This window comes from Nothobranchius furzeri, chromosome 1 (assembly GCF_043380555.1).
Source record: "Nothobranchius furzeri strain GRZ-AD chromosome 1, NfurGRZ-RIMD1, whole genome shotgun sequence".
NCBI lineage: Eukaryota > Metazoa > Chordata > Actinopteri > Cyprinodontiformes > Nothobranchiidae > Nothobranchius > Nothobranchius furzeri.
The window spans coordinates 70336824-70408912 of NC_091741.1; the positions used below are offsets into that span (position 1 = coordinate 70336824).

The 72089-nt window shown below is 41.3% G+C and overlaps 2 protein-coding genes across 3 annotated transcripts; one reads left to right on the forward strand and one right to left on the reverse strand.

Moving 5' to 3' along the window:
• Positions 1–747: 747 nt before the first annotated feature.
• Positions 748–6430, reverse strand: slc26a2 (solute carrier family 26 member 2). The gene is made up of 5 exons (XM_015951873.3): positions 6291–6430; positions 4610–5230; positions 4190–4480; positions 3623–4071; positions 748–1746 (listed from the first exon to the last, which is right to left on the reverse strand). Exons 2-5 carry the CDS (start codon positions 5213–5215, stop codon positions 933–935), a joined length of 2160 nt encoding a protein of 719 aa, XP_015807359.3. The 5' UTR covers positions 5216–5230; positions 6291–6430; the 3' UTR covers positions 748–932.
• A 2032-nt stretch (positions 6431–8462) lies between these two features.
• On the forward strand, positions 8463–57372 carry pde6a (phosphodiesterase 6A, cGMP-specific, rod, alpha). 2 transcript variants are annotated; one of them, XM_054739377.2, is made up of 24 exons: positions 8463–8556; positions 8791–9124; positions 9772–9913; positions 13018–13170; positions 13407–13496; positions 24113–24253; positions 24826–24900; positions 25397–25461; positions 30444–30510; positions 31724–31771; positions 32888–33037; positions 36257–36400; positions 38532–38597; positions 38831–38977; positions 48300–48407; positions 48840–48949; positions 50577–50664; positions 51039–51139; positions 52989–53096; positions 53169–53232; positions 54782–54856; positions 56015–56098; positions 56289–56457; positions 56730–57372. In XM_054739377.2, exons 2-24 carry the CDS (start codon positions 8796–8798, stop codon positions 56768–56770), a joined length of 2565 nt encoding a protein of 854 aa, XP_054595352.2. In that variant the 5' UTR covers positions 8463–8556; positions 8791–8795; the 3' UTR covers positions 56771–57372. The 2 variants fall into 2 exon arrangements, with proteins under 2 accessions (XP_054595352.2, XP_015807341.3); XM_015951855.3 differs by having other exon boundaries at positions 56733–57372.
• Positions 57373–72089: the final 14717 nt, after the last annotated feature.

Consider the following 72089-nt stretch of genomic DNA (forward strand, 5'->3'; position numbering starts at 1 on the left):
ATTTGTTTCATTAGGAAATAAATAGGGAACTAAAAATAATCATGCAGGTCTGATTTCTGCCAGCTTTCTGTAACCTAAAGATTTTATATTTGTTCTGATTTTACACTAAACTAATGTTTTTGTTTGACCTCAGAGGGAACCTAAGCCGAGCCCATCTACTTTTGGATCATGGTTCCCCAGAGAAGCGAACAAAATGAATGTAAGTCAATGGGGCTAAAATGTTATTTTCTAATTCCGCTTGTTATGTGTTGTGGATTTCACACATGATGTCCGTGAATTTTAAAGACACATTTTGATACCAAGAAAGCGCTTGTTTCTGAACGGGGGAAAATGTTATTTCAGGGTTTGTGCAAAAATAAGTTCAGGACTACAAATGTGCATCACCAAATGGACGTCATCAAACCAGACATGGAGAACAGAGGGAAAATGGCTGTAAGTTCAGCGAACTTCCAATCCTTCCTTCAGGAGTAAAGAACCACCATAAATCTGGTCATGTGGTTAGTAGCAGCTACGCTGGGGGAGAGGAGATTCTGTGGTGACGTCATAAATGCGATGTGCTGATTTCTGATTTGTAGTCATGCTAATTACGAACCTTTACAAGCTGATAAATCATGTTATGTTACTGACATGGTTGAAACACCCATCAATAATTTTAATTTAGGTACATGTGTGATCCGGGACTTAAGGCAAAGCGGATTAGAAAATAGCTCTTTTAGCCCCGTTGACTTGCATTCATGTTTTCGTTCTTCCAGAGACCCATGAGCCGACCGAAAAGGGAGGAGACTTAGGCTCCCTGTTGCTACAAAAACTTACCAGAAACTTCAGACAGAAACAGCTGATCTTGTGTAGTAGACACAAGTATAATCAGGCACAGCTGCCTTGGTGAGGTTTAAACATGTGTTTCAGACATCTGGACGGATATTTGACCTTTTTTAAGATTTGGCATCACAAACTCCATTTGGAACATAAAGGCTTTGAACCCAGTGGACGGCATCCAAGATGGTGAAAAAAATCATGTTGTTTTTTCCTACTTCACCATCTTTCTTGCTGTTGTAGTATCCCCCTCTTTCCAGAGAGTCTAGTACTGAGGTATTACATTGGGCCAAGACAATTTCAACCTCAAATTCTTTGTAATCTTTCCGGATCTCCTTCAAGGCATTCACTCCAGCGGTGTCCAGGAACAAGACAGCGCTGCAGTCGATTACTAAACTACGCAGGTTTCTGGAAGGTTTCTCATCAAATGTCAAAGTCACAGCTGCATCATTCTCCTTGTGGGGCTTTTCTCCTGATTTTACCTTTGGTGTATCTTGGATTTCCTGCTGTTTGCTCTTTTTGAACTTTAGATGTTGGATTTTCTCCCTCACAGGGTTAAAACCAACACTTTTGTAAAGTGATTTCTTGAATAAACTCTGGTTAGCGTAATAGATGGGTGCCTCGTATCTGAAAACAGCAACTCCGGGGTGTGTCTGAAGGCCACGGTAGGATAATAAGTGCTCATAGTGATCCCTGACCTGAGGCCGGCCCAGCTCCAGGACCTGGGCTTTCTGAGTTCGACCCACGACACAAAAGGCTGACACTATAACCCCAACAACAATACCGAGCTCTGTGTTGACCAGTGCAGATGTAGCCATGGTTACCAGCCAGATGGAGGCATCAATTTGGTTGGACCGCCACATGCGAGGAACATCCATGAACTTCCTTAGAGCACCGCGGAGGTTCACCACAATGATTACCGCCAAAACACACCTGCAAAAACACAGAAAATGAAAAATTGGTTCTTATGAACACACATTTTGTAACTTCTGTGTTGGCTTCAGTTTTGGCAGGTGAAGTTTCCCCATGATTGAGATTCAAAACAACACTTAAGTCACGCCACCCACTGTTTTGTCTGCACACAACTTGAGTAGAGAAACAAAAACATTCTTCTTAAAATAATTTTCATGACAATAAAACAGAAAGGTGAGGCAAATGCAGATTTATCATTAAGGCAATTTTTTAGAATTATCACCATCCCATTATGAGTGTGCAGCTCTTTGGCCCAGACAAAATTTTATTTCATAATTATCAAGAGTCTTCTCAGTGGTGTAGTGGTTAGTGGTAGTGTCCACCCCGGGAGATCGGAGTTCAAATCCCGTCGGATCATACCAAAGACATTTAAAAATGGGACCCAGTGCCTCCCTGCTTGACACCCAGTTTTACGGGGTTGGATTGTGGAGTTAAACCACCAAATAGTTCCTGAGCGCAGCCACAGCTGCAGCTCATTGCTCCCCACAGGGATGGGTCAAATGTGGAGATGAATTTCACCGGTGTGTGATGACTAATAGGACTTTAACTGCCTGTCCAATTTCAGAATAATTTACTAATTGCTCACTGTTAAGTCACTGTGTCCAACACATTCTCACACCTGGAGCATCAAAAAATGACGCTGGGAGACCAATGCGTCTGGAGGCGATGCGCTGTGCTAGAGCGTTGGTTTCCGATACCCACGGTAAAACGCACATTACACCGACATTTAACCTATAAATTCTTGCTATTTAACCTTCCCCTCGCCCCCACAGTAACCTTAACCCAGTTTCTCATTCTAAAGTTCCCGTTGACCATGCTGGAGAGGGACAATACAACTAGAAACAAAGTTTTTCATGCACAAGAGGGTTAAGGTTAGGATGGGGGTGATGGGAAGGTTAAATACCAAGAGGGTAAAGGTCAGAATTCAGTAAAATCGCCATTTTACCAACGCGTTGGGAGTCCCAACGTGTTGAAAACAAACGCTTAGTCACCCAGCACAATTTTTCTACGCTTCGGGTGTGAGAATGTGTTGTTGTGTCAGAAATCTAGAACACATATCCTTATTTCAACACAAGAAAAATACGCGTGCTGTTAATTTCTGTAACTCGGGTGATTTCTTTTAGCAAAGACTGAGATTTTGAAAGAAGCACAATACAGAAACCAACTGGCTGAAATGCTTTTCAATTAGAGGAGATCAATAATCAGACATTATTGATTCAGAAACTTCATGTGGTCAATGATGCTGTGAGTGTGAATTTCTGAGAGTAGATAACAAGCAGGAAGTCAATCAATCCCAATCAGTTCTAGACACAATCTGGTCATTCAACTCCTTTGCAGTATCAAAAACAAAAAGCTCATGCAAAACCAGAATGTCCTTCAAACTTGGTCTTTACTTCAGAGTTAACTTTAAGTTGTTTACATCTGCTCTCAGCTATGCTGCCCTTTGTCTCATATGTGAGCAGAACATCTTGATTAGTGAATAGATTACTGAGAGAAAAACAACCAACTTCAGTGTTAAACTATCAGCATTTATCTGTCACTACCTTTAACCCTCTTTTAAAAGAGAAGCAAATCTCATTTAAAACTACACACACTTTTCCACTTTTCTGTTAAAACAAACAATATAATGGACTTTCAAATCATCACATTCAGTTTCAAGATGAATAAATACCTACTGATTTAAGTTTTTTCTAGATGGTAAACTTGATCAAGTATTTTTGTGTGTAATTTTCTGACTGTGAAGAAATAAGCGGAGAGTAAAAGTGAATCATTTACAAATAAATCTGTGTGTCGCAAGAGAAATGAGTCAGGACATTAAAGCCTCTGGGATGCTTACTTCTGTAGGGAATAGAAGAGTGGAGCAATAACCAGAAGCACCAGCAGCAGAACAAGAGCACTGACCAACCCCGATATCTGGGTCTGACACCCTGTTGACTCCTTGACAAGAGTCTTCGTCAGAGCGGCGCTGGTGGAGAAGCAGCAGAAGAACGATGGGAGAATATTGCAGAAGCCGATGGCGTACATCTCCTGGTTGGCATCCACTGTGTAGCCGTGCTTCTTGGCGAACATCTCCGAGAGTGATACGGTGATGGCAAATCCTACGATGGCGATGGAGAAGGCGTCGACGGCCACGTTGGGGATCAGTATCCATGACGGCAGCTGAGGAGGCAGGAAGCCTGTGGGGATGCTGCCAGCCACTCCTGAACCATATTCACTGTTGAAGTGGCCAAAGTGAGATGCAAGAGTAGCAATTATGACCACAAACAGCTCAAATGGGATCGGAGCCTGAGGAAAACAAAAACAAAGACAATTAGAAAACTCTATCAAACATGAAAAAGGGCATTCTGAAATATGTGTAGTTAAAGTTTTGCTAAAAAGGACACTTGATATATTTACTTTGTACCTTTAGCTTAGCTTTGAAGCGGTCATTTAACTCCTTTGCAGGAATCAGTACAACCAAACACACGAAACTGGTGATTAGGTCACAGATGTTGGTGTCCCCAAGGTTGGTGAGCAGGCTGTACCAGGTCTTAAACAGAGTGAACCAGCCCTGGGGCCTGGGGATCTTCAGGCCTAGAAGGTACTTAAACTGGGAAGTGAGGATGGTCAGAGACGCCCCTGTTGCAAAGCCACTGAGAAGAGAGTCGGAGAGGTAGATGGAGACAAAGCCCACCTGAAAGAGGCCCATCAGCACCTGACAGAACAACATAAGCAGAGCAAACAACTTCACCCAATTTTTCTATTTTATCCTGAATAATGTCTCCAGTTGACCAAATCCCTTGAGTGAAAAAATACATTCCAGACAAGTACATCTGATACTCACCTGATAAACTCCTGCAACGAAGGTTACTGTTGCTCCCACTGAGATTGCGTAGCAGCTTCTGTCACACCCTCCACTACTGCTGTTTCCCTGACCATCCAGCAGCAATAAAACACTGCTGTTACTGTCAATGCTGCTTTCTGAGAGGTACCCTGCTAAAGCCAATTCCCGATCCACCACCTGACCCACAAGCAAGCAGAGAACTCCAAAAATTCCCACTGAGATGTGCTTGGAAGTGCCCAGGAGAGCATAAATGATAGATGCAAAGAAAGAAGTGTAGAGACCATAAATGGGGTCCTGACTGGCTAATAAGGAGTATGCTATGGACTGTGGGACCAGCAGGATCCCGACTATAAGTCCTGACATGGCATCTCCCAGAATCCAGTCCCTGAGTTTGTAGTGTGGAAGCCATTTCAAAATAGGAACGAAACCCAGTAGTTTGGATTTCACTTTCTTTGAAGTGCATGAGCAATGTTTCTTGAGACGATTAGACACAACAGTTTGCCATTTCTTTGGTTCCTCCTTAGCTCTTTCCAGGATGAGCGGTCGCTGTAGGTCAGACTCAGATTCATCCTGCTCTGACATGCAGAAATCACTTCTATGAAGCATCCTGATCCGTTGTGCCTGTAGTCATGGAAACAGAGTTCAGAGGTTGAACCAACCTCAAACTAAAACAGACACTTGAAAAACAAACACTTCTACTTGAGGGCTGTAAATCACAAGTTTGATCACGATACAATATTATATCAATATAGAGGATCACGATTTGATGTTTACCATGATCTCAAATTCAGTCACAATACCACAATACCAATCAATGTTGACCATAGTATCCATATAGATTGATGCATTGTTACACTCTTATTTCATAGTTATCAATCCCGGACTAAATCAGGATGTTTCTCTAATAGCAGGCACACTGGATACCTGAGAGGAAGGCTGGAACATTGGGTGTGACGTCTATTTCCATTTGTAACAGCGTGTTATAAATCTTTATTAGGTTAGATAATTTACATCAGATCATTGTGTAGCCACAAAAGCCCTCCTCATTCTCAGTCCAGGTTCAACAAAATGTGACCTTCACAAAGATAGAATGGTACAACCCACTGATGCAGATACCCACACCAAGAGGACAAAGAGGAGGAATGAGGAAGATGGCAACGGAAATAAAGCCCATGTTATCAACGCTGTGTAGTCTAGAATGACTTGGCTCATTACATCAACAAAACGAGACTTGTTACTTGGTGGACTTGTCTCTAGTTGCAGTAAATCCATCAGAATTTACTGTCATTTGTTCATTATAACAGATTTAAAATCAACAGGTAAAGTTAGGCTCCCTCTGATCGAGCTGATTTAAAAAAAATCCTAGAATAAAAACGTTTCTTAGCTCCGTTTTTCAGTGTGAGCCATCATGAGTACGTTGAAGGCTGTGTGCTGGCTGTAGGAAACAGGCAGGCATCGACATATAAAAAGGAAACACACGTATGATCGGTGAAATGTATGATGAAGTCTCTTAAAGTATCATACCTAGATCAGCCTAGTGCCAGCGCTGCATTCGCGCAGGAATGAATGGACACTATTGTAAACAAGTTGTCAACGTGGACATCGCCGGAAACTTTGACCAACTACGCGACTAATTATCAATGTGAGGCAAACGTCGACTTTAAAGCATAAAAATACCAACCTTAGCACCAATGAGCCGTTCTTATGAAGGTTTTCTGATGTGACACTCCAAAAAATCTGGTTTTATTCGGCAATAAACTCATTTTGTTCTAAGCTTGACATCCTGTACATCTTCGTAATGCGTTTACGTCAGTCTGGCAGCTGAAACTACGTCACTTCCGCCTCTCGGAGTCCATCCCTCTTTAAGTGTAAAATAAGCACAACATAAAATAAATGGTTGAAATTCTAGTGAACGTTTAGTTTCCAAAATATTTTTGAGGCTAAATGGATTCTATAGTAGTAGTAGTAATGATAATAATAATAACGATAATAATAATAATAATAATAATAATAATAATAATAACGATAATAATAATAATAATAATAATAATAATAATAATAATAATAATAATAATATGGCTGGTGCAGTGGTTAGAGCTGTTGCCTTGCAGCGAGAAGGTCCTGGGTTTGCTTCCCAGCCTGGGATCTTTCTGCATGGAGTCTGCATGTTCTCCCTGTGCATGTGTGGGTTCTCTCTGGGTACTCCGGCTTCCTCCCACAGTCCAAAAACATGACTGTTAGGTTGATTGGTCTGTCTAAATTGTCCTTAGGTGTGTGTGTGTGTGTGTGTGTGTGTGTGTGTGTGTGTGTGTGTGTGTGTGTGTGTGTGTGTGTGTGTGTGTGTGTCTCTGTGTTACCCTGCGATGGACTAGCTCTGTCCAGGGTGTACCCCGCCTGATTGCCCATTGACCACTGGAGATAGTGGTAAAGTGGTAATTATATACATTCACCAGTGTGTGAATGTGTGTGTGAATGGGTGAATGACTGATTGTGTTGTAAAGCACCTTGGGGGGTTCCAGGACTCTAGAAGGATACAGGCCATTTACCATTTATATAGCCTACAATAGCCTTGTGCTAATTGTGTTAGGAGTTGAGGAAACTTGTTACAGTAAATGTTTTGAAAAATCTATCATAATTGTAAAAAAAAACTGTAAGTAACTATATATTGAATTCTCTCTTATCCTCTTCTTATTCCCCTCAATATCAGTGGTCTCAAAAGGACAAACACAAAGATTTTTCAGCTGCACTGAGATAAGGAGGCTAAACTATTTTCTTCTAAACGATTTGACATAACCAAAGTGTAGTTCCAGATCTTCACCTTTAGATAGTGTCAATCCCCTCCTTGTTCATCTAAGTAAATTACAGTAAAACCTGAGTTTGCAGCGCTGTATGCTGTAGCTAGGCGAGTGTAGCTCAGATGGGGTCACTTTTTTCACCTTGAAAACTTGAAAGTGTGGCGTGAGAGTGTGGGAAGATCATTCTGGGGTCCAAATCAGAAATCTGCATGTACTCCAAGAATGCCTGGACTCATTCAAGAGCTGGATGGCTGAAATAACTAAGATAAAGGAGAACCTTGGACTCCTGTCCTCACAAAATATACTGTCACATACTTTGATGCAATTTCTGATGTGGGTTTTAATCCGGATATCTTCCATTTTCCTAAGGAATGCTGTAAAACTTAGTCCCATTGTTTCTTATGGTGAAATGGAAATGCTGATTCATGCTTTCATTTCTTGGTTGGACTATTGCAATGTTCTCTACATATGCTTATCTAAATCATCCATAGATTACAGACTGTGCAGAATGACTGTACACTGTAATCATCTAGACTCCTGACTAAATCCTCCAGGTTTAGTCATGTGACTCCATACTAAAGCATCTTTCTTGGCTTCATTGTCATGTCCACTTCAAGATTCTGGTTCTTACTTGGAGATGTCTGCATGGACAGACTCCAGTGTACATCAATGACTTGTTACATCCTTCTGGCTCCAGCAGGTCCTTAAGGTCCTCCGACTAAAGCTTGCTTGCACTTCCCTGCTCAAGGAGAAATACTAAAGGAGTCAGAGCCCTCTCTTCTGTGGCTCCTACATTCTGGAATGCTGGAATTCCAGAATCTGGAATTTGTTTCTGCAGCAGCTGCTGCTTAGGGAGAATGGAAATTAGTTTGAAGGTTTTCCCTGAAAACATAGAAAGCAACTTTGCATTTAAACCCAGCATGAACACTAACAGCCACACTGGGAGACAGAGACGAGACTCTCTAGTTTCTATATACACTGGTAGGTTTTGTAATCCCAGTGTTTGTAATTGGATGCAGGCTTATTTCAACACATGACCATTTAAAACCATCCTGGTAATCCCTTTTGTCTTCTCAGACATCTGAAGTTGGATTTGTTTTTAAAATAGGAGGATTACATACTTTGCTGGGGACAATATAAGGACTTCATCAGGTAGGGATATTTACTTTGTCTTTGTTGAACGTTTTTGATTTGTTTTTGTTAAATATTTTAGATAGCAGTAACTGGGAGGGTATAAAAGAATGAGTAGCTGTAGTAATATAATTAATCCTATCCTACTTCATAGCTACGCTGCCATTCTCTACTTGCCCAAAAGTGACTTAAAACAACGTTTAGGCACATAAACCATCATTTATCATCATTTTAAACTCTTTTCTTCGTCAACAGCAGTCATGGTGGATGCAGCTGCAGCAGAGCAGTTCTTGGATGCCAACCCAGCATTTGCCAAGCAGTACTATGACATGAATTTACGTCCCAGAGTCATCTCAGATCTGCTGGACAGCAACCGTAAGCCAGTGATGGACACCAGCAGGTTCCATGAGCTGACTATGGTGGACGAGAGTGAGATTCTTTTTGACCTGGTACGAGACATCCAGGACAACCTGCAGATGGAGAGGTCGGTCTTCAGGCTAATGAAACACCTCAGCTTCATGTTGAGGGCAGACCGCATGAGTCTCTTCATGTACCGGCAGAGGAATGGTGTGGCTGAGCTGGCCACAAGGTGATTCGGCATTATATTTGTACTTAGTGATTAGATTTTATACTAGTAGAAAAACAAGACGAGTATGTATTTTATGCAGTAAACGGAATGCAAGCAGGAACTGGGAAGCATTTCCTGGATGCTTAGTCTTAAATGACTTGTGTCATTGTGACTTTTTATAAAATGAAAAATGGGCCTACAAAAGTCTAATTATCATGCCTTGATCAATTTTCCTCCCAGAACACCACCAACTCCAGTCAATAGCACTAACTCAATATTTATCTACTTCTGTTTGCATTTCATTCTCCTAATCTTGGCCAGAAAACATTTACCAGGATAAATCATCTGAACAGAGAGCCCAGCTAAATTAGGATGTCTGATTTTTTTTTCTTTTCCTTTTTTTTCTTTTTTAGCAGCACAAAATTTGAGATTCAAACAGCTTTAGGTGATTAATAAAATGCATTTTTCTTTTTCTGTTCAATTCTCGCCATTATAGTGTTAAAATAGTATTAGCTTTCAAATCCCCAAGGATAGTCATATCCTTTTCTAATTGTCAAATCCAGTGGTGTCTGAACGTAATAGTCATGTTTAGAGGACAAAGAAGTCTTAAAGCAAGCATGAACAGCACTGATTATTACTGTTTTTTCTACTTTAATGATTTATTCTAGGCTATTTAATGTCCATAAAGATGCAACCTATGACGAGTGCCTGGTGCAGCCTGAAAGTGAAATTGTGTATCCGTTGGACATGGGCATCGTGGGACACGTGGCAACCAGCAAGAAGATGGTCAATGTTCCTGATGTGACAAAGGTAGACACACTTGAGGAGTGTTTGTGTGTTTTCTGATTGTTATTATTATGTTCCACATTGTAAAGGCAGTTTTGTCTTTGTAATGTAACCTACCATTCACTCACACAGAAAATGTTGTTACATGTGCCAGTTTTGTGAAAATAAATATTAATCTGCTCTAATCTGCACAACATGATTATTGTAGATGTAATTTTATTTGCTTATGCTGGTGAAGGTTCTCAGTCATCCTGCTCATGGTAATCCAGAAGGGTTCAAATGAAGGCAACTGGACTTCTTTGGTTTCTTGAAGACGAATCAGAGAGGGAATCAGAGTAGTTTCTGCTCCTTAAATAACAACAGACAGCTACAGGTTATTAGCTTGACTCTCCCATATTCCAGTCAGAATTGACAAAGCTCCTTGGATGAGAAGTGAAACGCCATCAAGAAACCAAAGAAGTCCAGTTACCTTCATTTGAACCCTTTTGGATTTATTTGCATGTCTGCCCTTTAAAAATAATTTATGTTTGATGTAACTGATTTTATTCATCTGGGAACACCTCTAGAGACTGGATTTATAGCACCTTGTAAAATAACACTTTCATGCATGGGCTATTAATAAGTTGAGCATTGATGTAAAGCAAATTTTTAATTAAGGCTTATTTGTAAAAAGTATCTTAAATTACCAACAGTCAACTACAGGTGAAACTGGAAAAATTATAATATGATGCAAATTCATTTATGTTAGTAATTCTACTTAATATGTGAAACTAATTTAAAAAAAGACAGACTCATTCCATGCACAGGCGGATATTTCAGCCTTTATTTGTTATAATTGTGATGATTATGGTTTACAGCTGATGAAATCCCCACATTCAAAATCTCAGAAAATTAGAAAGTAGTGAAAAGGTTCAATATTCCAGACTCAAAGTGCCACACTCTCATCAGCTGATGAATCCAGAACACATGCAAAGGGTTCCTGAGCCTTTAGATGGTCTCTCAGTCTAAGTTGGATTACTGAAATAAATTAACTGTTGCACCTTATTCTCATGTTTCCAGTTTTACCTGTATTCCAGTTCATCTTTTTAAATTACAAATAAAATTGATTTGCTTTATGACCACACGGGGGCGACATACGACCACTGTAATTCCACCGTTTAATTCCATTTAACCAAAGCTAGCTCAATCTCATTACAGCTAATACCTTTGACATTTGAAAACGGCTTGCAAGCTTTTCTCTCTCTCTCTCTCTCTCTCTCTCTCTCTCTCTCTCTCTCTCTCTCTCTCTCTCTCTCTCTCTCTCTCTCTCTCTCTCTCTCTCTCTCTCTCTCTCTCTCTCTCTCTCTCTCTCTCTCTCTCTCTCTCTCTCTCTCTCTCTTATCTACCCATCATGCTACACAGGTCCACAGCCTTCTCATCCGCCCACAGTCGTCTCTGCTCCTTTTGACATGTACCTTTATTATGGCTGCAACAAACAAAACCTAAATGATGCATTATAAGCACTCCCCAAACAGACCAGGGTTGATGGTTCTTTTTTCCTTCTGCATCCAGGCCTGCCAGTTGTTTCTTTAATGTGAGCCATCACAGAACAAATAATTTTCTTTTCGGAAGCCCTGTGTCACACAACTGCATTTATATTATGTGAAATATAAAAATTGTAACAGTATAAACCTTCAAAGTCTTAGTTTCCCAGTGGGGGAAATAAAACTAGTTTCCACATAATTGGGAGTTTTTATATTGCAAACATGGAAAATGAATGAAGCCCTGGTCTGATAATCTCTGACTCTGCTCCATGTTTCCGTCAAGGTCTAATCCAGCACAGTGAGAATACTGTAGGTGGAGATTAAATGGTGACTAAAACCGGTTTGAAATTCCCCATCGCCTGTCTTTTTCTTTCCAAATGAGATGTAACAGCATGCGCAGAGTAAGAGTGGTACGGTTTGGTCATTTAGGAAGTGTTGCTGCACCTGTGTTCATAGCAGGCTGAGAGGCTGAACTCAGCCAGTTAATCTGTCCTGAATTAGAGCGATTCCAGATTACTCCCAGAGGTCACATAAGCCCTGAGCCAATTTCACCAACTCAGCACAATAACACCTTTAATCTATTCTGCTTCACTTTCTTTTGCCCTCATCATCGTCCACTGGAGCAGAAATAACTGGAGATTCACTTAATGTTTCAGAATTCGCCTTAACTTGAAAATGTAAATTAGTCTAGGAAGAGTGTGTGGATGTGTGTCTCTTAAATTGAAATTAAATCAGAAGCTGTAAAGCGTCAATTTGGGGCAGCAGTAGCTCAACAGGCTGAGCGGGTCGTCCAGTAATCGGATGGTTGCAGGTTCTATCCCGGCTCCGGACAGAGATCTCTGCTGTTGTGTCCATGGGCAAGACACTTAACCCACCTTGCCTGCTGGTGGTGGTTGGAGTGACCGATGGCGCCCGTGCTCGGCAGCCTCGCCTATGTGCTAGCTGTGGCTACATCGTAGCTCATTACCATCAGTGTGTGAATGGATGAATGATACACTGTAGTGTAAAGCGCTTTGGAGTCCTTACTCTGAGTGGCGCTATACAAGTGCGGGCCATTTATCATTTGTGTCTGAGTTTCTTTTTGCATGGTCCTTTGAGTGTGGAGTGGCTGGGATGAGAGCCAGGCCTTCCCAGTCTGAGGCCGTGGCCTCACCTGGAAAAATGTCCTCTGGGTTGGGAATGCGTCTCTGCCTCAGGAGTTCAAGTAACTCAGTGTCTTGTTCACTGATGATGGTAGGATGGAGCTGCAAAGGGATTGCTCCAGGCAGTCATAGCAACGATGGAAATGAATAGAAAAGAAAAGCACTTGGTTTACTGGTCTGTCTACATTTAACCCACATCTACTGTCATAAGATTTGGATTATGACTGAAAGAATAATATCCTGGATTTAAGTGGCTAAAATAACTTTGTAGGACATATTTAGCAGTAAGGTGAGGAGCTCAGAGTAGAGATGCTGCTCCTTCTCATTGATGGAAGACATCTGTGGGGATTGGGCATCTTATCATGATGTGTCCAGGATGCATTAGTTGTCAGGTTGTTTTGAAATGCAATGTGGACTTGATAATAGCTCTAAACCCTATTTGTTTTCCTGTTTTTCCTACTAGAGTTCTCATTTCAGTAACTTTGTTGATGAGTTGACTGAATATGAGACCAAGAACGTCCTGGCTGTCCCCATTATGAATGGTAAAGACATGGTGGCTGTGATGATGGCCATCAATAAGATGGATGGGCCGTGTTTTACTGCCAAGGATGAAGAGGTATTGTGGAACATGATTATTAACATTTTTTGATTATATATTGCAAAATTTAACCTTTCATTTCAAATTTCAATGGTTTTTCTTTCATCAAACATAAGGGAAAATGCTACATCATTGAGATTTCACCCATCACTAAATCAGATTTGACAAGGATGGTTTGAGTAGTTGATGCTTCACTAATAACATTAATGGGTAAACACAATTTCTAAAGTCAGCACTTTGTTCTGTTTTTTCAGACCATAAACAAATATCTGAACTTTGCTAACTTGGTGCTGAGAGTTTTCCACCTGAGTTACCTGCACAACTGTGAGACCAGAAGGGGACAGGTGAGTATGGAAAGCAAACTGCATGTAAATATAAAACTTGGCATCTGATATTATTAATATGGAGATGCTGATGCATGCTTTTATCACCAGTAAAATTGACCACTTCAATGCCCTGCTTTCTGGTCTTCCCAAAAAGAGTACTTCAGGTCTATAACTTTTACGAAACTCAGCAGCTTGTGTCCTGACGAAGACCAGGAAGCGGGAGCACATCACTCCGATTTCAGAATCATTGCATTAGCTCCACGTATGTTTCAGGATCGATTTTAAAATCCTTTTAATGGTTTTTAAGTGTCTTAATGGTATTAGCCTGTCTTATCTCTCACAACTGCTTTTACCATATGAACCCTGGCGGTCCCTGCGCTCCTCTGGTAGCAGTCTCCTTGTCATTCCCAAAGTCAGGACACACATTCACAGCGAGGCGTCTTTTAGTTTTACAGCCCTCGCCTCTGGAACGGGCTGCTGGAGGACCTCAGGGCTGCAGAGAACGTTCATGGTTTTTTTTTCTTTTACCGTGTCCTGTCTGGCTGTGAAGCAAACAGAATTAATGTCTGAATGCTGGTGACAAGCCTTACAGATTTACTCTCAGGTGGAGCATCAAAGCTTCTGCTTTAATGTCATGCCTGATACTTAAAACTTTATTGTTATTGTTGTTTTGAATGCTTGTAATTCCTACCAGACACGGAGACAGAGGTGAAAGAGAAAGGAAGAGACAAAAGGAGGAGGAGGAGGGGGGGTTTCCACAAAAATAAACAATACATGATGAACAAGAGTCTGCTTCTAGACCTGCAGAAGGAGGAAAAAAGAAAAGAAAAGGGACAAACAACAATACAACAGGAGAAAACTATCACTGAATCAACCTGATGAGGAAATATAAAATCAACATTGTTTTACTGAACAATCACACGATAATAAATCACAGTGCTTAAGTGCCAACCACAGCCTTAAGACGTGTTGAAAATGCCCAAGTCCATACTTATGAGAGCACCATGTGAGCACCTGTGTGTTTACACGCGCTTGTTTATGTAAGGTTTCTCTATAGGAGCGTCCAAACGAGAGTGTGAGGGGCCACAGATCCGCCCCCCAAAGATGCGCAGGAGATGGAAAGAGCTCCAAGTCTCAGAGATCCAGGAGCTGTCCCAGAGCACAGGAACCCTAGGGAGACTGCGATCAGAAAAACCCCTGCCCCCCTTGAGAGGCGCAGAGGATTGCCCCGGGGGGCCACAACCAACAGCCGGCAGAGTCCTGGGGGATATCAGTGGCAAGCCTAAAGGCCTGCCCACAGCCTCCCACCCCCAAGTCGGCCGAGCCCGGAACCCAGCGACCCGGGACCCAGAGGTGACCAGCCCCGCCGGGGACCCAACAGAGCTCAGGGACTCAGGCAGCCACTGGGATTAATCAGGCAGATGCCAAAGATCTTAAGCCCCCTGACCCGGGAGCCGCGAACACTCAGGCAGACCAAGGCACCACACTCCTCACCAAGTGTGGCAGAGGGAGGGGAGGTGAAGATGTATAGCAGCAAAAGAAGTCCCAGGAGAAGGGAGGAGTCAAAGGCTCCACCTGACATATACAGTCAATCAATCAATCAATCAATCAATCAAAGCTTTATTTATTAAGCGCCTTCCGCAACCCTGTCAGGAAGCCCAAAGCGCTGAATACAGTCATACACAAACACAGTCACACACTCCCTCCCTCCAGAGCCGCGGTTTGCCGACCCCTGACTGAAAAGCAGCAGTAGAGCCCTGTGTGGGACTGTTTTCTTCATCCCGCTCCTGCTGAATTTCTGACAATTACCGCCCGCAACCGCAACGTGTGTTACACTCCCGCCAGCACCTGCAGCGTGCATGTCTACTCTCGCCCGCAACCGCAAAACTCTGAGAAATTATTACCTCACAATAAAAGAGGTGTATTGAGTTTGCGTCCTCAACATGTCATTTTATAGGCTATACCATGGGTCGGCAACCCGCGGCTCTTCCATCCATCTGATGCGGCTCTCTATGCTTGTAAAATAATGAATGGATATTTAAATAAAATGCTTTATATTTTACTGCATTAATTTTACATCTGTAAGCCAATTCTAAATGTAAAGATTGTCTGCGTAAACCTGAACAGGTCCAACCCGGTCTTACTGTGAGACCGGGTTGACGGGTCACTCTTGTGCGTAATCATAGGGGCTTTCTGAGCTGACGAGGATGAGAGATTCTGGGATTCTCCTCAGACGGCTCCTGGATGTGTCGCCACATTGGAGACAGGAACAAGCACAATTCAGCCAAAGTTTCATAATCAGGGAACATTTTCTAAGTGACAAGTCTCTCTGAGAGACAGGGTTTGGAAAACGCTCGCTTCAGTCGGAGGAATCTTCCCGCATGCGCTCTGGTTTTGTGACGCGCTCCAAGCCCCTCTCCACATCTTCAGCTCACTGTGAACCTTATGTAGTACACGCTGACAGTGAGCTGCGCTGAGCGGTGTCCAGCTCAGATGTTCAGATGGGAATCTTTTCTTGAGTGATTTAGTGTTTCAATTTTTTTAATGAATTCGATTAAAAATAAAGGCGCCCGGCCCGACCCGGCCCGTGTCCGAGGTAATTACACAGTCATTGGCCCGAAGCCCGGCCCGAGGGCGTAGGGCTTCAGTGCAGGGCTCTACCAAGCACCTCCAGGGGGGGGCAGCAGCCCCCCAGCCCCAGACACCCCCAGTGAACCCACCCTCAGTGAACGTCTGGATACTCCAAACTCAGACCCTCCACCCCATCACCCACAACATCCCGCAGGACAACATCAATGACCCCCATCATTGCTTTGTGATGGAACCGATCAAAGGAGCCCAAAGAGATTCATTTGAAGTGGAAGCAGAGGCTGTATCAAGTGCAATATGATCTAACAAAATATTTCTATAGTGGTTAATGCAAAAAGTATCTCTATTTTTCCAATTCATGAGGATAGTTTTCTTAGCGATGCATATGGTAGTCAGAACCACGTGAACCAAAAATGTTTCAATCGGGACATCGTCCAGGTTTCCCAGTAAACAAAGAGAGGGGGAAGTTGGGATATGACATTTCAGACACTTTGACAGGTCTTCACATACTCTACCCCAAAATTCCTGGACAGGTGGGCAGGACCACAGTGCATGAATGTAATTGTCAGGAACGTTGTTTGTGCAGTGTGTACAGGTGTCAGACGACACAAACCCCATCCTCAACATCCGATGACCTGTATAGTGTACTCTGTGTAGCATTTTGTACTGAATTAATTGTAAATTGGGGTGTCTGATCATTTAAAAAGTTTTTAAACAAATTTGGGACCAGAAATTCTGGTCAAAGCTGACTGATAGATCCACCTCCCATTTTTAAATAGGGATTGCTAGTCTATCGTCTATTTTGGACAGTGTCTTATAAATTTTAGACAGTAGTTTGGGGGGTTTGAGATTATAGAAGTCTAATACCCTTGGTGGTGTTTTTTAATTCTACTTTATTGAGCTTAAGTATAGGATTCATCTACTTTTCCAGTCCGGAAGGTTCATCATTTTGTTATTTTGCAAAACATCAGGATTATTCCAGATAGGTGTGCGTCTGCATGGTATTAGTGAAGATTCTGTCATTTTTAGATACTCCCACCATGCTGCCAGAGAGGTGCTGATAGTAATACTTTTGAATCCTTCATGTTTTCTTATGCTTGAGCTAATAAATGGCAAGTCTGAAAGTACAAAGTTTGGTAAAAGTCTCTGAAAGTGTTGTTTATTCTTTCTGGATCATATACTATATTCCTGGTTGAGTCTTTAACAGCAGATATGGTAGTTTTCTCTTTATTTGTTTTTAACTGGTTGGCTAAAAATTTACCTGATTTATTACTGTGTTCAAAGTTTTCTATTTGTAGTCTTTGTGCTAAAAATTGTGTCTTTTCGTCAATAATTCTATGAAGTTCTAATTTAGCTTTACGTAATTTCATTTCATTTCATTTCATTTATATAGCCCCTTCTGCGACCAATGCAGACGCCCAAGGTGCTGAACACAACACAATAAAAACAGAAAACCATCAGAATAAAATATAACAATCGTAAAACCAGCATAAAATCAATTAAAAGAGGAGAGTAAAAGCAAAAAATAAAATCAAGAAAAAGATTAGGAGGCTGGGGCATCGAAGCCGGGTAAAATTTGCTAATCCTGAAAAGCCTTGACAAAAAAATGGGTCTTAAGGCGAGTCTTAAAACCCCCAATGAGGGTGACTGACGCACCACCAAAGGCAACTGGTTCCAAAGTGCAAGTGCCAACACAGAGAACACACGGTCCCCCCGTGACCTGCACTTAGTGCGTAGAATGATCAACAGCTCCCTGCCGGCAGAGCGAAGGGCCCGCGAGGGGGCATGCCTATGCAAAAGGTTGGCAAGATATGCTGGAGCAGTTCCGTGAAAGGCCTTGTAAGCCAGTACCAAGACCTTGAATTTTGCCCTGTATTGCACAGGCAGCCAATGAAGGGATGCCAGCACAGGGGTGATATGTTCCCTGTGCCTAGTGCCTGTCACGAATCTAACGGCTGAGTTTTGAACTAACTGCAAGCGTGCTACCGCACCCTGACTAAGGCCGGCATACAGTGCATTGCAGTAGGCGAGCCTTGAAAGAACAAAAGCATGTGTGACAGTCTCTAAATGTACTCTGGACAGCAGGGGCTTAATTCTGGCTAGGCGGCGTAAGTTAAAATAACACGATCGCACAACCTGGTTGATTTGTGCATCGAATTTAAGGGCTGAGTCCAGTTGCACTCCCAAATTTCGGATGGTGGTCTTCATGTTGGATGCTAAAGTGCCCAGATTCACAGCATCGCATGGGCGTGTAGACATGCCAGGGCTAAGTACAATTACTTCAGTCTTAACGTCATTCAGATGTAAAACGTTTGTAGCCATCCAAGAGCGCACATCCTCTAAGGCAGTGGTTCCTAACCTGGGGGTCCCGACCCCCACAAGGGGGCGCCAAAGCCTCTCAGTGGGTCGCCAGGACCTCTCCACTTTAAGGGGTTAAAACTTCATTTATTACTTGTTTATAGCCTACATTTTGCTCACTTTTTTTCATGAGTGAAAAGTTTACTGATATTAAGACAGGAAATAATTAGTACAGAAAAAGTAACACACTTTTAAGAACATTTTGCTCAGCTCACTGTTTTATTTTCAAGCGTCAAAAGTTCATTAAAGATAGGACTGGTTGATCAATCACAGCCTTTACAGTAAATAATGTAGTATAAACAGTAATATACACTGTTAAGTACATTTTGCTCAGTGTATTGTGTATGTGTCAAACGTTTATTGAAAGGAATGATTGATTTATCAGTGTTTACAAGAAACAATGAGTTCAGAAAAGTAATACAAACTGTCGAGCACATTATGCTCTGTTTGGTTTTGTTAATGACTTTGTTCTGTACTGGAGCCTACAATTACTGTTGTATATTGAATCAAAGCATATTAAAATGTTCTTGAACAATTTTATCATTTCTTAATAATGTTTGTACTGGAAGAGAGAATGGGAGGGGGTTGTCGAAAATTTTACTGGTAAAAAGCGGGGTCCCTTGGGAAAAAGGTTGGGAACCACTGCTCTAAGGCATCTACAAGCTTTGATATTGACCCATCGACCCCCCGCTGAAGGGGGAGGTAGATCTGACAGTCGTCAGCATAAAAATGAAAACGCATGCCGAACCGCCAAAGAAGATTCCCCAATGGTAGTAAGTAGATGGCAAAAAGAAGCGGACCCAGTACAGACCCCTGTGGCACACCCCACTTGAGTCCCGCCCAGGTCGAGGAGGTTTCACCTACACTGGCACAAGAACTCCTGTTGGATAAGTAGGAGTGTAGCCATTGTAGGGCTGCACCAGTAATTCCGGCCCAATGTTGTTGCCGATCCAAAAGTATGTCATGATCGACCGTGTCAAAGGCCGCAGACAAATCTAACATAAAAGAATGACAGCACCCCCCCCCCCCCCCCCGTCACAAGCTAAAAAAACATCATTAAGAACCATTAAAAGTGCAGTCTCTGTACTGTGACCTGCTCTGAACCCTGACTGAAAGATCTCCCAGAGTTCGTTAGTGTCTAAAAATCCAACCAGTTTTAAATATACAACCCTCTCAAGCAGCTTAGATAAGTAAGGTAGATGTGAGATTGGTCTGTAATTGGCCAGCACAGCCTCCTCCATCCCCTTCTTTTTCAGCAGTGGTCGTACAACAGCCCTCTTAAAGGTAAGGGGAACCACACAAGAGGCCAGACTGGTATTTAAGATAAACAGTATATAAGGGGCCAGAACAGAAAAAGTCTCCTTAAGCATCCTTGGGGGAAGAGCATCATAAGAGGAACCAGAAGGTTTTTGCCTAGAAATGAGTTCCTCTAGCTCTGTCATAGATATAGTCTGGAAGGCTGGCAGGTTTGCCCTAAGTGGCATAGGCTCCACAAAAACAGGAGTGCGGCTTACAATAGCAGCCCGAATCATCGCTATCTTGTCCACAAAGTAGTGAGGAAAATCTTCACATGTCCTTGCCATCGCAGCCGTGGACCTGGAGGCAGAAGTTGCAGTTCCCAGTACTGAATCAATTACCTTAAAAAGAGTGCATGGGTCATGAGAATTTGATTCCACAATGTTGGCATAATATCTGATCCTAGCCTGTCGCACCACTTCTTGGTAATCAAAAAGTGACTTTTTATAAATTTCATAGGACACGTGAAGTTTATCTTGCTTCCACTTTCACTCAGCTCTCCTGCAGGCCTGCCTGGAGGCCTGGGTCTCAGCAGACATCCACGGCTCTGCCCTATGCCCTCCTTTCCTAATCTTAAATGGAGCAACATCATCCAAAACAGATGTGCATAGCGTGTCAAAACGAGTAATAAACTCTTCAACAGGGAGGTGGGCTAAGAGAATATCCTGTCCTGCTAGACCAAAGCACTCACTGAATCTCGCCACCTTAGCAGGATTTATGGCATGACTGCACCTCTCAGGAAGAGAAGCTGGGACCTGCCGAGACGGAACACTAAAATTACATAAAATCGGAGAGTGGTCTGAGCGTGTCCACATTAATGGACTGAAGACCAGAGGAAAGAACCCGGTCAAGAGTGTGCCCCTTCACATGTGTAGGACCCTTAACCCACTGAGAAATATTCAGTGAACTTAACAGGTGCAAAAAGTCCTCGACCATCGGCTTATCAGGGCAACAAATATGGATGTTAAAATCTCCTACAATAAAAATCTGATCATATTTCAACACATTCATAGCCAAGAAATCAGCAAAGTCTTTTAGAATTTCCGCATTCAGTCCAGGCGGGAGATAAACCAACGCCACAAAAACTTGAGGAAAAGGTCCAAGTTCAAAAGAGCAAACCTCAAAACTAGAAAAAGGGATAATCTGTTTACAGCTGAAACCTCATTTATAAACAATGAAGAGTCCCCCGGCCCTGCCCGCAGTTCTTGGCACATTAAAACAACTACAGTCTGCAGGTAATAATTCCAACAGGGCACTGTGTCTCTCATTGGCATCCAGGTTTCACAAACACCCAAAAAATCGAGCCCTTGTTCCTCAAAGAAGTCTTTCAGAATAAAAGTTTTGTTCATTACCGACCTTGCATTAACCAGGCCGAGGCGAGCTGATGATAACGTCTTTAGTCCAGTAGCAGCAGAATCTAGAGACACAGGCGCAGTTGACATCCCACATGAGTCCACATGATGCAGATTTGCAAGGTTGGCACCCTTCCAGCGGTAGCAAAACCCCCAGAATACACGTTGCGACGAAGCATCCAAGTCGAAGCCCGCCAGTGGCATCAAGCAGGATGGCGGAGGATCCAACAAACGCGACAGCGCCACGAGAAGACGTCCAGACCCACACAGCCTGGCAAGCTCCTTCCAGGACCGGGGAGGTTTGGCACGTAGGCGCACATGTTTCCCACCTCGACAGCCACGATGCTGGTGGCGCCTCCTCCACTGATGACGACCGGATGCACACCGCGGAGGGACGGGTGGCACCGAGAGGCTCCGAAATGAGCGTGGGGGACTAAAATCCCCCCGCCTCGTCACAATCACCGGGCTGATGAAACCGACATCAGGCCGGAGTTCCAGAAGCATTGCTCGATCATAAGTCAGCAATAGGGATGCACTGTCCACACCATGCGCAAGAACCAAAAAAAGAATAAACATATACAGAGGAGAGTGTCCGTGAGGCAGTCGGTGTGCCACACACACCAGCGCCATCTTCTCCTCAGAGAGTTCATTTGCTCAGTAACTCTTCTGTGGATGTCTCTAAAGAATGTTCACGTTTTTAAGAACATGCTCAAGACCCACCTTTTTAGTTTACCTTTTAGCTGATAACTATTTATTGCTTGTTTTACTTATTAATTTATTTTAATTACTGTTGGGTTACACATTTATGTTGTTTTATTTATATAATGACATTTTATTGGATATTTTACTATCCTTATTAGCTCTTGTGATTTTATATATTACATATTTTAATCCTTCCAGTGTTTCCTCTGTGGAGCCCTCTGCCTCGGGACCGGTTGTCGGTGGCGGTGGCTAGGGCGCTCCTTGGGTAGTGCCCAGGTAGTGGTGGGGGTTGCCACCCTCCCTCCCAGGGTGCCCTGGATTGGTTTCTTGGCTGCTGCCGTAGATCTGCTGCTGTCGAGGCAGATGGCTCCCTTGATGGCGTGTCTTTCATTACTTGTCCAATCTGAGCTCAGCCTAGTGTTTAGTGTGGTCTTTTAATGTGTTAAGTGTACAAGTGTGTGTGTGTGTGTGTGCCTGAGAATGGTTTGTGGATTGGGGGTGAAACTGTCATAATTGTTTTAAATGTGGGAAAGGGAGGGCATGTGGGTTATATGGGTCATTTTAATCTGTTAAGCACTTTGTGTTGCTTGCTTTGCATGAAACGTGCTAAATAAATCAAATTTGATTTGATCATCATATTGTAAACTTGGCAGTATCCCATAATGCGAAGAGTATTTTGGGAAGAAGAAAACACAGTCTGACAAGTTTCTCTTAGTCCTGGTGCAATTCACAAACAGTGCCTACGTAAAACAACCAGTTAGAGCAAAGAGAACCCAGTGTTAAGCTGTGTGCCTGAAAGTGCTGAAGCACAACAGAGAGGGACATAGTGTGAGACTGTGCAAGTTGTACTCATTTCAGTTTTCAAGATCAGAAAAACAATTGTTCTTTAATTCAAACAGCAGCATGTTTTAAGGTGCATACTTCATAAGCTTTAGGTGGAAAATAAGAGAGAACAAATGTTTATATTTAATTAATTTGACAAATTTCTGCTGCTGTTACCGCTGCTCATCAACAATCACAATGAACACTGGTGTACCACAAGGCTGTGTGATGAGCCCTTTCCTCTACTCCCTTTTCACCCACGACTGCAGACCTGCTGATGGTTCCAACACCATCATTAATTTTGCAGATGACACCACGGTGATTGGCCTCATCAGTGACAACGATGAGACCGCCTACAGGGTGGAGGTGGACCGTCTGACTGAGTGGTGCGACACAAATAACCTGCTGCTTAACACTGAGAAGACTAAGGAGCTCATCGTGGACTACAGGAGGAATGCTGACCCAAATCCACCCATCCACATTAATGGGACGGCAGTGGAGCGTGTGAGCAGCTTCAAGTTGCTGGGAGTCCACATCTCCGAGGATCTCACCTGGACTACCAACTGCTCCAAGCTGGTCAAGAAGGCTCACCAGTGCCTCTTCTTCTTGAGGACTCTGAGGAAGAACAAATTGTCCTCAGACATCCTGGTGAACTTCGAGAGCATCCTGACCAACTGTATAACAGTCTGGTATGGGAACTGCTCCGTCTCGGACCGAAAGGCGTTGCAGAGGGTCGGGAAAACTGCCCAGCGCATCGCCGGAGCACCACTTCCTGCCATAAAGGACATCTACAGGAAGCGGTGTCTGAAAAGGGCAGGGAAAATCATCAGAGACCGCAGTCACCCATCACATGCACTGATCACCCTGCTGCCCTCTGGGAGGCGCTACAGGAGCCTCCGGACAAAGACCACCAGGTACCGGAACAGTTTCTTCCCAACAACTGTCAGACTCCTGAACTCTGCCTCCTGACATATGACCCACGTTAAACTCATGGACTGCTTGTATTAACTACAGCCTGTATATACTTATAGTCATAGAATACTCATAAAATAATTCATACAGTGTACATTATAACATACGTAATAGATCCATTTCTGTAATATACTTACACATCTATATTATTACTAATATATATGTTAATACATCTATATCACGGCTAAAGCACTTCTGGATGGATGCAAACTGCATTTCGTTGCCCTGTGCCTGTATATGTGCAATGACAATAAAGTTGAATTCTATTCTATTCCATTCTATTCTATATTTAGTTAATTTGACAAATTTCTGCTGCTGTTACATCAAGTTTTCCCCACCGAGGGACAAGAAAGGACTATTCTATTCTATTCTAAAACTGTAAATAATTTGGGAGAGGGTTTTGCCAATCTGACCAGACAGCCTCAAATGTAAACATAATGAAAATGATGGAGCTGCTTATTTGTGATTTGATTATTCAAACGCTGGTTTGATGAATCTTTAAAGTGTTTTTTATATCTCCACTTCATGTATTTTCTTGTCCAGGTGTTGTTGTGGTCTGCCAGCAAAGTGTTTGAAGAGCTGACAGACATAGAGAGGCAGTTCCACAAAGCCTTGTACACAGTCAGAGCTTTCCTCAACTGTGACCGTTACTCTGTAGGGCTGCTGGACATGACCAAAACCAAGGTAGGTTTCCAGAGGTCCACACCTAGAGTTTAAGATCAGCTGGAAAGTTCAAGCCTCCAATTCCATAAACAGTTTATTTTCTCATTCCTGTCTCCTTTTTTTTGCCATTTGTCGTAGACTAGAGGTTTCTTTCTCTAGTTTGCTCATAGAAAATAACCAGTAAAACCATTGTGTGATCAGTACTTGTGTGGATTCTTTTTACCATTACGATGAATACTACTTATTGACTGTGGCTGTCACTTAGTTACAAGCTGCTGCCAGTCGAGTCAAAACACCTGCTTTAGGAGAACAAACACGTGACACTATGCTAGATTTCATTAATAATAAACAACAAACAAGATGGTGGTTCATCTTTAAGAGCCTGTTTTGAAAATGTTGCATTGTCTACAACCACAACACAGAGGATCCACACCTCTCATGGGTTTCAAGAGTTAGAATGTTGAATGTGGATTAAGATCTGGAGTAAATCTATCTTAAAACAATTAAAACATAGGAATATGTCTGCAGCAATATACAAGATATATAACATATAAAGGGGTCAGCTTCTTTGTCCTCATTGTGTTTCCTTGTAGGAGTTCTTTGACATGTGGCCCATTTTGATGGGAGAAGTTCCTCCCTATGATGGACCCAAGACTCCTGATGGCAGGGTGAGAACATACCAGCCTCAGCTGTGATAAATACTGTTGCTTTTCCTATTGCTTCCTCTTCATCTGAATGTCACTGCTTTGTGTTTAAACTGTTTTCAGTATTCTGCGTCTCAGTGTCACATCTTACATTTTTCACCACCATCTGGGTTGTCAAAATGTAGGTCACAGATTTTTGTGACACCTGCTAAAATCAATCCTCTCTGGGTTATGAAACCATGCTGACAAGTGAAAATCTCTCAATCTGGAGAGTTTAAGGACAGGTGACCAGAGGAACTTTCCTTCTGTTGGACTCATATGATGTTCTGGGTGTTTACCAGCTGGGATAACTGGGTCTTGCTTTAAGTTTTCCTCTGTCACAGCTCTGTGTGTTTAAGAAGTCATTCCAAAAATACGTCTGTTGCTGTTCCATCTTCCATCAAAAAGCAGAACAGGTGGCCTAGTTTGGAGCACTGGGAAACAACGTCTCAATGAGTATTCTGTATTTTCTATTTTCTAGGAAATAATTTTCTACAAAGTGATTGACTACATCCTTCATGGCAAAGAGGACATTAAAGTTATACCGTAAGTCACAACAAAGATTGAGTTAAAGAAAACCTGCATTAAAATTAATGGTGTGGTTTGTTTAAGTTATGATGTCAGTTTTGATTTAAGCCTTAAATGTCCTTAGTGCATATTTTTGCACGACAGGCGTGTTTTTGTGAATCATTTTGGCTATGCTAAGCAGTTTATCTAATTCATTGGGAGGGTGGTGGTGGTCGGAGGGACCGGGGGCGCCAGTGCTCTGCAGCCTCGCCCCAGGGCAGCTGTGGCTACATTGTAGCTCATCCCCACCAGTGTGTGAATGGGTCAATGACTGATTGTGTTGTAAAGTGCCTTGAGGGGTTCCAGGACTCTAGAAGGTGCTATATCAAATCCAGCCCATTTTTTATTTATTTATTTATTTATTTTTTAGGGGAATTACCAAATAAACATTTGAAAAATTGCTGTACGACATTCAATATAATGGTTTAACACTTTTGTAACGTTAACATTCTTGGTGCTTTATTTTGAGTCATTGACTTTTCATTTGTGTACATTTCTGGTTTTGATCACATACCTGGCAATAAAGGGGGGAATAAAAGTGTTAAATCTCAGGAATGCACTATTATTTTATTATATTTTGTTAAAGCTGAAGGCAAGGATGAAATGCATGTAAATAAATTGGGAGTTATTAAATATCATGTTAGGAAGCATTGTGTGTGCATTTTTTTGTGCACAAATGCAATAACGGTTATAATAAAATTAAATTACACAAAAACTATAAAGTGAGCTAAACTGATTTTTTGGCCTATTTGTTACACTCCAATGCTGTGACAATGTAATGCCAACACATCTCATTTGGACATAAAACACAAAAAAAAAGTTATTAGTGTTTAAATGAGCAACATCTGATAGAAACGTCAAAAGGATGCAAAGCTATAGACAAAATAGGACTAAAGTAGTTTATACTTTCTGTCTCCGGATATTTATTTTGACTTTGAATGTGGATAGGTGCTGTTCTTGATGCTGTCTGCAGGTTCCAGAAGGTTCATTAAATGTTCATGAACACCAACCAAAAGGCAAAAAAGTAGATGGTAAAAATTGGTCTTATTAGTTTGTTTAGAGACAAAAGGCTTACACGATGATGATATTTCTCCCAGGATGAGAATGATGCTGTGATGGCTGCAGATAATGCAAAAACAACTTTTCTTTGTTTTCAAAATCCCTTTAAAGCCCAAGACGTGATTTAACAACCTGATATTATCCTTCCTTTGAGTTTTTCACAAGACATTCAACAGGTCAGGTGCAGATGGAAAACTGGTGGGTAAAATCAGCACTGGGTGCAGTTTTAAAGTTAATGAATTGAAAAATCAAATCAGTTGCATGAAAATATCCTACCATTTCTTTCAGACCATCAACATTGTTAGACTTCTCTGAGCTCCGCAGCCATTGCACTTTTCACCTCGCGCACCCCCTAGCGGCAGCTCGCGCACCCCCGGGTGTGCATGCACCACACTTTGGGAATCCCTGCTGTAAAGGGTAATTTTAGCACATACTGGCTCAAGAAAATGATGAAAAAAAATATGAAGAAGCTGCAAAGTATCTAGAACAGCAGGTCAGGTGCAGATGGAAAACTGGTGGGTAAAATCAGCACTGGGTGCAGTTTTAAAGTTAATGAATTGAAAAATCAAATCAGTTGCATGAAAATATCCTACCATTTCTTTCAGACCATCAACATTATTTTACTGTTATTCAGCTGCTGTTCTAGATACTTTGCAGCTTCTTCATTTTTTTTTTCATCATTTTCTTGAGCTAGTATGTGCTAAAATTACCCTTTACAGCAGGGATTCCCAAAGTGTGGTGCACGCACCCCCGGGGGTGCGCGAGCTGCCGCTAGGGGGTGCGCGAGGTGAAAAGTGCAATGGCTGCGGAGCTCAGAGAAGTCTGTCATATGTCACCATTAGCGTACCCAGAAACTCATTTGTGGGTGGGCCAAAGAAAAAGTAAGTGGGCACAATAAATGTAATTGAAAACAAGTATATTTATGTGCGTGTCCTCCATATGTGCCCTAACTTCATAATAACAATGCGCCGAGCTTCAGCACTCTGGCCTGCGCACGCCGATATGTTCCGTATTTGATCATTTTTAACGATGTTGGAGAAATCTGAAGGTGGTGAGTCATTCTGGCAGATTGTAATTAACCCCTGTCTCATGCAGGTGTTCTGACATTGTAAACCTCACACGCAGAACATCGTGGATGTAACTACATAAATCAAGAAATGATTCCCATTCAGGCTATTAACAGCACGCTGAAGATCTGAAGTTCAGAGTGCGTCTGTCAAAGGTCAGACGCGTTCCAGCGGAACCACGGCTCATGGGTGCACAAGTGAGCACATCTGGGATGGGCAGAAGTAATTTTACCACATTGGTTTAAATAGTGCCAATAACGAGACGCGGTGACAAACGCTGCAAGTTGTGAAGCGTGTTCCATCGGCGAGCCGCATCACCAAGCGGAAAGTGAATGCGTCAAGCATAAACCAAGCTTCATGGAGCTGTGCCGCACGCGCGCGCGCACAAACTCACACACACACAGATTCAATAAGCTTGCACGCTGCGCAAACTCCGGCGTGCCGTCAGACTGAAGGCAGAAATGAGCTCTGCCTCCTCCGTGATAAAAACATTTAAGAGATTTTATAACAACATTTTTCATTCAAGGTCAAATTAAGATATTAGCTTCTATTTTGGGATGAAGTATGAAAGTCGGGTCCGCTCCAGCCAGTGACTCCTCATGAACCTGACCACAACTCATGTTACTGCAGCATTTGTTGTTCCAGTCCGCGTGGCAGCGGATCGCAGATTCAGCCACACCATAAAACAGCAATAAGTCGGTCTGAGGCAAAAGTGAACCTCATGGCTATAGCTTTTTCATCTTTTCCCCTATAGACATTTGATTACGCACAAGTAGGTGATCAGCTCAGGTTTAAGCAGAGCAGAAGGAAGGAGAGCGCTCTGGCCACACAGGTTAAATGTTCCTACTTTAAGAAAACTGTTAAATTGCATTTTTGTGTGCTACCTGTGCACTCTAAATATTTATTTAAAGTTAAATCAAAGGAAATTGTAATGGTATCGAATGTTTATTAATTACCATTTAAAAAATGAAAGTGATGGGGAAAAAGGTCGATCATAATTTTTCTAACCCTGTCTGCTTAGCTTGACGTCTGATATATATATATATATATATATATATATATATATATATATATATATATATATATATATATATATATATATATATATAGCCATGCCCTGATGTGGGGGGGTGCGTCGACATGCTCGGGACATAGAAGGGGGTGCGCGGCTAAATAAGTTTGGGAACCGCTACTTTACAAGGTTAATGAAATGTCACTCAGATGCCCACTGTCATGTTCTGTGTCCCTTTGCCCCCAGCCCCTCCAGTTCCCACTCCAGGTTCTTCTTTTGTATCTCATAGTGCCCGCATGTGTCCGTTGTCTGCGTCTCATTATGTCTCTTTGTGTTCTTCATGTGTCTTCTGTTGTGGCCCTTTAGATCATTCCTCACAGGTCCTGTGTTCAGTCATCCCCAGCTCCTCCAGGTGTTCCTTCACGTTCTGTATCCTTGTAGCTCCAGCCTTTTTTGTACCCAGCTCGGTGTGTGTGTGTGTGTGTGCGAGTCCTCCCCCAGCTCGGTGTGCGTGTGTGTGTCCTTCCCCAGCTTGGTGTGTGTGTGCGTGTGTGTGTCCGTGTGTGTGTGTGTCCGTGTGTGTGTGTGTGTGTGTGTGTGTGTGTGTGTGTGTGTGTGTCCTTCCCCATCTCGGTGTGTGTGTGTGTATGTGTGTGCCCTTCCCAGTCACGTCTGGTGTCCTCCTCTGCTCCTCTCCTCATTATTGCTTTCACCTGTGCCAGTTCCCCACACACCTGCTCATCGTCTCCTATCTCTCCAGCCCCAGTGTAGAAAGCCCTCCCCTTGTGTCATTGTTCTTGTTGGTCCATTGTTGCTGTCAGTGTGACTTATTCTGTCAGTCCTGCTCGTTCCTTTAGTGTTTTTGGATCTCCTGATCATCCCCTGGATTTTTGGACTTTGGCTTCCTGCCCTTTGGATTTATGTTCTTTGTGGAATCATCCTACCAATAAAAGGATTTTTCTTTACATTTACTCCTGCCTCGTGTCATCCTGGGTTCTGCATTTTGGGTCCTAACCATCCTACAAAACGTGACACCCACCGCCCTCCGGGCCAGAATTCAATTCAATTCAAAGATACTTTATTAATCCCAGAGGGAAATTAGAGTTGTTTTTTTTTTTTCAATTCAAAGAATACGACATTTGCAACTTCAGAGTTGCAAGTCCGGTCTGTTGGATTTGAGCTGACATACCTGACACTGCAATCTGGTTCCTGCATGTTTCCTGCATGCTTTAGATCATGAACACAGCTGATTTGTTTAAATTAGTCATAAATTGCTCCTGTAGACAATAAGAAAGGCTGGGGAGGCATTTCAGCTGTTAGATTAAGGTGGCCCACTGTATCCTATGTGATACACACACTTCTAAATTTGTAGTAGCTGTGTCTCTTTAGCAAGATTAGCATTTTCCAAAACAATCTACAGTCTTTTTTTAGGGTTTTCTGCCTGCTCATGGATTATTCATGTACTTAAGTGTCAAGTGGCATTTTTATATAGTGTAATTATTGCTGTATTATTATAGAATTGCTTGATAAATTTATTATGAAAGTTAATAATTGTTATAATATCATTACCAATCAAATGTTTAAAATTTTAATACATTTCAGTCTTTTGAATATTATTTAATGTGTTGGGTCTTAAAGGGTTAAAAAGACAAACACAGTGACGAGATAATTTTAGCTTTCAGTTTTACAAACAGACACTAGGGGGTGCTAAAATCAATCCAAAGCTGCCTTGTCTACTTTTAAAGCTCAAAGTAGATTTAATTATTCTGTTTGACAGTTTCCATTATAGAAAAATATGGTCATTCATATTTCCTCCCCTGCAGGAATCCACCAGCCGACCACTGGGCTCTGGTTAGTGGTTTACCCACCTATGTTGCTGAAACTGGGCTGGTCAGTATTTGTTTTCATCCCTTTTACCTTCTAAGTTAACAAATATTTTAAAATAAATGTAGATATGTAGTTAAAATTTGCTGCAATTTCCCAAAAGGCTACTTTGTCCTTAAACAATTGCTCTAAAATAAAATACAAATGGAGGACATTAAGAAAGATTCAATATAAACCCTAAAAGTATAAATGCTGAAAGACCCCTACCCTAAACAGAAAACAAATGTACCAGAATTACTAAAACCCTAAATAGTACACAATGAAAGTTAGTTAGTTAGTTAGTTGATTAGTTAAGTGTCTGCATAAACAGCAACATGATCAAGATTTTGTTATATCAATAAAATCTAAACGCAGCCATAATAGCCAACCAGAACATCTGATTATAAAATATATTCCAGGCAACATTTGTGTGTTGAAGTTGAATTATTGCATTTCATTAAAAAACAATAACATATGTATTTTTGTGAGGGTATGGCAAGCAGGGGTCTTTTCAAATTTCTTCAAAGCATTTTTTAAAGACACTTGATTTACATTTTTTTTTCTTAAAATGTTGAGTAAAGTCAGAGAAGCAGAACACCATTAGGTCTTATTACACAGCTGTCAGTGTGAACACCCTTGAAGAGATGAAAAGTGTTCAGCCTCACAAGCTCTAATGTATAATTTTAATTTCTGCAGCCTTTGCAATCAATCACAGAGTTTTTTTTCCAAAGTGCTCAACCTGGTTTCATTTATCTATCTCTCCTTCTCCATCTGTCCTCCTCATGTTCATTCATTTTCCTTGCTGCTTGTCATTTTTCAACTCTTCGTCGTGTTTCCTCAGGAGAATTTTTCTTTTTTACCATTATGTGAAAGAGTGCCTTCACTTTTCTTCAGAGCTCCATTTTCATAAATCGAGAGAAAAAAGACACATTAAATCGACACGTACGGTTTTTGATGCTACATGAGGGTTTAAATGAATTCTGGGTGGGGCCATATAACTTCATCCTACCTGTTTGACTTTGTCTATGAACATGTTTTATTTTAAAAAGCTAAAGCTAAAGGATTTGACATGTGAGGAAATGTCAAAGGTGTACTTGATCCTCTTTCTTTAGCTTTTTGAGCCTGAATGCTAAAAAAAACCTTCTGCTAGTTTTAGATTTCTGTTTTAAATTCACAACAATCTAAATGTTTTTCCAATGGATTTTCGAAACGTGTTGCTTCACATTTCGCTCTTCAACAGATTTGCAACATCATGAATGCAGCTGAAGATGAGTTTTTTCACTTCCAGGTGAGATTTTCTTTATTTGTTTTATTCTGTTTGTTTGATTCATTCATTTCAGTACCATTACATCTGCACACAATTTCTTTTAAAAATCTTTTTACTAAATTAAAAAATCCCATGGATTAGAGATACAATATGTTTGAATTTCACAGTGAAATAATTACAAATCAGTGTAATGTCTCAACCATGCAGCAACGAAGGTTGTACTGAAACAGATTTAATTCTCAGCTGGCTGGGCAGTTGTCAGTTTGCCTCATTCGATAAAACTAAGCCCACAGTGTTGCCAAGTCTGCGCTGAACTAACGCACTTTTAATTTCAACACCGGCTGGCAAAAAGCTCCAGGGTTGTTTAAAGAACTGAAGCCAGGAGCGACCCAGAAGTTGATTCTTGTAACCTAAGACTTTTATTTTACTCTAATATCAGGTAAAGAAGGCTAGAGGCTACATCTGAGTATGCTAGCAAGGAATTAGAAGCAAATATCAGCTCTAAAATTGTTTCAAGCTGCTTTATCAATAACCAACAATTACATTTTCCAGTGAAATATATTTATCTACTTTAAAACCTACTTTGTAGGACTTGTCAATAGTCTTCTGGCGATGACATGTAGTGGCAACAGCCATGAACGGATATGGATAAGTTATTTGTTTTGTTAGGAAAGCACTGCAGTAACCAAATTTTATCACCGGATGTCATTCTTACTCCATTCTTGTGTCATGCACCTTAAAGTATGTAAGTACAGTATGTAAAGTTCATGGATCATGTAATAGATAAAATCCTGCTTCTTCTTTTGATGGTCTCATGTTTGTGTGTGAATATACTTTGTTGTTCCCTTTGGTTCAATATACTTTTTTAATCTGAAGTTAGTCTTTCTAGTATTAGTATTAGTAGAAATTCATAAAGTGCAATATGCCCTATAGATATTTTTTTTCCTCTGGAGAACATTTTCACTTTATGGTGACATTCACATGTGGATGCTGTTACTGTGTTTATCTATGACAATATTGATATGAACAATGCTGATATCTCATTAAAAATGCCTCATTCTAAAATTAAAGCACAGATCCGGCCTGTTGGCTAGAATAAGTCGTGTGCTGTGTGTCTGTGTGGCTCTTTATCTGCAGACAGAACCGCTGGATGAGTCTGGCTGGACCATTAAGAACGTCCTGTCTATGCCAATTGTCAACAAGAAAGAAGAGATCGTGGGTGTGGCCACTTTCTATAACAGGAAGGACGGGAAACCCTTTGATGAAATGGATGAAACACTAATGGAGGTGCATGCTCTGAGTGTGTGTCTGTGTGTGGCGGTGGTGTTGGTGGGGTGTCTGTGTGCTACACTGAGTCACAGGTTTATAAATACACTACAGGCCATTCAGGGCCTCTACATTATTTATCTCTGGACCTGAAGGCTTTTTTTTTATCTCTGTCTGCTGAGCTGAAATCAGTCCAACAGAAAACCTGCCGGTTTAACTCTCAGTGGTGCTTTTAAAGCAAAACAAGCCTTTAATATGAAGCATTTCATGTCAGGTGACGGATCAGACAAAGAGCAGCCCGAAGACCTCTTATGATGAATTTTATAAATGGAAACTGTGTTCCCTCGCCCGGACGTGGGTCACCGGGGCCCCCCTCTGGAGCCAGGCCTGGAGGTGGGGCACGATGGCGAGCACCTGGTGGCTGGGCTTTCACCCATGGAGGCACAGCCCGAAGAGGAAACATGGGTCCCCCTTCCCATGGGCTCACCACTCGTGGGAGGGGCCAAAGGGGTCGGGTGCAGTGTGTGACGGGTTGTAGTTGAGGGCGGGGACGTTGGCGGTCTGATCCTCGGCTACAGAAGCTGGCTCTTGGCACATTGAATGTCACCTCTCTGGTGGGGAAGGAGCCTGAGTTGGTGTGTGAGGTTGAGAGATTCCAACTAGATATAGTTGGACTCACCTCAACGCATGGATCTGGCTCTGGAACCAGTTTCCTTGAGAGGGGGTGGACTTTCTACCACTCTGGAGTAGCTCCCACTGAGAGGTGCTGAGCAGGGGTGGGCATACCAGTCACCCCCATCTTGGTGCTTGTACGTTGGGGTTTACCCCAGTGAATGAGAGGGGAGCCTCCCTCTGCCTACATGTGGGGGGATGGGTTCTGACTGTGGCCTGTGCTTACACACTAAACTACAGTTCAGACTACTGACCCTTTTTGTAGACTTTTGGGGGGGTTGCTAGAGAGCGCTTCTTCCTGTGACTCCCTCATTCTGCTGGGGGACTTTAACCCTCACCTGGGCAATGACAGTGGGACCTGGAGAGGTGTGGTTGGGAGGAACGGCCCCCCTGATCTGAATTTGAGTGGTGTTTTGTCATTGGACTTCTGTACCAGTCATGGATTATCCATAATGAACACCATGTTCAGACATAAAGGTGTCCATATGCGCTCTTGGCACCAGGTTACCTTAGGCCGCAGCTCAATGATCGACTTTGTTGTTGTTTCATCTGACCTGCGGCCGCATGTCTTCAACACTCAGGTGAAGAGAGGGGCGGAGCTGTTAACCAACCACTACCTGGTGGTGAGTTGGCTCAGATGGTGAGGGAGGATGCCGGTCAGACCAGGCCGGCCCAAACGTATCATGAGGGTCTGCTGGGAACATCTGGTAGTCTCCTGTCAGAAGGAGCTTCAATTTCCACCTCCGACAGAACTTCCAAAATGTTCCGGGGGAGGTGGGGGACATTGAGTCTGAATGGACCCTGTTCCGTGCCTCCATTGTTGAGGTGGCCGACTGGGGTGGGGGGGTGGGCGGGGGAGCAGTGCGCTACCAAAACTATCTATAGTGGGGACGGTGTGCTGCTGACCTCTACTCAGGACGTTGTGGATCGGTGGGCAGAATACTTCGAAGACCTCCTCAATCCCACCGACACGTCTTCCAGTGAGGAAGCAGAGTCTGGGGACTTTGGGTTGGCCTCTCAAATCTCTGGTGCTGAGGTCACTGAGGTGGTTAAAAAGCTCCTCTGTGGCAAGGCTCCAGGGGTGGATGAGATCTGCCCGGAGTTCCTTAAGGCTCTGGATGTTGTGGGGCTGTGTTGGCTGACGTGGCTCTGCAATATCGCGTGGACATCGGGGGCAGTCCCACTGGACTGGCAGACCAAGGTGATGGTCTCCTTATTTAAAAAGGGGGACCACAGGGTGTGTTCCAACTACAGGGGGATCACACTCCTGAGCCTTCCCGGTAAGGTCTATTCAAGGGTTCTGGAGAGGAGGGTCCGTCGGATTGTTGAATCCCAGATTCAGGAGGAGCAATGTGGTTTACGTCCTGGCCGTGGAACACTGGACCAGCTCTATACCCTTAGGGGGATCCTGGAGGGTGCGTGGGAATTTGCCCAACCACTCTACATGTGTTTTGTGGATTTGGAGAAGGCGTTTGACCGCATCCCTTGGGGGGTACTCCGGGAGTATGGGGTACCGTGCCCTCTGATATGGGCTGTTAGGTGCCTGTATGACCGGTGTCAGAGTTTCGTCCGCATTGCCGGCAGTAAGTCGGGCTCCTTCTCAGTGGGAGTTGGACTCCACCAAGGCTGCCCTTTGTCACCGATTCTGTTCATAACCTTAATGGACAGGATTTCTAGGCACAGCTAAGGTGTGGGGGGCATCTGTTTTGGTGGCCTGAGAATCAGGTCTCTGCTTTTTGCAGATGATGTGGTCCTGTTGGCTTCATCAGAACGTGAGCTTCAGCTTTCGCTGTCTACATTTCTAGGCTACCTTAGAGAATAATTTTAATTTAAATTATGCATGAAGTGTTTGAATGTTTTCCATTGATTTCATTGACACAATAATAATAACGATGGCAGAGGAGTTAAGTGTCTGCCCCATAACTGGGCAGCAGTGACTACATTGTAGCTCATCACCATCAGTGTGTGAATGCAGGGATAAATGATTCACGGTAGTGTAAAGCGCTTAGGAGTTCTCTGACTAAGAAAGATGCTTTACCAGTTCAGGTCATTTGTCATTTTATTTGATCAAAAATGTGTTATGCACTTGTAGGTAGGGGTAGTTAAATATATCAGTCGGCCAATGTACCTCCTTAATAAAGCTGATCTAAAGCCAGGCAGATCTCTGGGCAGCTTGCTGATGCTGCAGAATTTTATTTAAATGTTGATGCTGCAGAATTTTATTTAAATGTTTATGCTCCTGATACACATCTGCATAACAAATGCTCTTAAAGATTCTTTTTAATTTTGTGCATCAACAGATGTTATCAGTGACCTTTTAGCATAAGGTGGAAAACATTTTGATATGGAACATAAGAAATCAGCCCAAAAACTGGCAGAAGATATGGTCCATCAGCTTAAAGTGGCCTCTACGTATTGGAATTGGTAATAGAAAAACCAATATTGGTCAGGTGTTATAGACCCTAATTTTACCTGTCAGAGGATCTGTGTAGACTTTGTCTTTACTGCATGATATTTACTGACTCACCACTTCTAACCTCAATTTCTTTCTCTCACACCCATGTCCAGTCTTTGACCCAGTTCCTGGGCTGGTCTGTGCTGAACACCGACACTTATGACAAGATGAACAAGCTGGAGAACAGGAAGGACATCTTCCAGGACATGGTTATGTACCACGTCAAGTGTCGCAAGGATGAAATCCAGAACATTCTGGTCAGTATATGTGAAAATAAAGTCTGGCAGTTACACAGTTTTTGTCAAATCAGATATAAGTTTTAAAACATTTACAAAAGCCTAATGGATGTTTTAATGCAGCTATCTAAATTCTGAAAACATCATCAAGGGATTTTTTTTTTGTCTCTTGTGTTTTAAACTCATCAACCCCTAAAATGGAGCATGTCTCGTGTTTTTTGACGAAATGCAGCCATGAAGTTGATGGATGCTAAACACATTTGTTATGGAGCAGTGGGGAAAGGGTAGAGTCTGGGGAGACATGTCTTTGACAGTGATATATTGCTAAACACAGAGAAGAAGTTAGAGAAACTTGGTTACATTCTACCACACAGAAGACTACAATTAGGTAAATACTTTTAAACCGAAACATTTTTAGTTTTACGAAAATGTGATGTTGAATGTATAGAGACTGAGTAGGCCTACCAGAAACTGCTCTAGAGGGGTTCTCCTCTTATCTGTCTAAGCGTTCCTTCTCTGTGGCCATCTCCACCACGTCCCTCGCCCATGGTGTCCCACAAGGTTCTTTGCTGGGGGCCTCTACTCTTCCTCCTCTATCTGCTTCCTCTTCAGCACATCCTGAGCTCTTTTAAAGGAATCTCCTACCATCTTTATGCAGATGACATCCAACTGTACATCTCCTTTAAGCCCCATGAGATGTCTAAGCTGCAGCTGTTACACACCTGCTTAGACTCTATCAAAACCTGGATGGCTGGGAGCTTTCTACAGCTGAATGAAGATAAGACTGAGATCCTCATCTGTGCCCCAGACAAGCTGGTTCCCAAAGTCAGAGACTCTCTTGGTCAGCTTGCTTCTCACACCAAACCTTCTGTCAGGAATCTTGGTGTGACCTTTGACCACGATCTCATCATGGATTCTCATGTCATTTCTCTTGTTCACTCTTCCTTCTTCCATCTCAGGAACATTGCTAAGCTGGGTCCCATTCTGTCCTGCTCTGAACTTGAGACAGAGATTGGACAGTCCATCCCCAGGTCTCCCGGCTCTGGCTCCTCCTCGGAATATGCGTAGGTGGGATTGAGGAGCTCCTCAATGTAGTCCTTCCACAGTCCGACTATAGCCCCAGTTGACGTCAGCAGCTCCCCATCCCCAATGTAAACAGTGTGAGCGAGTTGCTGCCTTCCTTTCCTGAGGCGCCGGACAGTTTGCCAGAACCTCTTTGGAGCTGATCGATAGTCTTTCTCCATGGCCTCACCAAACTCCTTCATTGCTAAGCTGAGTCCCATTCTGTCCCACTCTGAACTTCAGACAGTTATCCACACCTTCATCTCCTCACGCTTAGACTACTGTAACTCTCTTTTCACATGTCTGAGTAAAACTTTCCTGAACCGTCTACAGGTGGTTCAGAATGCCTGTGCTCGGCTTCTGACCAAGTCCTCCAAACACACCCACATCACTCCGCTTCTCCTCCAGCTTCACTGGCTGCCAGTCAACTTCAGGGTTCATTTCAAGATCTTGGTTCTGGTCTATAGGGCCTTACATGGACGAGCACCATCTTACATTGGTGATCTTCTCAGTCCCTACACCCCCAGCAGGTCCCTGAGGTCCAGTGATCAAAGCCTACTGGTTGTGCAGCAGACCAGGCTAAAGACCAAAGGTAACAGATAATTTGCTGCTGTGGCCCCCAGACTCTGGAGCTCTCTCCCCCAGAGCCTGAGATCAGTGGACTCAGAGGTCTCCTTTAAAAAGAAGCTGAAAACATCAGTTTGTTACTTGTAAAGTGCCTCGTGATTTTTACATTGAGAGGTGCTAAAAAAGAGATTGTTCTCTTCCTTTCTTCCTTTTTAAAAATATGTCTGATGCATCACAATGCTTCACAGGTTAGGAAATAATTCAAGATTAAAATCTTGATCTATACAGAACAAACCAAGTTAGCCTGGAAGCAGCTGTTTGATGCAGTTGATATAAAAATCAGTGAACTTCATCAATAAGCTGAAATAAGCTGTCAGGGTTTCTATGAGGTGATTTGTCAGAGGACAGAGAGAGAACAAAACCTGAAAGACATCACTTTGTTTGACCTTAGATCAGGAGTCAGCTGATTGATGCTGTTCTGCTTCATCCAAGGTGAGTGTGTTTGTGATGCATGTTTCTCCAGGACACCAGAGAGAGATGGGGAAAGGAACCAGATGAGTGTGAGGAGGAGGAACTTCAAGAGATTCTGGTAAATAAACAGGAGAATGAGTGATTTTCAATGCAACTTAATTCTGTCCGCATCTAAAAAAAACGTCACAATAAGAAGTGATGAAACGACTCAAATTACATTGATTACTTAAAATAAACTGTGACTTAAATTGTTCCCTTTGATACATTGACTAATTGTAAATATTAAAAAATAATAATAATAACTAAAAGTTTCTATGAAAAATGTATTTTTCTGTTTGATCTTCATTGCAGTCAGAGGTCCTTCCAAACTCGAAGAAGGCTGAAATCTCAGAGTTTCACTTCTGTGACTTTGACCACAGTGAGCTGGACCTTGTCAAATGTGGCATCAAGATGTACTATGATCTGAAAGTGGTGGACAAGTTTCACATTCCCAGAGAGGTCTGATTATTATTATTATTATTATTATCATTATTATTATTATTATTATTATTATTATTATTATTATTATTATTATTATTATGTTTTTTTGTATATTTGTATGCTTTCACTGAAGTGCCAGAATCAATCCATGCTTCTAAGGCAGTTTCAGGGTTGGTTTATGGAAAGCGTCCTTCTGATGATGTGGGCACTTCCGAGAAGAACAATCTTCTGGATTTCTTGGACTGTTGGGTTTCCAGGAATCTGTTTTGTTCTCTTTTCCAGTCCCTTCTTGATGAGGCCAAGTGCGCCCACTATGACGGGTATTGTTGTTGTCTTCATCCCCCACATTCTTGTGACTTCTATTTCCAGGTCTGTGTACTTTGATAGCTTTTCAAGCTCCTTGGAGGTGACATTTTTTTCAGATGGGATGGTCATGTCAATCATGAGGCAGGTCTTCTCTTCTTTGTTTTTGATGATTATGTCTGGTCTGTTAGCCATGATTTCTCTGTCTGTGTTGATTGGTATGACCCACAACACTGTGATGTTGTTGTTTTCAGTCACTGTTGGTGGTTGGTGTTCATTCCACTTATCTGCAGCTGGTAGATGGAAATGCTTGCAGATCTTCCAGTGGATATAGCTTGCTGCCCTGTCATGTCTGTGGATGTACTCAGTTCTGACTAGCGTGGGGCAGCCTGAGAGAATGTGGTCAATGGTTTCTTCATATTGGCTGCACATTCTACACATGGGGTCTGTTCCATCTTTCATGATCTTGAAAGTTTATCTCTCGCTAAATAGAATATTTACTAAACAATCACAATGCAACCATAGACACATTGCTTGGTGCGTGTGTGTGTGTGTGTGTGTGTGTGTGTGTGTGTGTGTGTGTGTGTGTGTGTGTGTGTGTGTGTGTGTGTGTGTGTGTGTGTGTGTGTGTGTGTGTGTGTGTGTGTGTGTGTGTGTGTGTGTGTGTGTGTGTGTGTGTGTGCTCTGTCTTCTCGATCCCCAGTGAGTCGTGGAGAATGGCTGCTTATACTGAGCCAGGATCTTCTGGAGGTTTCTTCCTGTTAAAAGGGAGTTTTCCTCTCCACTGTCGCTATATGCTTGCCTAGTATGAGGATTGCTGTATAGTCGACTTGATGCAATGTGCTGCATTCCTTATATAGGAAACATTTTTTTCTGATTGGCTTAATGAACTGACCTGAATTGGAATGTTTATTATGTGAAGTGCCTTGAGACGACTCTTGTCGTGATTTGGCGCTATATAAATAAACTTGAATTGAATTGAATTGTGGTGTCATGATCTCGCTGACAGGCTCTGGTCTTGTGCTGCTATCACCAATCCTTCAGTTTCTGCCTTCAGTCCTGCTCTGCGTAGCCACTGATGAGTATGATCTTGTTCTACGTCTGCTTTTTTTTTACTCTCAAGGGGTATTGTCCATGCATTGGTTTTTCCTCCCATGTTTCTCTCATCCTCTTTTGGGCCCATTTCTTTGCCTCCCATTTGGTCCTCTTGGCAAAGCTTGTTACTGTTTTGTTCTCTTTTCTTGCCACATCTGGGGTGCTTAGTTCCTGTGCATATCTTATAGCTTCTTTTGTAACAGAGTACAGCTTCTTTCGAGCTTCATGTTGACAAAAGAGGATCAATAGGGCATCATCTGTTGTTTCAAGGTAGGTTTTCAATGCCATTGTTGTTGTTTTGTTAGCCATCTCAAGTTGGGTAAGTCCTCTGCCTCCAATCTGTCTTGGTAGATACAATCTTTCTACATCCGCTTTTGGGTGGTGCATTCTTTCAGAAGTCAGCAATTTTCTGGTCTTGGTGTCTAGTTTCTTTACTTCTTTAAGTTGCTAGTTGATGATACTAAAATGTTGATGTCTTTGATCTTTTTTGCAGCATTAAGTTCACTCTTGATGACAAGCCTGACTCTTCTGTAGTACTCTTTTGACTTTCTTTCATGGTGGCATGTTGTATTCCAACTCCTTCATTGACCCCAAGATATTTGTATGTATCCTCTTGACTGAGCTCCATTATGACAGTCTCTTGGTCCAATTGTATGTTTGATGTTGATGTGAGTTTTCCCTTTTTGAATGTAGCCTTTGCACATTTGTTAAGTCCAAATTGCATGCAGATGTCATCACTGAAGAGCTTGACTATTTGCAGTAGTCCCTCTTGTTGGTTATCATTTTTTGGCATAGGTCTTCAGGTCATCCATGTAAAAAAGGTGGTTGATCTTCTTACCTTGAACCTCATATCCATGTTCACTGTTGTTTAGCATGGTGCTGAGTGGGGCTAGACATAGACAGAAAAGGAGAGGTGACAGTGAGTCTCCTTGAAAGATACCACACCTCACTTTTATTGGTCTTGTCTTGATGGATCCTTCCTCATAAGTGAGCATCATAGTGGTCCTCCATGATTCTATACTTGTCTTCATGAAGGTGATGAGAGTTGGTGAGATTCTATGAAGTTCCATTACTTTGATGATCCATGAGTGTGGTACACTGTCGAAGGCTTTCCTGTAGTCTATCCATTCTGTACTCAGGTTTTTCTTCTTCCCCTTGCTGTCTTCCAGTATCATCTTGTTGATCAGGAGTTGGTCTTTGCTTCCATAACTACCTCTCTTACAGCCTTTTTGTTCTGGTGGTAGCATGTTGTTGTTGTCGAGGAAGGTGTATGTTCTCTCTGTGATGATACTTGTGAGGATATTGTACATCGTTGGTAAGCATGTGATTGGTCTGTAGTTCTTAGGGTTTTTTGTGTCATTGGTCTTGGGTAGCAGATATGTTAGACCCTGTGTTAGCCAGGTTGGGCTCTTTATTGGTGTTTTAATGATTTCTGTGTATTCTCTTGCAAGATCTTCATGTATGACTTTGAGATGTTTAAGCCAAAAGTTATGTACTTTGTCTTCTCCAGGTGACTTCCAAATATTTGCTTTCTTTAGTGCCAGTATTACTTCTGTCTTGCTGATGTTTGTCCACTCCTGTACTGGTTGGCTCTTCAATCTTTCTGCTTCTCTGTTGCGGGTCCGAAACTGTGGAACGCACTGCCCCTAACCATTAGGGGCTCTCCATTGGTTGCGGTTTTTAAAATGAGGCTGAAAACCTACTTTTACGATCTGGCTTTTAATTCTGTGGGATAGCAATTGCTAATATTTTATATTTTGTAATTCTTAATTGTGGTTTTAATTATGTCTGTGGTGCTATATGTTTTATTGTTTTATTATTTTGTTGTACAGCACATTGGTGGCATGCTCATGCCTGTAAGGTGCTTTATAAATAAAGGCTGATTGATTGACTGATTGATTCTTCTTTGATCCACTGTGCTGCCTCATTGTGGTTTTTCTCTTTTTCCCCAAACATTGCTCCAGAACATCTTTGGTGTGTTCTTGCTATGTTGAGTTTCAAATTCTATCTTACAGTTCTTTTAAAAACACAGAAAAGGTTTATTTACCTGCAATGTTTCGTTTGAGGCTGCAAACATCATCAGGCTGACGCTGATGGTGGCGTCACTTCCTTCGTTTATCCGCGGGCAGCAAAGGACGTGCAGCAAAGGACGTTGTTGCCCTCTGCTGCCCGCTCTACCCTCTCCGATGATGCAGTCCCATGTGCGATCCAACGAGTAAACTTCATCGTCTCTGTTCATGGTCCTACATCCACGTCTCCTTATCTCGATAGCTTCTTTTATCCATCTTTTGTATTTCTGTTGTTCGGTGTTTATGATCCTTGTGTTGTCCCAGTCCATTATATGGTTTTCTCTTGTGCAGTGATCTGTTACGGCTGACTTCTTTATTGTGCTTTCTGCATCTTGTTTTGCTGCTCTTGTGTGTTTTCGACTTGTTTCTTTCTCGCACTCCTTTCTGTGTTCTATTGTCCGTGTATTTAGTTGGCGTCCGGTTTCTCCTATGTATGTTTTATAGCAGAGTTTGCATGGGATTTTGTAAATGACTCCACATTTAAGTCCAGCTGATATTTTGTCTTTTGGGTGTACCAGTCTGTTTCTAACTGTTGTGTATGGTTTTGTTGGTGTGTTTATGGTGTGTTTTTTTCATTGTTGCTCTTATATTTTCTGTCATGCCTTTGATGTATGGTAGGGTTATCACTGGTTTTGGTTCTTGTCTTTCTGGGGATCTGGTTCTTTGCTTTGGTTGTTTTTTTTTCTGTTGCTGTTTGTTGTTTTCCTTTGTTTATTGCCCATGTCGGGTATCCGCAGGTCTTTAAAGTATGCTGTATGTGTTTGTCCTCTTGTTTACGGTCTCTCTCTTCTGTTATTATGTTTGCTCAGTGATATAATGTTCTGATTACTGATATTTTGTGTATGGTAGGGTGTTCTGATGTCCATAATAGATATTGGTCTGTGTGTGTTGGTTTCCTGTATGTGTTTATGTTTAGGGTCCCGTCGGTCTGTCTGGTGATTTTCATATCCATAAATGCTATGCTGCCTTCTGTTTCTGACTCATATGTGAACTTTATGTTGCCTGTGTAACCAATGTTATTTAAGTGTTGTTTTAGTGTTTCTGTTTGTCATTTTGGAATGATTTCCAGTATGTCATCCACGTAGCGTTTCCATAATTTTATTTTGCAGTTTGGGGGGGCAGTGGCTACGGCTTTTTGTTCTCGGTCTTCCATGAAAAACTCGCACAGGGTGGCTGATAACGGGTTACCCACGGCGAAGCCTCCCAGTTGTCTGTATATTGTGTTGTCGTATGTGAAGAAAGTGGAGTTAGCTACCAGTCCTATCAGTTGTGCTATGTCATCTTCTGTGAGGTTTGTTCTTTTGTGTAAAGTCTTGTCCTGTCTGATTCTGTTAACTACTATGTCTATGGTTTTTTGGGGTTGGTATTTTTGTGAACAGGGATGTGACGACGTGTGAGATGAGTATGTCGTTGTCTTCTATTGTAATCTTTTTTAGTTCTTTTGCCAGTTCTATACTATTTTTGCAGTGTTGAGCTGTGTTCCCTAATAACGGGCTGATGATTTAGCTGACTTCTTTTGCCATGTTGAATGTTGGTGTACCTATGCTGTCAACTATTGTTCTAAGTGGGGTGTTTTATTTGTGTATTTTTGGTGTTCCATATATTCTTGGTATTATGTTTGTTGTAAGAATCCAGTGTTTGTACATTTTTTCTGTTATTTTGACATTTTCTTGTAGTGGCTTCAGTAATTTTTTCATATTTTTCTTAATGCTTTCTCTTGGGTCTTTTTAAGTATTTTGTATGTATTTTTGTCCTCTAGCATCTGTTTCACCTGTTGTTTATATTTTTCTCTGTCCATTACCACTGTGGTTCTTCCTTTGTCTGCCGGTAGAATAATTATCTGTTCATTTTTGGATAAAGCTGTCATGGCTGATTGTTCTTCTTTTGTAATATTGCTGTGTTGAATTTGGCTGTTTTTTAATATCCCAACTACATTATTTCTAAGTTCTGCTTTCTTTCCCTCATCTGTGATCTGTTGACATGCTAGTTCTGTTGCTACGAGAAATTCATCGTATTGTATTTTATTTGGTGTGACTGCAAAATTTAAACCTTTTTTTAATGTGCTTTCTTCTGCTTCTGTTAGTTCGTATTGTGAAATGTTACATACCCATGAGCTTTGTGTGGTGTTCTCTTGTTTTTCTTCCCTCTTTTTCTTGTTGATGAGTTAGTTTAACTTCTTTATAAGTCTTTCTTTTACTTTTATGAACTCTTTTTCCTGTTTTTCCATCATGTGTCCTTTAATTAGTTCCTCCGTTTGTTCATCAAGTTTGTAATTCCTTTTTAAGTCCAGGTGTCTTCTTTCCAGTTTGTTTTCCACTTGCTTCTGTTTGGTTATGACGTTTCTTATCCTTTCTTTGAGCAGTGCTCTCTGTGCTCTTTCCATTATGTTCTGTGCTGTCTTGGATTGGTGTTTTCAGCTGTAGGCTTGCTGGTGTGATGTTTTCGTTCCGACATCTTAAATTGAAGCAAAGGTGGTTTCTAAGACGTGTGCGTTTTTGATGTAATCGTTCCAAAAGGCGGAAGTCCTTCGTTCCTTGTTGTCCGTATTTTTCTTTAAACATCTTTGTTGTGTTCTTGCTGTGTTTAGTTTCAAATTCCAGCTTTCAGTTCATTTTAAAACACAGAAAAGGTTTACTTACCTGCAATGTTACGTTTGCGGCTGCAAACATCATCAGGCTGACGCAGATGGTGGCGTCACTTCCTTCGTTTATTTGCGGGCAGCAGAGGACGTTGTCGCCCTCTGCTGCCCGCTCTCCCCTCTCTGCTTTAAAAACCTGCGGATACCCGATATGGGCAATAAACAAAGGAAAGCAACAAACAACAACAGAAAAAAAAAACAACCAAAGCAAAGAACCAGAAACCCAGAAAGACAAGAACAAAACCAGTGATAACCTTACTATACATCAAATGCATAATAGAAAAAATAAGAGCAACAATGAAAAAACACAACATAAACACACCAACGAAACCATACACAACAGTTAGAAACAGACTAGTACACCCAAAAGACAAGATACCAGCTGGACTTAAATGTGGAGTCATTTATGAAATCCCATGCAAACTCTGCAATAAAACATACATAGGAGAAACCGGACGCCAACTCAACACACGAACAATAGAACATAGAAAGGAGTGCGAGAAAGAGGCAAGTAGAAAACACACAAGAGCAGCAAAACAAGAAGCAGAAAGCACAATAAAGAAGTCAACCGTAACAGATCACTGCACAAGAGAAAACCATATAATGGACTGGGACAACACAAGGATCATAAACACCGAACAACAGAAATACAAAAGATGGATTAAAGAAGCTATCGAGATAAGGAGACGTGGATGTGGGACTATGAACAGAGACGATGGAGTTTACTCGTTGGATCGCGCATGGGACTGCATCATCGGAGAGGGGAGAGCGGGCAGCAGAGGGCAACAACGTCTTCTGCTGCCCGTGGATAAACGAACACCACCATCGGCGTCAGAATGATGATGTTTGCAGCCGCAAACGAAACGTTGCAGGTAAATAAACCTTTTCTGTGTTTTTAAAAAGAACTGTAAGATGGAATTGCTCCAGAACTCTTCAACTTTTTCCAGAGATGGTAGTTCTTTGATTTCTATCTGTTTCTTGTCAAGTTCTCTGTAGAACTTCTTTGGGTCAACTTTGAAAACATGGTTGTGTCTGAAGTGTTTACTTCTCTTTTCATATCTTCTGATTCTTTGTGCCTTGGCCTGTATCTGTTGTTTGAGCTTTTCTTTATCTTCCACAATGTCAGTTGTGTCCTGGATGTCATACCTCTTCTTCATTTGCCTCTCTTTTCTTTTATTAGTAATGTTACCTTTTTCAATTTCTGTGAGTAGATCTTTTCTCTTTTTGAGATTGTCCTTCTCGATGTCTGCCTTCCATTTGGGCTGTTTTCTTTTTCCTTGTTTTTTTATTTTCTTGGCACAACTCAGGTCTGTGATTACTGTAGCTGCTGCATAACATATTTCATTAAATAATGTGAGGTCCATTGATATAGAGTAGTCTTGTTTGGTGTCTTGTATTGCTCTGTTGGCTAGGCTGATGGGGTTCTTGATATTTTTGTTGCTATATATCTTAGGCAGCTTGTCTCGATTCTCCAGCCCTTGGAGCTTTGCTTCCATCCATTTCTGGAGTATGCTGTCTCAGACTTTTTCAAAGTCTGTGTGTTTTTCATATGTTCTGTTGGTACCCTCTTCAGTCACTCCATCTACTTCTTGCTGTTGAGGTTGGTCTCCTTCATTCCTGATTTTATATTCCTGTTCTTCATGTCTGCCGTCTTCCACTGTGTTTTCATTTTCTTCTACAGTAAGTCTGACCTTTCTCCTAATAGCTTCCACCTATGCATCTGTAAGTCTTTTCTGTTTGATGATGTCCCTTCTTACATTGGACAGTTTGTTGGGGTCCATGTTGGGTCTTGATGTGGGGTTTGCATTTCTCCATAGAGTAAAGGTTTGTTTAGTGTTGCTCTCTCCTGATGGTTTTAGTTGAGCTGTGATGTACGCTTCCATAACTTGTTTATACTCCTCCCTAGTCCATTTCTTCCTTTTACTTTCGTTTTCATTTGTGGTAAGTTTTACATCATGGGCGGCTGGTTGAAGGATAACTTCGCACAGCCGGTCCACAGATGCCTGGGGGTGGGTGGAGTTTGTTCCAGTAGCACACTTTTCACCATCAGCCTGGTCCCCTGCTGAATGGCGCGCTCATTGTTGAACCGCGTGACAAGCGATGCGGTATGGTTTTCTGATTGTTTGACTCATCATAGTGAGATGTTGTCAGAGCCCAATTAGCCGAGACATGACTGGATTGTCATGCTTACGTTGCCCGTCCTGCACGATGTGGAGGTGGGGGTTGAACTTTGCAGGACTTATTATTATTATTATTATTATTATTATTATTATTATTATTATTATTATTATTATTAATCAAGTAGCATAATTTTCATCTTTTCATGTTTACAAAATTAAAAGTAAAATTTTAAATCAAAACCATTAAGCCCTAGTGTCCCCCAGGTGGGGGACCCTGTGACGTTAGTCCCTTAACAGGCCCAAACCAACCCTGACACTACAGAAGAAATAGTAATATTTCCCATCAAATTAATCAGCAAACCAAGCCCTACAAGGCTATCTAAACTATTTTTACCATTAAATTGCATTTTTTTACCATTTTTTGAGGAATAGGCTTCAAAATAGGCCTAGGGCTTAAGGAAAAGGCCAAGCAGTGCTCACTGCAGAACACATGGGTGGGGCTGACTCTGGTGCAGCTCCCCCTTTGTGGTCCTGCAGCGAGCACTCTCTCGAAACAGTTGATGGCCTGTTTCCCCACAGTTAAAAAAGACATTCACGTCTTGCATGAAGAGTCAAAGCTCAAGTGTGTGAAATTTCAAACACGTCAAAATAACAAAAACTAACTGAAATTCTTGTTTTGGGTCAGAGAAAATATTTGTTTACAAAGGGTTAAAATGTTAAGTTGTCCTTTGACATTGCAAGTTGAGCCATGCACCATGCACCATGCACGTTATCAAATCAATTTCCCAAATCCATCATAGCCTTGAAATAACTAAAGTGTACCATACTGAATTTAAAACAAAACCAAAGCATATTTCACCCTTAGAATACAGTATCAAAATTTAATACTATATATATATATATATATATATATATATATATATATATATATATGTATATATGTATATAAAGATAAAGATAAAAACATTTAAATAAAATTCTATTCTAACAGATTGATGATGCAACATAGAGTCCATGCTTTTTTCTTTTTTTTTTTTTTTTTTTTTTTTGCTTTTGGAGCATGCATTCTTACTCTGGTTCTAACAATATTATTATTGTTTGGTTATTTTTTTCAGGTCTTGGTGAGATTTATGTACTCTGTCAGTAAAGGCTACAGGAGGATCACGTACCACAATTGGAGACACGGATTTAACGTTGGACAGACCATGTTCACCCTGCTTATGGTTACTCACATCACTTTGACTCCCTCCTCCTTCTCCCTTCATTCTCCTTTTCTCTCAACGTTTTTACCAGTCCTTCACCTCGTGCTTTACCTCCTCCTCTTCTGCTAGGTTTTCATTTAAACCATTGCTCATTTTTTCTCTCTGATTCAACGTGATAAAAATCTCCTCTACTTCCCACCCCCTGTATCATTCTTCAGAATGTAATGCAAACAGCACGCATGATTTAATGTGTGTCTGTGCTTTGGAGCAAGAGAAAATAGTAAATGTTAGAAGAAATGAAGCGTCTGTAAATTACTCGGTGTTGTCATTATTGTCTACTCACAGAACCAATAGAAAATACCTCATTTGTAATTGTATTGGTTTATGTTGTGTTACCTAGTCCTGGATGGGTATATTCACATCTTCTCCTCTCACGCTGACTGTCTTTCTCAGACAGGTGATCTGAAGCGTTACTACACTGACCTGGAGTGCATGGCCATGGTGACTGCTGGCTTCTGTCATGACATTGATCACAGAGGAACCAACAACCTCTACCAGATGAAGTAAGAGAAAACAGAAACGACAGTAAAGAAACATCATGGTGGTGTTCATTACCTGAAGAGTGACATAAATTACTTTGGATTTGATCTTATACACCTATAGGTTCACCTTTTCAATAAAAAAAGGAAAAGCAAGAACTACTAGATACATTGCAAATAAATTAATAAATAAAATGATGGCTGAAGCTGCGTTAGAACTGAAGTGAAGCTGGAACTGAGCAAAAATGTCCTTAAAATTAGTCCCCGCCCACTTGCTTACTATGTCTACCAGTGTTCCATCTCTTTTTTGTTTAGGAACAAGAAACAGCAAAAACCTTTACCATTTTTAATGCTGCCAGTAGAAAAAAAAGCCTTCTGCTAATCATTTAGGATAGTGCAGGTGAACAGGTACTACTGTCAAAGTAGAAGAAGAAGACAACCTTTTATATTGCACCTCTCAAGATAAAACCCACAAGGCACTTCACAAAAACAAAAAATATATAAAGTATAAAAATATTTCTAAAATTGTTAAAAAATATGTTTAAAAGGAGAAAAGAAAAATAATTAGGGAAAGGAAGAGATAAAATGAATAGGATAGAGGGAAATCAATGGATCCCAGGAAAGGTGCAATAAGAACATAATAAGGAGACGGGGGTGGTGAAGGTCACACCAAAGTCAGTCTGAACAAGTGAGTCTTCAGCTGCTTTTTAAAGGAGACCACTGAGTCCACTGATCTCAGGCTCAGGGGGATAGAGCTCCAGAGTCTGGGGGCCACGGCAGCAAATGGCCTGTCACCTTTGGTCTTTAGCCTGGTGCGTTGCACAACCAGTAGGCTTTGATCACTGGACCTCAGGGACCTGCTGGGGGTGTAGGGACTGAGAAGATCACCAACATATGATGGTGCTCGTCCATGTAAGGTCCTATAGACCAGAACCAGGATCTTGAAGGGAACCCTGAAGTTAACTAGCAGCCAGTGAAGCTGGAGGAGAAGCGGGGTGATGTGGGTGTGTTTGGAGGACTTGGTCAGAAGACGGTTCAGGGAGGTTTTGCTCAGACGCATGAGGAGATGGAGGTGCGGATAACAGTCTCAAGTTCAGAGTGGTACAGAATGGGACTCAGCTTAGCAATGTTCCTGAGATGGAAGCAACAGGTGATATTTTATTTTATCAGCTAACATGGAGCAGTTTATTATTAAATTAACACGAGTCAACACAGAAAACTTATCTGGATTGTTTTTCTTTAAGATGGTTAAACTATTAAGTTGCAGACTACAGCAATCTATGAAATTAAGTCAAATAAAAAATAATACCAACAAGCGGCCAGAAAATATACAGGCGTACCCAAAGCTATAATGACCCAGTTTCTTCATCAGCGTCTCTGAGCCTTTTTGATCAATAGCTGTTGCTCCCTCTGTGCTGCATACAGACGGCCTGACATCAGCTCTTTAGGTGAAAATATTGCGACATGTTAGGAGCATCAGTTATTTGTTACTGACCGGGTACACCTCCAGCTGCACAGGTCCACCTGCTGATGGATGAGCTAATGACTTACCATTAGCAGTGGACACACCAGGCCAGACCCCCTGGGGTTTAACATGCATGATTTATCACATCAAAACCTCCCATCAGGCTGTGTGTTTGTGTGTTTCCAGGTCTGGTAATCCCCTCGCAAAGCTTCATGGCTCCTCTATCCTGGAGAGACACCATCTGGAGTTTGGCAAGACTTTGCTGAGGGATGAGGTGGGTTGAGCTACGAACACACAGGCAGGGCAGGGCACAGCAAGGGCAGTTGTGATGCAAGGCAGCATCACAGAGAAATATGAGCAGTTAATTTTACCAGCAAGTCTAAAAATATTTGTTCAGTATTTACTGATCAAGTACATTTTTCATCTTTCCCCTAAAAACCCAACCTCTGTTAATTTTCTTTGCCGTTTATGAAAATATTTGTGCTTAAACTCTTTACAAAACGCTTCCTAAAAGTACTTAATTTAATGCTTTCTTTATGTTTAAAATAAAAGGATGTGTCCCTTTTGATTGCTCACCTTCTCCTCAGTCGAACTGCTTTCTTAAAGTGTAACTCCAAGTGACATTTTGTCTTTTTTCTTGTGCTTCAGGCATTAAACATTTATCAGAATCTGAACCGTCGTCAGCACGACATCGTCATCCACCTCATGGACATTGCAATAATTGCCACCGACTTGGCTCTCTACTTCAAGTCAGTATAACAAAAATGGTTTCAGTCTTTTTTTGATTCAACAATCTTGTTCTAAAATGTGAGGTTGGAACATTGAAACAAGCAGGCAGAAACAAACAAACAAAATAAAAACTTCTGATAGATCCCATGAACACATCAGCTCAAACATCCAGAGACAGAAATCTTAAAGTAATCCAAGTAATCAGGACCAAGAAGCAGAATCTTAGTTGACTTTTGGGAAACATTGATTGATAAAAAAAAATATATATATATATATATATATATATATATATATATATATATATATATATATATATATATATATATATATATATATGTGTGTGTGTGTGTGTATATATATATATATATATATATATATATATATATATATATATATATATATATATATATATATATATATATAAAACAAGATTCTCAATTTTGACAATCAGAGATGACACATATCTTTATACTGTTACTAACTGGGTAAACCAGGAGGTGGCAGTAATGCAGTTTGATTGATGCCAGCTGCAGTTAGATGCCAAAGAAGAAGAAGGAAAGCGAGTTGATAGAGAATGAAGAATAGCTGCGATGTGTGATGGAAATTTGTAACAAAGAAAAAGAACAAAAAAAAAAAAAACTAGGAACACAGCTACGGACTACCAAAATTACCCAAAGTGGAACTCTAAATATTGAGAGAAAGATTTGAGATTTCATATAAGAACGCTGCTTCTTGAACTTTTATTTAATTCTCTGAATGGCAAACATTAGACATCATCCCGCAAGTGCTGCTGAGCGCTAATGCTACAACTCCAAACTGCATTCAATAAAAAAATATTGACCGAAACATAATTCAAACTTATGTGCTCAAACAATTGCTCACAGTGCTCATGTAACATTTACTCTAAGTATATTTTCTTTTCTTTTCATTTTTTATTTTTTTACTTTTAGGTTATTTGCAAAATGTAAGGATCTGCTCCACACTCTTCCACATAAGTACTGCCTCCGCTTTTCTTTGCCTTTAGCTCGGCTCATTCCCTTTGCAGCTGTGTCATGTTGTTGTGGACCTTGCCCGGCTTTGGAAAACCAATTAAAAAAGTCTTCTGTGATATCCGAGCTGGGTGTCTAGAGTGATTTGTACAACCCCCAATAGTGGTGCTTAGTTCCTTTTTTGGGAAACAAAACTACAACTTTGTGACGAGCAAAGTGAGTCAGATCCATGGACACCCATGTAAAATGCATGCTTGCTTGTCTAGGGCTAACTCCCAGAATGCATTGTGTTACATCAATCTATTTTTAGCTATTGTAAAACTAATGGTGTTGTCCAGAGCTCAGCACAAACAGGTTTCCAAACTTTTCAACAAATAAAAAATAATGTTGGATTTATTATCTATTAAGTCAGTGAAGCAAATAATTCAAGTAAGGTTTTCTTCACATTTAATCTGCACAAAGATACAAACAGCAGAGAAAAAACTAAACCAAGCACAATACCTGGGATCATCAGGAGGGCCAATGTTATCTCCTGCAACAGCATTTGAAAGTTTTACAGCTGACTGGAAGAAAATAGTATGTCATAGTTTAAGCTCCTCACTCTTCATTACAATTTTGTAGCATCACAGTTTGTTAAAATGTGAATCTGTTTTGTTTTTTAATCAACGGGTCTGTCAGAAATATCTAAATCTGAGTTGCCTTAAGCAAACCTTTCAAAGTTATTTAAAGTTTATTATTGCTTTTCAAATTTTTGTTTCAAAATACCCAATGATTTAACCATTTTAAAGTAATAATATTTACCTTTTTATCTAAACACCTCGGTTATTTGTTCATGCATTAATATTTAGAAATTTGTGCTTTAATGTTTGTTTCTCTGCAGGAAGAGGACAATGTTCCAGAAGATTGTGGACCAGTCTAAGACCTACGAGAACTGGAACGACTGGACTAAATACATGATGCTCGAGACCACTCGCAAAGAGATAGTGATGTAGGTAGAAATGCACACAGCTTCCAAAGCAGAGTCAGAAACAGATAACTCAGTCGCGTGCTGCGTTCTCAGGGCCATGATGATGACAGCCTGCGATCTTTCCGCCATTGCCAAACCATGGGAGATCCAGAGTAAGGTATATGTCCACATAAAAACAAGGTCTCATAGGTATTCTAGTCTTACGTGTGTATATTTATAGAAATAACACACACACACACACACACACACACACACACACACACACACACACACACACGCGTAGAGGCCCTGTGAAACGCAAAGATAAAGAAGGCAGCAAATAGTATTTTGTCATTTAAATTTTTATCTGCAGTGCTCAGCAGAGGATTTTGATGGCCTCATGCATCAAAACCACCCTGCTGCTTTTTTATTCTCTTCATCACCACCTGACTCAGCATCTTATTCTAGTGAAATGTGTAATGAATACATTATCATCAAGTCTATAAGCATTCCTATATCGACATTAACAGCAAGCATGTCTGCCTGCTCAACACCCAGATAGGTGAGCATTTATTACTGCCGAGCTCCCTGTCCGATCTCCATGAGACCGTGTGTGTGTGTGTGTGTGTGTGTGTGTGTGTGTGTGTGTATGTGTGTGTGTGTGTGTGTGTGTGTGTGATAAAACCTCCGTAATTTTGGGGTTTCCATCCAGCTAATGTCTATAAGAGTGGGAGTGGGGGCTCCATGGCAGAGAATGGAGGCTTCCCCATTGGTGTGTATGTTGACTACTTTTGGGGAAGCCCATCACACTTTAAGGTGAGCTGGGCCCCCTTTAGCTCCCCCATATTCTGAACCCTGTCTTAAACACAATCAAGTGCAGAGTGAAATGTTACAACCGAGAGTTTAAACAGATTGGGGATATTTCCCAGTCTAGAATAAAACCTTGGGGTCCTGCCGGAGGAGCTGGTGGACAAGGCCGGGGAGAGGACGGCCTGGAGCTCCCTAATTGGGATGCTGCCCCCGCGACCCGGACCCGGATAAGCGGAGGAAGACGAAGACGAAGACGAATAAAACACATTTGGTGATGTTGTTGAGCAGAAATGTGATATCAGAACTTAATTTAGTCCTAATGGTTCCTACTGCGAACCAGATGCTTATTAACGTTCAACATTTTGATAAAATAGATCAAAACCTGCATAAGGATCACCCTCACGGGGTTTAATAACTGAGGGCGGGGTCTGTGATGCACCCAGGGAAACACTAGAGATACTCTGTTCTGAGTGAGATACACTGCTGACATTTTAATGGGCAATTCTTTCTACTTTTTTGTCCAGTTCTGGAAGAAAAGCACATGGAGTCGCTGTGCCGCCATCGAGGCAGTTGTTCTCTCAAAACTGACTTGATGACTAACTCCTTCAAAACGGAGCTTCTCTATTCTGAATAGAGAATTAGCACATTATTAACCTGATCTCACACTGCTCCGTTTTTGGCTTGTGAGGGAGGACAAAACAGGCTTTCATTTGATCGAGCCACAAAGCTTGAAACTCATGTGATTCATCAATACCACTCATTTGTGGGACATTATAATAGCTTTATAGGATGACGGATGTAAGGAATCTGTTGTAACCTATTCTCTATAGGAGGTTTTTTTTTTACATTGCAGTGCATAAATCTTAGGTTTCTGGATTGAATTGAGGTTTCATCTTAAATCTCGGATTGTTCTCTAGGTGGCACTCTCTGTGGCTGCTGAGTTCTGGGAGCAGGGTGACCTGGAGAGGACGGTTCTGGAGCAGCAACCCATCGTAAGATCTCTACAAGAATCCAGAATAACTTATTAAAACTCATGTTGCTCATTAAAATTATTCCTAAAATAGAGTTCATTTAGTTTGTATTGTGACGAATAAAAACCCTCTGTTTCTGCAAACCAGTTCTACAATTACATTTTTTTAAATATTAAATACCAGTAATAAAGTCTCTCTGGGCTTTCAATTTAGGATCTTGAGAAGAAAAGTACATAACGAGTACATAGAACAAGAGGCAGAGACGTAGGTGGAAGACGAAATGAAAAAACAGATAAAATTCCCTGGGGTGGTAGTGTTGAGCAGAGCACAAGTCATTATGTGGAGCACTGATTCAGAAAGATCGGTCGCTGTGGCCTTGACCCGGCTGACCATTCCCTCCCTGCCGCCCTGCATCTGGCTTCATCTCATTCCCTCACGTCCTTGAGACACTCGAAGTGCAAGAGGATTGTCCTGCACTTTTTTCACCTCTGAATTTAATCGTGTCTTTCAGCAGGGAAAACTTTTCATTTTGATCAGTTGTGCTTTTTCAGCGGTGGAATCTGTGACTCACTGCAGAGAGGTTGTCGAGGCATGTGGGTGGGCAGTTTCACTTGTGGACAGCATGAGTTTTTCATAGAAGCCCATAGTCGAGTGTGTTGTTCGTACGTGTTCTAGGTACTGGTTGAATGCACCTTCAAAACTATGTTGAATTTCTTTTACATTTTCCTTTACTGGAAAACAGACTAAATCTAGATTTAGAGTTTAGTTTTTAACAGAAAATCACACAAAAGCTGAACATTAACTGATATTTTGAAATGTGTACAGATTCTTCATGGAGTTCTGAATATTTTTGTTTGTTTTTGTTTCCATCTTTGATTTACATTGAGAATTACAAATATTTTTTCTCCGTACATTTTTTAGGGGTACTGCCCACACTTTCTACAGTCATGCATTCTACAAATGTATAATCCCCACACTGTAAAGGTGGCTAGGGCTTTCACTCCTTACAGAAAGTTATCGGCTAAACACAAACTTCCAATTGTTTTATTCTGGATTTAGAATACGTAAAGATTAGCTGCTTCTGTAGCTGCAGCCAGGATTATATTTTAGCTTCACAGTAATCAACAGATATGTAGAGATTTAGTAATTTGCTTTAACGATAACTCTTCTTTTTTTCAGCCCATGATGGACAGAAACAAAGCAGATGAGCTGCCGAAGCTACAGTGTGGTTTCATCGACTTTGTCTGCACTTTTGTGTACAAGGTCAGACTTAAACTAGTCAAACTTAAACCAAACAGCAGTTTTAAAGATTTGCCATTAATAATGTGCTTTAATAATTAAATTATTGCAGGCTTTTTGCATCCTCTGAAATTTTTAATTGCAATTTAATTATTGTTCACCGTTTAGACACAGGAAACCACATTTATTTCTTGTTTTATTTTCCTCCCCTCAGGAGTTTAGCCGTTTTCACCAAGAGATCACCCCCATGCTGGATCGTCTCTTGAACAACAGGAAAGAGTGGAATGCCTTGAAGGAGCAGCATGAGGCCAAACTGGCAACCATTGAAGCAGCCAAGAAAGCCAAAGAGGAGGCTGCTCAGAAAGCTGCAGCAGCCAAACAAGGTAGGAGGCTTTCAGATCAACACACACACACACACACACACACACACACACACACACACACACACACACACACACACACACACACACACAAGAAATAAATGGCACATGAAGTTATTTTTCTTCTCTTTTTCTGATATAAATGTCAAATGTTTGAGATACCTCTGAGTGAAAATGTCTCGGCTGTAACCAGAACATGTAATACAGCTCACCTCATATCATAAAAGTAATTTATTTTCTTTCTTTCCCCTTCTTGTTTTTTCCCCTCCTCCTAGCAGCAAGTGCATCCCAGTCAAAGACTTGTGTTCTCAGTTAGAGGTACCACGGGAGAACCCTCTACGCTCGCTGCATGATTGTGGTCGATAGCATGGAGTCTTTTTAATCTTTGGTGAGAGTTTTGGGCTCACACCTGAAAAATCCATCTTCCTGAAAGGTCAATTCTTCTTTCAGTAACTTGTCTCTGTCAGGTGCAAATAGAAACTTTTCAAATCAGCTTATTTGTCTCTACCGCTTTCCCTCTGCACCATTTCTTCCCTTGTGGGTTGTTTTCTCTTTATCTGCACAGAGCTTTGTCGTGTGTTCAGGCATTTTTTGAGGATCACAGCATCTGCGAGTCAGCTAGCAAAAAGTGTTTTGCACTTCTAAAAATCCCCCACAAAGGGAAAGAAACAGATCTCTAAAGCAGACTTTTCTGTTTACCTATAATCTAATGCAGTGCTTCATTATGAGCTTGATAGAGTTGATTATGGAGCTGTAATGCCACTAACTGACTCAACAACATAGAGAAAAGTGCTCCTGAAGTCCAGTTCAAATGTTTGTTTGAATTACTTACACGCTGTTGTATTTGCTGTGTGGACGTGGTTTTCTTATTTATTTGTTTACAACCTGCAAAAAATAAAATAAAATGAAAATACAGAATCGCTTGTGACGAGGAATCCAACCAAGAGCATTATTCAAATTTTCAGTTTACTGCAATAATCTTTGAAGTCTGCATCTTTAAATGTTCTTATAGGACTTTGGAGTTTTTTGACATTGTACTGCACTGTACAGATATGATGCATCATGTAGTAAATATGCATTTTATCCACATTGAATGTATGCAAAATGAGAATGTAAAGCCATTTTCAAGTTGAGAATAATCGTCTGTAGTGGCTTTGAGTTCATGACAGCTGTTTGGTCTGCTGCTGAGACAACAGCTTGTTGAGTAAAATACACCCAACTGCAGAGATTTGATGTTTTGGATCTTTTTGTATGTTAGAATATGGCAGCAAATGTTTTACTTTGTTTAGCACAAAGAGCTCATTTGTCGGTCGCAAATAATATTTCTACTCCTACAGATAACTCCCAACCAAGGGGCCATTGTGGTCTTTTTTTTTTTTTTTGAAGCCAAAAAGTGGCTAAAATTGCAGTTCCACCCTCATCCACTAGGTGCTGGTACCAGAAGTGAGCAAATCCTCATGACTCCCATGTTAAAAATGCCAATTTCACAGCAGAAATAAACATGATTATAGCCTGGTCACAAAATCATATTTTAGGTTTAATAGATCTAGTTTACATTCATGACAATTCTAAGGGGAGTGAATAGTTTTGTAACTTTTCTGTTTAAGTGTAATTAAATGCTTAAAGTTCTGAATAATTAATGAGCATCAGAGCCACTTGACTTTAGATCTAGCTCTGGGGAGAGGCCTCAGACTCATGTTAAAAGATGTTTGGTCATTTTGACTCTCTGAACTTTAGTTGTGTTCTCTGTGTGTTGGTGTTTGGATGTTAATCATGGAATTATTTGGACAAAGAGGGCAAGCTGTGGTTATTAACTGCACTAACAGACCATCCAAGCAGTTTCTGCTTCTTTTTTATCAGTAAGTAAAACTATATTTCTGTACTTTATTTTGCTGGTTGAATGGGGGGAAATGCTGTGTCATTTAACTGTTTGGTCAAACATGTTAGTGGGGCTGGATAAGAAACTTGAGTGGATGCCCGTCTTCTGTCTCTTGTCCAGTGTTGGGAACGTTACTTTAAAAAAGTAATTAGTTATAGTTACTGATTACTTTGTCAAAAAGTAACTCAGTTACTAACTGAGTTACAAGATCATAAAAGTAACTAATTACCAACAAAAATAACTAATTAGTTACTTTTTTCATTAAAGAATGCAAGAATTACTACAATAGTGAAATATAAATGAGTAATGACTGGAGCATAATAAAATGTCCAAATGTTTTTATAAACCTGAATAATTTAAATAAATAAGCACTTAACAGGAGGAACTACTAACAGGAACATTACACTTATCTAGATTATTAAAAGGTCACTGTGTGATATTTAACAAGACCCCAATCAGCTAAAATTTAAAATTGCAAATAGAAACACCTGTAAAGGTTCCCGAGCCTTTAAATGGTATCTCGGTCTAGTTAAATTACAGAAATAAATGTAATTTTGCACAGTATTCTAATTTTTCCAGCTTCACATAATTGTGTGTTTTTAGCAGCATTTCTGTTGCTGCTAATCTAGTAATGGTTAAATAAATAATTAAAATAGTTTAAAATGACACTAGAAGAGGCACAAGCCCTGATGGAGGACTTACTTTTACTAACGTGGGTCAGACCCAACCACAGAAGAGCTGAAGCTGGGTGGTAAACACACGCAGGTAGTTCTAATAACACCTGAACTCCATGCCGTCTGAGACCGATGCATCAGTGTTACAGCGGGACTAAAGACATGATCAGGAACAGGTTACAGCTGGATGATCTAGGAAGGTAGAAAATAAGGACGTCTGAGTGGTGAACAGGAGAGCGGACCTTCGGGACGTCCCGCTGTCACGCCAAGAAAGGATGAGCTTCAGTCAAATACAGTAGATATTCAGACGTAGATACCGTAAATCCTCTAATACAGGCCGGTATTGAATTAAAGGCCGGGTCTCCAATTATGGCCGGTGTCGGAGTCGGTGGAGGAGAATAAAGGCCGGTCTCTTATTGTGGCCGGGTGGAATGTGGTAACAAGCAAGTACGGGGGCGGTTGTGTCATCGTCTCACTTTTGATTTGCCAGTGATAGACCGCGAGGGTAACTTTGTGCAGAGACAAGAGGAGGCTGTGCCAGAGGCGATCGTTCATGTGGGTTAATTTCCTTTAAAGATTTCTGTCTTTTATTTGCGCCTGATGTGTTTCGCTGCATGCTGTGGAGCGGGGCGCATCACCTTGTCCTCCGGTGACGCACCGATCACGTGGCCACCAAGCAGCGAGCACTCCGCTGTTTTTGCGGTCGGTAGATCTGCCTCCTGAGCACGGCCACAGTAACAATTAGGTGTCGCCACATTTAACACGCGATCGTTCATGTCGGTTCATTTCCTTTGATGTTTTCTGTCTTTTATTTGCGCCTGATGCGTTTGGCTGTGGAGCAGGGCGCATCACCTTGTCATCCAGTGATGCACCGATCACGCGGCCACCAAGCAGCGTGCACTCCGCTGTTTTTGCGGTCGGTAGATCTTTTAGAAGTACAGTTCAAAGGTAACTCATAAGGTGAATATATATGAACCCAGGTAGCAGTTTTTCTTTAGGTTTGAGAGGAGATGCAGGAAGATAATAAACAGACAGGACAGAAAAATAGTCAAATAAAAACAAGTTAGTTTTTGTACCTGGTGGTTGCAACAAACAGACACCATTGAAGGTAATCAGAAGTGAGGAACAGAAAATGAAATGATTATTTTAATGTTTAGAGCAGCAGGAACTCCCAAGAGGCTGCAGGCGCATCAGTGAGTTTGCGGCTGCTGCGCAGGGGAGGGGGGAGAGGGCTGAAGCAGAAACTACCGTTGTTAAAAGAAATGTGTTTAACTTTGAAAATGTGGGCGCAATTTTAATTGTCAAAAACTCCAACGAACCATTACTTCATTTTGCTCAAATAGAAATAGAGGCCTGCCTCTAATACTGGCCCTCCTTCCAATAAAGGCCTGGAGCTTGATGAGCTTCAGTCTAATACAGGCCCGGGCCTGTATTAGAGGATTTACGGTATTCATCACGTCTTCCTCGTTCTTCACCGCCGTGATGCTCTTGGATGAAAACATCTGCCGCTTTAGCTCCTGATCAGCTGATGACAGCTTCAACACACCGCGCTGCTTAACGCACGCATTTCCTTATCAGTAAAAGAAACAACGTTTTGGTAAAAGAAGACGTAATTAATTAGTTTGCTTGTTACTGAAAGAAATATGTTTTATTAACGTGGTTATTTTATACGGAGTTATTCCCATCACTGCTTTGTTGTGTCTATAGCATGCATTGATTGAGACGGTGAGGGTCTCCGCCCACCCGGCCAATCATCATCGTGTTTGTAAGCACGTTACCGACACCTCTCTCTCCCTGGCTGCAGCTGAAGTGTGGCGGTCAGAAAGCCTCACACTGTTGCTCAACATTCGACAAGCACATAGTAACGCACAACCTTCCGTACCCAGTAACGGCAACGGCATTGCAACGGCGGGAAAAGTAATTAATTAGATTATTCCGCTACCTATAAAAGAACGCCGTTAGAAACGCCGTTATACTTAAACGGCATTACTCCCAACACTGCTCTTGTCCAAGAAACGTTGCTCGAACAGGCAGCTTGCTGTTGTTCCCGTTTGGGCAGCCGACAAGCAGACCGGCTCTGATGCCATGCTGCAGTCTTGCTGGTCATTTGTGGATTTCTGAGGGAGATCACAGAAACATAGCAGCTTTTTTAGTTGATGCTGCTTACTTTTGAGTTACTCAACCTCATTTTTCACACTTATAGTTTGCTGTTAGGTTGAATGGGGAAATTCAGTGTTTACTGCTTGGTCTAAGATGGTTTGAAATCAGTTGAAATATAATGTGTTGGTGTGGCTGCTGGGTATCTGACCGAAGATAGCGGAGGCTGTGCTTCGCTGGGCCACCGCGGTGAAAGATCCACGAGTCCACCGTTGTTGATGCTCTAGTCTCCAGTCGAGAGCGCAACAGAGCCATGAGCCAAGTTAACGCTGCCAGAGCCACGTATGTTGACAACGACGGACTCACAGATCTTGCACCACGGTGGACCAGCAAAGCCTGATATCCTTGGTCTACCATGTTTTTCTTGCTGAAAACACCCAGAAAAACCCTATTAGCTTTGGGTTAGCATGTAGCTAACATCCCACTGATCTCTGACCGTGGAGAATGAGCTGATCTGAAAGGCCAGGGCTCCCAGTCGCAGTGGTCTGACTCTGCTTGTAATTTAACAGTCCCAGTCCATATTAGATCTCCATGGGTGACCAGCATGATTACAGCCTTGCACTGAAGCCGGTCAGCCATGCAGGTGGGCTGAGAATAAGATTTCTCTTAAAGTGCGGTTTATCTAGTAAACATCGGTGTGATCTTCTAGCTTCTTGACCTTTGTTTGGCGACATGAGCGCCACTTCCGCATTCCCGCCAGGCCGTGTTGGGACGCGGTTCATCCGTCCAAGTTTTTTAAGGTTGGTTTATCCTCATTCTACAGTGGTTTCTCCTCCTGTTCCCTCTATAAGTGGTTTTTATAAACACCATGGATCTAACCCTGCTAATTTACGTCCACTAACTCCAGCTGTTTCTGTAGTTTCTGATTCCTCCACCTCACTCAGCATAGCTCTATAAAATACCCGCTCTGTTAACAATAAGTCCTTCCTGCTCAATGATTTAATTCTCTCTAAAAACCTGGATTTTCTGTTTCTGACAGAAGTTTGGCAGCAAACATCTGATTATTCTGCTCTGATTGAACTCTGCCCGAGTGGTTATTCTTTTCTTAGCCAGCCCCCGGGTTCTGGTCGTGGTGGAGGCCTAGCTGTTGTTTTCAGAGACCATCTTCCATGTAGCTCTACAACCTCTGGTCACTTTGCTTCCTTTGAACTGCAGCTGATTAAAGTCGGGCATAAGGACCCGTTCTACTGTGCTGTGGTCAATCGTCCACCTGGTCCAAACAGTTCTTTCCTTCAGGAGTTTATTAACTTCCAGACTGGTGATTGTTGGTGACTTTAACATCCATGTTGATCCCTCTGATCACTTTGCCATGAATTTCTCCAGCCTTATGGACACCTTTGGCTTTACCCAGCATATTTCTGGCCCCACACACACACCAGGGGGCACACTCTAGACCTTGTTTTTACCCTGGGTCTAAGTGCTGACAGTGTTTGTCATGAGAACGTTTATATTTCAGATCACCATTGCATTTTCTTTAACTTGTCCGTTTCTGCGTCCCCACCTCCTGCTCGCCGTCTGATTAGGTGACAGATCATTTGCTGCTGTGGCCCCCCAGACTCTGGAACTCTCTCCCCCTGAGCCTGAGATCAGTGGACTCCTTTAAAAAGCAGCTGAAGACTCACTTGATCAAGCTGGCTTTTGCATGATCTTCTTCACCACTCTCTCTTTATTCTGCTCTACCCACCTATTCCACCTTCCTCAGGATCCACTGATTTCCCTGTTCCCTATTCACTCTCTCTCTTTCTTAACAATTTTTAATCACAGTTGTCTATTTTTGATCATTTAAAATATATTTTAAACCATTTTCCAAATTCGTTTTAATTTTTTTTACATTTTTTTGTTTTTGTGAAGCGCCTCGTGATTTTTATCTTGAGAGGCGCTATAGAAATGATATTTTCTTCTTCTTCTTCTAGCCCATGGTCTCCGGTGCCATTCTTAGCTTCTTGCGTTAGTTAAGTTATCTAGTAGCTTATTGGTTTAATTTGTTCCCACGCTGTTCCAAATGTAACAGCCCCACTCTTGGCTTCACCTTTCTTATTTTTGGATAGTCTGAGCATGACTTGGTCTAAATATCCGTTTTGGGAACCTCCCATTTTTGGCTTAAACCTGCCCCCCGGCAGAGCAATGGCCGGGCTATGTCCTTGTTTTTATATATCGATGATCCCAACATTTGTTATGAGCTATGAGCTACTGATTATTTTGCTCTTCCTTTTTTTGATGACATTATTTGCTCAAAATCTTTGACTTTCCTTTACATATATTTTAGGGTTTTGTTTATTTTGTTCTTTTGCAACACTTTTCCAGGACACATAGTTTACTGCATCCACCCCTTTAAGCTGACCTCTTTTCACATAATCTCCATACACATAGCACATACAGGTACACATAGTACTAGTTTTTTTTTTTATTTGTTCTTTTCCATCAGACGCCATCTTTGTGGGTCTACGGTCAAAGGCCCTGTGTGTGTGTTTAGATACTTTGCTGAGTTTCGCCAGATGTCCTCGCTTCATGAGATAACATCGCCAACTCATTGTCTGGTTCTGCTGCTCTGGGTTCTTCTGTTCTTCTGGAGTTCTGGACGTTCTATGTTTTTCCTGCTAATCTGTACTGGATCGCTACGGATCGCTGTGGTTTGCTGGGATCTGGTCTGTTCCTGCTCATGGATCTGGTTTCCTTCTCATCGTGGCCCCTGCATGTGGATTTTGCTAAGTGGGATTACTATTTCCTGATTGGGATATCTCTTGACTATTCTTCTGCGTGGGGGGTTGTTTTTCCTCACTTCTGATGCTTAAGTTGACTGAGAACTAACTCTGTCTTCCTCTGCTGAGTTCTCAGGGCCTCTAAGATTGTCCAACACCTCATGGTCTTCTGCCATGACCCCATGAGCTTGGAAAGGAGGGGGAGTTGTAACATCCAAAAGGGTCAATTTTCACCTATATATTGATCAACATAATAACCTTTCATCCACAGAAATAAATCCACTTTCTATTTGGCCTTCCAAACCCAGAAGGTTCTGCTCAGTGCATGTTTACATACAGAAGACAAAACCTTCAGACAAACATTCTCGACCAAGGTCCTACACTCTCTGCGTGAAAGCCAGACTGCTGAATTCCTCACTATTTACTTGAACTCCATGACTTTTACCACTCATAAGCTTAAAATAATGATATGTGATGAATGAACAAGATGTTTAAATCAAATGTTTGAATAACCTGTGCTTAAACCAATGATGGCTTTGAAATGAATATTGTTCTTACAATGATCCATTTATATCACAAATCACTATGTCTTTGATTTAACAAGTTAATCATTGTTTACACTCATACACATTACAAGAAGATACTCATTAAGGTTAACATTCACTTCACATAAGAGTTTTGAACATTCGTATTCACAGAGCTTTGTAAGTCGCTTTGGACAAAAGCGTCTGCTAAATACATAAACATAAACCAGGACAATTTAGACAGACCAATTAGCCTAACAGTCATGTTTTTGGACTGTGGGAGGAAGCCAGAGTACCCAGAGAGAACCCACGCATGCACAGGGAGAACATGCAAACTCCATGCAGAAAGATGTCTGCATGGAGACCAACCCACTGTCATCTGGACAAAGCAGGCAGCACTGAGAGGGTCATGTTCTTGGATTTTTCAAGTGCATTTAACACAATCCAGCCTGATGTACTTTGCCAGAAACTCCAGAAGACACAGGTGGAGGCCTCAACTATCGCCTGGATTAAAGACTACCTGACAAACAGACCACAGTTTGTGAGGCTGAAGAACTGCACATCAAACCAGGCGATCAGTAACATTGGAGCACCACAGGGGACTGTACTCTCACCATTCCTTTTCACCCTGTACACCTCAGACTTCCAGTACAAATCAGAGACCTGTCATCTACAGAAATACTCAGATGACTCTGCAGTTGTCGGGTGTATCAGAGATGGACAGGAAGCTGAGTACAGAGAGCTGGTGGAGCACTTTGTGGCATGGTGTGGAAACAATAATCTGACCTTGAATGTGAACAAAACAAAGGAGATGATTTTAGACTTAAGAAGAAACAGGGTGGAGTCAAACACTGTTTCCATCATGGGAGAAGAAGTGGAGGTTGTTGAGGAATACAAATACCTTGGAGTTCACCTGGACAGCAGACTGGACTGGAGAAAGAACAGAGAAGCTGTTTACAAGAAGGGACGCAGCAGACTGCACTTCTTGAGAATGCTTAGGTCCTTCAATGTCTGTAGCAAGAAGCTGCAGATCTTCTACAAGTCTGTTGTTGAGAGTGTAATCTCTTCAGCATCGTCTGTTGGGGTAGCAGCATCAGAAGCAGGGACCTGAAAAGAATCAGCAGCCTAATAAAAAAGGCTGGTTCTGTTCTGGGGACGACTGTGGAACCACTGGAGGAGATAATGCAAAGAAGGATTCTCCAGAGAATCAAGAAAATTATGGACAACCCTGAGCATTCTCTTCACAAGACTGTCCGACAACGGAAGAGTGTCTTCAGTCAGAGGCTTCTTCAGTTTCGCTGCAACACTGACCGCTACTGGAGATCCTTCCTGCCAACAGCCATTGTAATATACAATAACTCTTTGATTACCTGATTATTATTATTATTCTGAGCTACTACAGCAATCAATTTCCCCTCTGGGATTAATAAAGTGTTTTTGAATTGAATTGAATACATGGAAAAACTACTGGTTGTAAGATTTTCAAGAAAAAGGACTAGCCTCACTTGCTTTTCTGAAACCAGTGATTGTTTGATTCTGAGAAATTCTGGTGGGCTGATTTAACCCGTGAAGCAAAAGTGAATCAGAATCCAAATCAGATCAATAATTGGGTTTATTGCCAAAAGTGCAAGAATCACTGCATCAGAAATTGCTGTGGTACTTGGTGCAAGAAAAGATAAATAAGCAAAAATTAGGATTGAGAAATATACCCAATTAAATGATAATTATGTTGGGAAGCAATAATTAGCTTCTACATACAAGTCAGTGTATGTACTGGTCAGAGCGGATCACTTCAGGTGTGAACACAACACAGGGTCAAGCGTCTAAAACAGAATAACAATCTTAAACTAAAACCAACAAATGTTATGTTGATAATCCAAACATGGTTAAGCTTCATTGTATTTTACTGGCTACATTAGGCTTTTCGGCTTTAACCCAGATGCATTCTGGCCTGGAAATAAGCTCACGTCTGCAAACAGCAACCCACCATGAGGGCCAAAAGAAGAAAATCAAAACTCCCTCTAGGAAAATTGGCCTGAGAAGAACAAAATGATCTGTATCTATAAGCTCAAGAAATGATTTTTTTTGTGAAAGATAATAAAAAACAAATGTATTATTATGAACTACAACAACAAAAATAATAATAAATGAAAATATTAATTTGAAACTAATTTGAAATGTATAGATATAAAGAACTTTAACATTTATTTTAACAAGCTAATACTGTGGTTATGTTAAGAGGCACAGATGTTTTCCTTATTTTTTAATAATTTTCTTATGTCAATATAAATGTTTTTACATAATTTGCCTTTACTTTATACACAACATAGGTGCACTAGACACAAGAGCACTGTGTGCCATAAATTTCTGCCAGCTGCATCATTTGGTTGCTTAGTGTGCAAACTTGAGATAATGTTCCCACCTAGAGCCATTTATAACACTGTTACAAAACACAACATGACACCGAGCAGGAAAATAAAAACTGATTGCTACTGAATCCTCCACAGGGGGGCAGTTCATGACCCAAATTCATCACACCCATCTACCCTTCTCCCTCTCTCATTATGCTGTTTTATAATAGTCTGGATACATAATCTGGAGTGTGTCGTCATCGGTGTATGACGTAAGTCTCCGTGACGTAAGGCTGTGCTTGGAGCTCAAAGGATTACCGTATACGGTGATGATGATCAGCGAAGCTTGTAAAGCTCGGCTCTGACGCAGGGACATCCTGTGACTGCAGAGAGGAGAAAGCAAGGGGAGAGGAGCAGCTGCAGTACACTCACTGAGCCGACAGGAAGGGAGCTGTAACCTCTTTCTGGATCTGTTATGGGGCAGTCGTGACTGCAATGCAGGCAGCCTGTGAACCACAGAGGAGAGATTCAAGACTATTTATAGGACAACTATGCATGTGTTGGCTGCAGTTTCTAAGCAGAAAAAGTCACTTGACTTATTTGCATTTCTTGACACAGCAACACATTTTGTAACACACGTGGTACTAATGTGAAATCCTGGAATATGGGCTGGTGTCCACAGCTGCATTATTATGAAGACTTTTGGAATAATCACTCAAAATCACTTAGTCCTTATCTATTTTGCATGTGGAAAACAAAGCCCTACCACCAAATTTTGTTTTCTAAAAAATAATAATTTGGACAATATTTATAGAATTGATATTGTTATCTTTAGATTTGTAAATATATGTTGTTGATTCTCAAACAATCACAAAGGTTAGTGGTCAAAGGTCAACAAATTGATGCAGTTTATGACTGAAAAGGGAGCAGAAAGAAGCTCAAACATCTTTTTAAACTAAAACTTTAACATTTTGACACTGAACTCGACACCTCGCATGCAGATATCTGAACTGAGGTCAGCATTTGCATACAGACATACAGAGATCTGTCTCTTGGCACTAAACTGTTGTTGTGAATGACTCTCAGCTACAACCATATCAGAATGAAGCTCACTCTTCAAATGACAGTTCTAGCCATGTGTCTGTTTGCTAATGTTTATTGTTGTGGCCATTCTGAATGCAATGGGCTCCAACAGTCAATCAGCTGCAGATGTTCATGCAATAAGTAATTTCATAGAGTTTCATTCAAATCTGTCCACAGAGACATTGTATAATTTAGTATTTGCTACATATGCAGACCCCCCCCCCACCACCATCACCACACACACACACATACACACACTATTCAGCCCGCTTCACTGGCTGCTGGTTAACTTCAGTGTTCATGTCAGCATCCTGGTTCTGGTCTTTAAGGCCCTACTAAAATGAAATGGCAGCGAGATTACCTGTGAAAAACTGTGATTTGACCTTTTTCAGCATTTTTCCGCATTGACATCACAAAACCAACCAAATAATTTGATTTGCTTAAGAAGCTTATTCTACAACTAAAGCAACATGAAGGATCTTTGCAGAGTGCAGTTGTCTCACCAAATGTAACACCCTGAGTCTGCCTGCATCTGTTCTGTGATACAACTCCGGTGCTTCTTTTTTTTTTGCCTCAAATATTAAATCCCTCGAGGAGTTCTGGGATGTTGTTGCGTTAATATGATTTTTAGGCAGAAGAAAAAAACTCTACAAATGCATAATGACATTTAATCAGGTTACAGTGTCATTTATTTATCTGGTACCAAAATAAATATTTATATTGCCCTTGGACAGTTTAAACATGTAAATCTAAAACACCAGTAAGAGGATTTTGAGGTCAAACAACCAACAGAACATTAGCAGAACTCCATCTATTTATGTTAAACCAGAACTTAGTGTTGATGCTGTCATTTGCTTCTTATATTTAAAAAGTATATAATTTAGAATAAATTCATATGAAACATCAACATTTCTCTGTTTAACAGATGCATTGACACAATTTTAAAAAGTATGAAGATACCTTTTTATTCCATTTTCTAATGTAGGAATTCAAAGTTTTATGTCTACACATAAGAAAAAAGCACACATCTCTTCTTAGTAACATTCCACACCCTGTCAGTGTTTTCTTGGGTTTCGTTTTGCTAAATTTACTTGAGTTTTGCTAAATTCTGCTTTGCAGATATGTGCCTGGAGTGTTCAGGTACAAATTTTAGATGATGAATCAAACATTTTTTATTGACATGGAAAACAACCAACTGGGGTATTCTTCTGATGTGGGTCATCATGGACTTCCAGGTGTGCTCAGCTCACTTCAGACCTCCCTTTTTTCTACAGGTTGTCACAGCACTTTCGGCTCACTCAGACACAGCATGAAGAATAGGAAGGGATTTCAACCAGGAGCTTAATCCTGACTTAGACAGATCCAACAGATCCTCAGATATGCACAAGTTAAAACATTCTTAGTTCACATGATGTATTTGTAAAAGACTCTTGTCCTGAATCGAAATGTTGCATCAAAAGTTAGAAAATGTATGCTTAGTTGGTTTCTACAGAGAACAGAGTATGCCAAATTGTTGGTGCTGAAAATAGGTCACTGCTAAATCAACTGGAGATTCCCTACATGCATTACGGCATTCTATGAACTGACGTGTTGCATCTGATTTATTCCAGTTGTTAGTTCAGTTTCAGGAATATGAAGTCTAAATTAAAGCCTTTACCACCAATTTATTTAGACAATGCCCAGCTTAAAAAAGGTCACCATCTAGATTTAACTAAGCAAATAGGTACAAGTCTCCTATTGGATAGTTACTGCATGGGTGATTATCTTTAAGCTGGCAACAAGTAATTTGACTCCAACTGGTGCAATGAGTGGATTTTTATTTTCTAAACAACCATGTGGAAAGACATGAGGGTCATGGAAAAGATGTTAGTCTGTTTGAGAAGGGTCAGATCATTGTCATGCATCAAGCAGAGAAAACATCTAAGAAGATTGTAGGGTTAGGGTTAGGGTTAGTTGCAATTTTTTATTAGACTCTCCAAGTTATAGTCTAAACTTCCAAATATAACTGTGAGTGTTATATATAAAAGAAAGAACAATGTCTTTCCAGCAATATAATTTTGATCTTCATCTGCCTTCCACTTACTGTAAGTCGCTGTTCACAGAACCAGTAACTTCTGAGCTCTTATCCAAAAGAACTGTCATTTTCATAATTAAAGTGAGGTCTTAGTTTTGGAAAGAGTGTAAGCACATGTAAACCAAGAAAAACTGATCTACTTAATTTGAGGCATGTCCTCTGAACATCCACAGGGTGGGTTTTTATTTATGTCTGTGAATTTTGGAAACAATAGCACAAATGTGTTCCACAAGATTTCTGCTTATGTAGAACACCTTCAGCTCATTTGTCAATGCCTGGAAACAAATTACCCATCATGTGGCAGGTGTTAAAGCAGGTCTCTGAAGATATATTTGTGTGAAGCGCATTATCGCTCCAAAGCTCTACAAATCTATGCACAATGCACCTGGATGTTCTGTCAAAGAACACTGCACATGCCACCAGGACAAGCATGCAACCGATCAACTGTTATTGTTTGCCAGCAAGCAGTTTATTATTCCCCAGTGTTTGATTATTCATTTTTACGTTATGATTTGAACACCAGAAAATCCATGTAAAATTTTGACTTTGTGATGTTAAGCGTGGCTCCTGCAGAAGAGAAAGCAAAAGTGAGGTAAGCTTCACAATAAATCCACGAAGATGCCTCCAGTAAAATAAATGCTGCGGATGGTAATGGAATTGCTTACTCTGTTAAATCTCAATTTACTAAAAAAAAAAAAAACTTGACACCATTAGACTTTCATACAAAGAAGCCAAGGGAGCTATAGTTATGAGGTTTATGCTTTGCATTGATGTTTTCCTCCTGGTGTTCCTGTCAGTTGCATTGATGCTTGTGGGGATGAAGCTTGTCTCTGATAACTGCACTGCAGAGCAGCTTCTTTTGCTGCAGTCACGACTACCCCACAGCCAGACCCAGACAGAGGACAGCAGGACAGGAAATGGCTGATAGGATGATTTCCAATCTCCTCTGGCTCTGTTTTGAACAAGGCTTTTAATCTCTCATAGACTAATTTCATTTTCATTTGTATATTTTCATAAATTAAAGGTGCAATATGTAAGAATATAGTGATAATTTTACAGTGAAAAATCCCATTTCATTTTGGAAGGACGGTTATACTGAAACATAATTCATATCCCGCTGGCTGCGGGGATTGTTAGTTTTTATAGAAGACAGAGGCAGTACACTTTAGAATGAAACAAACTCAATCAATATGTGTGAATATAGCACACCTTGAATCAGGTTAGGGTTTTCACTCCAGACTCGCAAGCTTTTTCCCACTAACCAACAAAATGCATGTACTGTTGAACTGGTGACACTATTGGCCCTATGGTAAATGGACAATGGCCTGTGTTGATATTGCACCTTCTAGGGTTCTACAACCCCTCAAGGTGCTTTAAAGCTCAACCAGTTATTCACACACACACACACACACACACACACACACACACACACACACACACACACACACACACACACACACACACACACACACACACACACACACACACACACACACACACTTGTGATGAGCGAGGCAAAGCGGCCAAACATAGGCACCACTGGTTCCTCGACCACCACCTGCAGGAAAGGAGAGTTAATCACATTAGCCAAGGACACAACGCCTGACATAAATGGGGCTCAAACCTGCAACCTTCCAGTTATGGGGCGGGCACTTAACTCCCCTGCCACCGTTGCTCAGAATGAATGTGTGTGAACTGGGGGTTTTCTGTGTGTGGCCACCAGCTCCCCATGGCCCTGAACAGCAGGTAAAGAAGATGAAAAGTAAATGTAGCTTTTTCTCTTTTCAAAATATAGGTGAGACAAGAAAGAAGTCCTGAATGCTCCACAATGACATTCTGATCCCTTGTGAATGTTTTGAGACATTTTTGAGACTTCCTTAGGAGTTCAGTTCCCCATTTGTTACAGTTACAGCACAGAGAAACACATTTCATAAAAGTTAAAGTTTCTTGTGTCCTTCAGCAGCAGAAAACATCAATATGATTTAAGTGACACGTCAACCTAAACTCATCACAGCATTTTTCTCAGGTACTGATGAAAACCAAACACAAATGATGAAAATCCTAACTGGTGGTGAGGCTTCTTAGTAGATCTATAATGGCATAGGTAATTTCTAATGCGTTTTCATGCGTAAGAGAAACATGAGTGGCACTACCACTCTAGCTCACTTCTGTGTTCAGTTCGCCATATTTTTTC

Coding starts and splice junctions, on each gene's coding strand:
- slc26a2 (XM_015951873.3), bottom strand. CDS start 5,215: ATGCTTCATAGAAGTGATTTCTGCATGTCAGAGCAGGATGAATCTGAG. Junction 4,481..4,609: donor TCGTTGCAGGAGTTTATCAG/GTGAGTATCAGA, acceptor TTGTTCTGTCAG/GTGCTGATGGGCCTCTTTCA. Junction 4,072..4,189: donor GCTTCAAAGCTAAGCTAAAG/GTACAAAGTAAA, acceptor TGTTTTCCTCAG/GCTCCGATCCCATTTGAGCT.
- pde6a (XM_054739377.2), top strand. CDS start 8,796: ATGGTGGATGCAGCTGCAGCAGAGCAGTTCTTGGATGCCAACCCAGCA. Junction 9,125..9,771: donor GTGGCTGAGCTGGCCACAAG/GTGATTCGGCAT, acceptor GATTTATTCTAG/GCTATTTAATGTCCATAAAG. Junction 48,950..50,576: donor AACAACCTCTACCAGATGAA/GTAAGAGAAAAC, acceptor GTGTGTTTCCAG/GTCTGGTAATCCCCTCGCAA.